The sequence below is a fragment of the Mesoplodon densirostris genome, chromosome 11, assembly GCF_025265405.1.
Source record: "Mesoplodon densirostris isolate mMesDen1 chromosome 11, mMesDen1 primary haplotype, whole genome shotgun sequence".
Lineage (NCBI taxonomy): Eukaryota > Metazoa > Chordata > Mammalia > Artiodactyla > Ziphiidae > Mesoplodon > Mesoplodon densirostris.
Window position 1 is genome coordinate 69,762,620 of NC_082671.1, and position 60,948 is coordinate 69,823,567.

The 60,948-nt window shown below is 52.4% G+C and overlaps 2 protein-coding genes across 2 annotated transcripts; both read left to right on the plus strand.

Annotated features, from left to right (window-relative positions):
* The first annotated feature begins 10,907 nt into the window (after window positions 1–10,907).
* NPTXR (neuronal pentraxin receptor) lies at window positions 10,908–35,340 on the plus strand. Its single transcript, XM_060114216.1, has 7 exons — window positions 10,908–10,992; window positions 13,025–13,224; window positions 13,331–14,248; window positions 26,770–26,995; window positions 27,794–28,041; window positions 30,629–30,808; window positions 31,121–35,340. The coding sequence occupies exons 1-7, from the start codon at window positions 10,908–10,910 to the stop codon at window positions 31,343–31,345; spliced, it is 2,082 nt and encodes a 693-aa protein (XP_059970199.1). The 3' UTR covers window positions 31,346–35,340.
* Window positions 35,341–45,670: 10,330 nt separating this feature from the next.
* Window positions 45,671–57,862, plus strand: DNAL4 (dynein axonemal light chain 4). The gene is made up of 4 exons (XM_060113066.1): window positions 45,671–45,753; window positions 53,558–53,765; window positions 55,393–55,476; window positions 56,722–57,862. Exons 2-4 carry the CDS (start codon window positions 53,697–53,699, stop codon window positions 56,884–56,886), a joined length of 318 nt encoding a protein of 105 aa, XP_059969049.1. The 5' UTR covers window positions 45,671–45,753; window positions 53,558–53,696; the 3' UTR covers window positions 56,887–57,862.
* The last annotated feature ends 3,086 nt before the right edge of the window (window positions 57,863–60,948 follow it).

Sequence of the window (60,948 nt, forward strand, 5' to 3'; positions counted from 1 at the left end):
GGGAGGGTTCATGACGAGGACCGGGCAAGACCATGCAACTCGGCTCAGGGAGCCCGACGTGCCCCGTCTGAGGTCAGTGAGGGCGCTGTACGTGCGGAGCCGGCGTCTGCCAGGCAGTGCCTGACCAGTCCCCCCACCCACTTCCCTCGCCCTATTCCTGGGCCTCACCAGGAGTGCGGGTCAGCCATGGGGTGAAGCTCAGGATCTGGGGCAAGGTGTAGAGAGTAGGGGGTTGAGACGGTATGAGAATGACAATTTTGCAAAATGATTCAGTCGTTTCATAGAAGCTGAAAGTGTAATGGTTTTTCTGCCCTTGTTAAGCTGTACCTGAAGTGAAGGGGGTGGGTCAGGGTGGCAGCATCTAAGTGCCGAGCCCCCCTCAACCAGACCCCAAGCCTGTGTACCCATCTGCACCCTCCTTGTTCAGGCTGCTGGCTTCTGAGGGTTCACACTTCACAAAGCCCTCTGGCTGGGAGAGGCCACACAAGGATAGCTCACCCACAGGGTGGGGCCTGGAAGGTAGCAGCGGGTGAGCGGGCGTCCTGGCCTCCAGACATCTGAGCCTCTGAGCGTCAGAGGAGGGACAAAGGCCGGGACTTGAAATCACCTCGTGAGCTATGATGAGGCCTGGACGTGGCCGAGGCCGTGGGGTTGACAGGAAGTGGCCAGAGAGATTTAGAGTATTGAGTATTTGGTGATTGGCTTTGAGTGCTGTGAAAGGGACCCTCTGAAAACCTCCTGGGTATCTGTTGTAGGCATATGAGCGGGTGTTGGCCTCACAGGCTGGGGGACTGGCAGAGGAGTCAGCCTGGGTGAAGCTGAGTGCAGTTTGGGACACCTTGGGTGCGAATCCAACAGAGGGGCCAGGAGGAATTTTCATCCAGAGATTTGAGACTCCTGCCCTCCCAGGTGCTGCTGGAGAAATCTGTCCCTTTGCTGAAGAGTCTTTGCCCCCAGGTGCACCTCAGCTCTGAGATGACTGGTCACCAGACATCCTGGAAGGACCAGGATGAGGACTTAGGTGCTTAGCTGCCAAGACCACTGGGATATCCAGCCCCTGCCTGCCACCTCTACCCTCCCAATTTCATGCCTTTCATGTGGGTGAGGTTGTGAGGCAGGTGGCTGGGGGGATGATGAACCCCATCAGACAGGTGAGCAGGAGGGGCAGGGGGGCTTCCCAGGGTCACTCAGAAGCAGAAGAGTGGAACCCAGGTCTCGGGCGTGATGGATAGAAGCTTCTGAAGAGCCAGCTGCTCAGCACAATACTTAGAGATACTAAAGAAAATAGTATTCTTTTAAATACCCAACTGAGCTTCCAAGAGAGTAAAGAAATCCCCGGGGACCAAAAACAAACAAAGAGGAAGCCAAAATCAGGGTGACAAGCAGATGCCGATCCTTAGGCTGCCCCACAGGGTGGGTGGCACAGGGACAGGGATGGGGGGGTGTTGGCCTTTGCCGATCTTGGTAACCAAGAAGCTTGGATTTTATATCTATGTAGGGATGGGAGACAAGGCCTTGGGCCCCTTCCAAGAGAAATTTGGAACTAAGACACCTGAGTAAAGCTGGACCCGTATCCTCAGTGAAAGAGCAAATGGGGAAAAAACAAAAACGAAAAAAAAAAAATCCTTTTGCAAAAAGCAGAAGGAGTTGTCAAAGAAGTTGGCTCATTTTTGGCTCTGTGGGAAAAATAAAAATGAAGTCTCTCTTGAGAAATTATAACTCTAGACCTTCCCTCAGACGAAATCTGAGGTTTGGATTTGCATTGCCCACACAGTCCCAGAACTCCTAAGTCTGGAAATTAATATAAAAAGCAAATGTGGGGTGAGTTACACCCACAGAGCATGTCCCTCTCTGGAGGGACATTCCCATAGTAAAGGCCACGTGGGATACTCACAGATAAAAGCGTTGTTAACATGAGCTCTCAATCCCAAATTACAAAACATACAAAGAAGCAAGCCACAGACAGCAGAACAACAAACAGCATATATAGAATCCCGCATCTGACGTGTTATTTTCAAACACACATTGAAGATTTCCAGAAATGATCATGAATATCATGTAGTAGGACATAAAGCAAGTCCCAATAAATTTCAAGAAGTTGGTATCACAGATCATGTAGAAGTTAAAAATCAATAGCAAAATTATAACTAAAAGACAAAACTTCGTGTACTTGGACAGTAACCCAGATCTCTCATTCACCTACATCTTGCTCCTTCCCCAAATGTCTGAAATCTCTTTAGAACAATGAGATTCCAGGATTGATATAAAACTGCTAGTAGATGGCAGTCACACAGGAGGAGCACAGCCATTGTGAGTTGAAACTGGGTGGGAACAGATCCCTCCCTGGTCTCTAGACGGGATGTGATCATTAGAGCAAAAGACCAAATTCTTCTCTGTCTTTTCCAAAAATGAGCTCAGTGTGTGACAAAGACATGAGCCTGCATTTAAATGACAGCCATCAGCAATCAGCCTTTATGAGCCAGAGGGTCTGGGAAACGTTTATGCAGAGCCAAGGTGGGCTGATGGAAATGGGACAGAGCAGGTGGCAGGGGTTCTCAGTGCTGTGTCATAAGGCCGAAGCCCCCTGCCAACGAGCAACGTGCTCTTTTGGGGTGGACTTGGAGGTCCCTAGGGGTTCTCTGTTAAGGCTCCGATACTCCCATCTGCGAGCCAGGAAATAGGACACACTTTGGAAGAGGCACACGTGGACTCTGTCCCCAGAGGGACTCATTAAAGTGATTGTCATCTCACTGGCTCCCTAGGCAATCGTTGCAGGCACTCACAGCTCGGTTTCCAGGCAGTAACGTCCTGATGGAGGCTGGCTGCCCTCCCCATCCCTGGCCCCCTCCCTTGCTCATCGCCTGCCTGCCTTTCACAACTCAGGCACTGTGAAGAGGACCCTTGTCCAGGTTCAGGTGGCCAGGACACTCCCCTCTCAAGGCCTCGGTGTTCCTCAGCATTAAAAGAGGCCAGGACTCCCTGCTTGGCACGGTTACTTGGGAGGACTGAACGTGATGGGTCAGAAAGGGTTTTGTTCAAGCACCACATGGGTAAGAAGGGCCATCTTCCGTTCCCCATGTAGCCAGAGTCAACAACTCCTCTGACTTCCCGTCCCAGAGTTCTAGCCTTCTGCTCACCAATTCTGGATGCCCTCCTCCCGTGGAACAGCTCAACGATGGTAGAAAAACAGTGGACAAGTCTGAGCTCTGCCAGCTGTGTGATCTCAGGCTGGTCAGTCACCCTCTCTGGGCCTCTCTTCTGTAAAATGGAGGAGAGGGCTTCCCCTAATTGTCTTTTCCAACTCAGAATGACTCTAAGGATAACTAATACATACAGAGTGGACTTCGCAAGGACTGACTCATTAAATCCTCACAATCCAGACAGCACAGTACCCACAACATATAGATGAGGGAACTGAACTCAGAAAGGCAAAGTAACTTGCTCAAAAATCCCTACGTGGTAGAGGTGGGGTTTGAACCCATGCAGTCATCCTTACCCACCATGCCAGCATCCTCCCTGTGTAGCCTAGTAGGTGAGGGCCCAATCACTGGAGCTGGACTGCCTGCCTGAGTGGGACCCTGGCCATATTGCTCATCTCTTCTGTGCCTCCGTTTCCCCATCTATAAAATGGGGGAGGAGAGTAATAACTCCCTTCCTCGTGGGATTGCAGGGAACTCTGCTGAGGGCTCCACGGGCCAGGCTCTGAGCTGCCCACCCGTTGTACAGCCAAGGAAACTGGAGAGACAGGTTGGGTCACTTGCTCCAGGTGGTGCTAACTTGTGGAGTTGGGACTGAAATCCAAAAGCCCCGACTTCAACGTCCGTGCTTTCAGTCACTCTGCTGCATCTCCATGTGATGCCCTCAAACTCCACGCTCAAAACCAAACTCTGGACTGCAAATTGGCACTCCCCACAGCTGCCTGACTCACCACCCTCCCTGACCGGGGCCTGAAACCTGCACCTTGTCTTTGACTCAGCCCTTCCCAGCAAGTCCCCAGCATTGTGACTCACTGACCCCCGAATGGAAAAGCCACTCAGATCCCTCCCTTCCTCCTCAGCCCTGCTGCCCACTCCAGTCCAGACCCCAAAGCTAGGGATAATGTATACCAAGTACCCCCCTTCCAAAGGGTAGACTTGCAGAGGAGCTGGACAAAAATGCTCCTGGCCCCTCAGCCCTCCCAGGCCGTGGGGCTAAGAAGCCATGTGGGAGGTGGGGTTGGAGAGGGAACTGTCTTTAGATACAGTTGGCATCACCCCCCAGACTCAAGCCAAGTGAGGGAGCTTCAGAGAGCACGGGAGCCTGGCATGTGTCCACTGGGATTTGGGAGGTGAGGCGACTAGGGACAAAGGTGAGAGGCTGGCTTGAGTCCCCTGTTTCCACAAGGCAGGCAGGGACTGAGCTGCTTTGGGGACAGTCTGCACTCCCAGCATTTGGGGGCCAGGATGCAAGAATGTTTCCTGGGGTCCTGGGGGAACCTTGGAGGTGGCGGCTAGTTTGAGGTCATTTTGAATTAGGATCCAGCCCCAAGAGGGTTGTGGTGGGGAGGAATAATAAGGAAGGTGCACGTGATCCTATCAGAAGACTTCATGTTGGGTGGACCCCCAGTGACAGGTGCTGAAGGGGTGTTGTGAGTGCCAGCCAGGGGATGCTTTGCCCAGGTAGGAACTGCAGGTGGGACATCCCTAGTGATGCAGGCTCTTTGAGGAACCCACAGAAATGCCCCTAAGGAGAAAGAGCCAGCCCCCAGGCACTCACCTAACCCACCTGAGAACATAGACTCTCCTGAGGACACCTGAACCAGCCAAGCCAGACTTACCTTGTTACCTCTCCCTCCTCCCTGCTTCAAGCTCCAGCCCTAGAGAAACCAGAGGCAACTAGTGGGGGAAAGGGCAAAGGGGGAGCAGACCAAACTGGGGTCTTAGAGGAAAAGCCCACCGTGCCTCCCTCCTGCTGTATAGGTCTTTGAATTTAAGGCAGACTTGAGCTGGGGGAGAGAAGAAGCTTTGACTAGAGCTTAGAGCTTTGCTATTAGACCCGACTATTTTAATACCTAAAACATAAGATAAAGCCCAAAAGTGACTGAACAAGCTCTGAGATATGCCTAGGATCTCATCCAGAGGTAGGGAAGTTTGGGTCAACAGAACAGGTTAACAAGGCAGCCACTGAGAAAGGGTAAAATTCTTTCTGCCTGCTGCCCGCCGAGCACAGCTCATCCTGTGTCTCCCTTCACTGCCTCAGCCTCCTAACAGGCCCTTTTACTTTCTTCTCCTGTTCCTACCGACCCTTGAATCCCATCCTAGTCTACCGGGCTGAGGCCTGCCAGAACAGCCTTCCCTGCACTGTGCTTTCATCCAGAGAGACAGTCTATCCTAGTGGTCATGAGCTTGGATGTCTCTGTTTGGATCCCAGCTCCTTGACTTGGCAGCTGAGTGACCTGAAACAAGTTGCTTAACCTCTCTGTGCTTCAGCATCACTATCTGCAACATGTGGATCGTGATAGCAGCATGCCTAGTCCACTACGGTTTTGTGAGTCTTTAAATGATTACATATAGGGCTTCCCTGGTGGCGCAGTGGTTGAGAGTCCGCCTGCCGATGCAGGGGACACGGGTTCGTGCTCCAGTCTGGGAAGATCCCACATGCCGTGGAGCGGCTAGGCCCGTGAGCCATGGCCGCTGAGCCTGCACGTCCGGAGCCTGTGCTCTGCAACGGGAGAGGCCACAACAACAGTGAGAGGCCCACATACCGCAAAAAAACAAAACAAAACAAAACAAAAAAACAATAAATGGTTACATATAAAGCCCTTAGGAACATAGTAAGAAGCATTTCAGTGTTGGTGATCATCATTATTCTCAAATGCTTCCTTCTTGCTGTATAATCTTGGGAAAGTCCCTTTCCTTCCCTGCTTCTCAGCTTCTGTATCTGAAAAATAAATTGCGTGTGGGTACAATTTGCTTGTGGCTACAGCTAATGCTGGTGGCAGACAAACTTCAGTGAGGAGAGAGACCCAAGCCTGGACCCACCCCACGGTGGACCGAGAAGAGAGCTGGCAGGTTTGGCAGGCAGGAATAGGGAGGGGTCCAGCCAGAAGGACTGCCCGCTCTACCCTGGTCTCGTGCCTTCTGCCTTCTTCTAGCCTCTAGGAGGGTCTCCCCAACCTGCCCCCACCTTCCCCTAGGGAGCACCTTGGGTACACAGTGCTAGATCAGGAAACAGATGGTATTTGAGGAGTAGCTGCCAGGCACCCTTGGTTCCTCACTGGACACACGTGAACAGCCATCCAGGTGAGGTCCCAGGTACCCGCCACCTTAGCCTCTAGCCCCATCACACACCTCTGCCTGACCCTGCAGTGTCCATGTGCCCCCGATCCTCCTTCATCAGGAAGCCTTTCATCTTTCGTCATATCTGTAGGCAGCACAGGACTGCCCATACCCATTTTACAGACTAAGAAAGGAAGGTTCCCTAAAACTCAGCTTTCCTGCCTCCAAGTGCGGTGTCTGCAAAATCCTGGGAGTCATCAAAAAACTGCCTTTTCTAGAGGAGCTAGAGTAAAGGCCACTGGCCCTGAGGTTCCATCGTGCATGAAGCAAATACATCCTGAACACAGGCTGGGTGCCAGTGACCCAGATATGAAGCCGCCTTGGTACCAGACCTCAAGAAGTTCTTGAACTTGTGGGGAACGCAAATTACAGATCAGTACAACGGAAACTGGCACTGGGACCACTGGTGAGGGCAGGAGGGGTGCTGCAGTGGCTGATGGGTTTAGGCGGGCTCCTGGGGTCAGGGAAACGCCAGGAAAAGGGGGTGGCACTAAGCTGAGGGCGGAAGGAAGCTCCCAGGACGTACTGCTTCCTCACGGGGCAAGGGCTGATTGACTCTTAGAGTGAGAACATGCCACAGGGGGTCTGAAAACTTCTGGGTTCAAATTCCAGGTGTACACCCGGTGACCAGGGGACCTTGGTCAAATTGCTGAACCCTTCTGATTTCAACTTTCTTATGTGTGAACTAGGGATGATTAGAATACGGGGCTCCAGGGTTGCCACAGGTGGGGATCTGGCAGGGTAAAAAGTACGGCGCGGAGGAACCGGGAGCATCTGGGATGCTGGTGAGACGGTGAGAGCCCCGGCCCCAGCCCTTACAGCCTCAGAGAGAGGATGCAGCCTTATTAGGCAGCCGCTCCTCTGGTCCTTCTTAGCTGGGCCTGGACTCAGGCACACACGCTCCAGCCAACTCCCAGGTCCCCCACAGGGAGGACACCCGTTTCCTCCTTGTTTCTCTGCCCCTCCTGAGCTGGGAACAGATGTCCTCGCTTCCTGCCCGAGCCTGAGAGGTGGGTTGGCTCCTTTTGCTGCTTCCAGGGAAGTAAAAACCCTGGATGGAACTCTCTGGGCTTCCCCAGAGAGGAAAGCTCTCTCTTCCGAGGCTTCTGCCCCTCCTCTCTGGTTGGGCTCCTAATCCCAGCATCTGCTGCTAAAACACAAACATTTCTGGGCCTTACCGGAGCCCTGCTTCCCCCTGGAAGGCCCCAGTCTGGGATGTGTTGATTGAACACATATATGAGCCTTAGTCTGAATGATTCCCCAACTCTGCTCAGAAAGGGGGTGGGAGGGGAACGAAGAAAGGGCAGAGCAGCTATGGAGGGAGGCACTGTACGTACCTGGGGAATCAAGGCAAAGAAGTATAAAAGGAAATTAACATTTACTGAGCACCCAATACAGGCTAGGAATAAATAAGGAAGGGGGTAGCATGTACTGTGCATCTACTGAGTGCCAGGCATACTGAGTGCCCTGGGAATACAAAGCAGCATGGTAAGAACTGGTCCCTGCCCCTGAGTCCCTGGGAGGTTTCCTGTATGACATCTCATGTGGTCTTCTAATTCTCATTACAATCCTATGAGGTAGGTACCATGGCCCCACTTTTTAGATGAGGAAACTGAGGTGGCTCTAGTCCAGGGACAGCCCATCCCTGGGTGGAGACTGGACCCTTGAGATGGGGATGTCCAGGATGGGCACAGGGAGCTCTCTTTGTCCTCAGCCCCCACCTCCCCACCCCCTGGGGAAAGGAAGTTCTTTGGCCCAGGAGGCGTTGTCTTCATTCTCTGGGAGTTTGAGTGTCCACAAGGGCCAGACCCGGAGACCCAGAGATGAGGATGACAGCTGGTCCTTGCCTTTGAGGAGCTCACACTCTTTCAGGAGACAGGTAAAGGGGGAGATCCTGTAGTAGTGGGAAGCCCGGGGGCTGAGGAAGGCAGGAAGAGAGAGAGTCATGTGTAGCTCAGTGTCCATTATGTACCAGCACTGAGGGAGTGCGATCTGGGGATAGTTAGGATGGCTAACTGGCCAGATCTGCCCAGGACTGAGAGATTTCCTGGGACACAGGACCTGCAGTGCTGAAACTGGGTGAGTCGGTCACCCTAAGCCCTGAGATCAAAGTCTGGCTTTGCCTTGTGCCTGTGGCAGAAACTAGTTACCTAGCTAGCACCCAATCCCCCATTCTTTTAGCAATGACTTTTTTATAGTCTGAAATTGCCCCCATACGATTCTACTTCCTCCCTCCCCTGCTTGCAGATATGTTGTGCATGGACTTTACTAGGCTAGGGAAGGAAAGAATATTCTTCCCCCCTTTACCCAGCAGAGCTAATAACAGAAGGCAGGGGGAATTTAGACTCGGTGGTGGAGGAGGGAGACAGTGAATTCCTTTTGGGGTCCCGAGACCAACTGTGATGGGGGCTGTGGTTCATCCTACCGGCCCCCACTTCTAAATGTCCCCTAAGGAAGAGAGGCCCAGGGTACCTCAGAGGGGCTGCTCCCTGGTTGTGTGTGGAGAAGCAGATCTTCACAGGGCAAGGGGTGAGCTGTGGCAGCCTTGGAGGGCACCTTCAGGATGCATCACAGCTTTGGTTGGTTGGTTGGTTGGTTGGTTTGTTAGAGCAGTTTTAGGTTCACAGCATATTGAGCAGAAGGTATAGAGGTTTCCCATACAACCCCTGCCCTTATATATACACAGCCTCCCCCATTAGCAACATCCTGCACCAGAGTGGTACATTTGTTACAGTCAATGAACCTACACTGCTACATCATTATCACCCCATGTCCATAGTCTACATTAGGGTTCCCTCTTGGTCGTGTACTTTCTATGGGTTTGGATAAATGTATATTGACATGTATCCACCATCATGGTATCATGGAGAGTTTCTCTGCCCTAAAAATCCTCTGAGCTCTGCCGATTCATCCTTCCCTCCCCCATAATCCCTGGCAACCACTGATCTTTTCACCATCTCCATTGTTTTCCCTTTTCCAGAATGTCATACCGTTGGAATCATACAGTATGTAGCCTTTTCAGACTGGCTTCTTTCACTTAGTAATATGCATTTAGGGTACCTCCTTGTTTTTTCATGGCTTTTCATTGCTGGATAATATTCCATTGTCTGGATATATCAAAGGGCATCCTGGTTGCTTCCAAGTCTTGGCAATTATGAACAAAGCTTCTGTAAACAACCACATGCAGGTTTTTGTGTGGACATCACCCCAGCTTTTGAGCTGAAGCCACCCTCTTCTGGGGCAGTGCCCAATTAATGGCTGGGCATGAAAAGGGTACTAGGGACTGGGCATTTCTGCCCAGTGCAAAACTTCCCTGATGGGCATTGTTGGCCCTGGAGCACCCAGTTAAGTTGACCAAGGCTTTGTCACATCTGCATGGAGGTCTGAGGTTCAACCTTCCCAATTCGTCTTTCTCCTCTTTATTTTTCCCAGGCTTTAGCCCCCAGTCAACCACTTGCATGTCTAATGCCATCTCAAGTGTGCTTCCCGAAGGATCCAACTAACAAACTCTTCCTCTGAAATCAATCCACAATCCACCCAATTCTCTCCATCATCATGACCTCCAAACCCCTCATTCCTCTCATCTGGATGGTTGCATGGTCCCTATTTGGTCTCCGTGTTTCCTCTCCTATCCCTTTATGACCCAGCCCTCACACAACTACCATTGACCTTTTACGAACACAAACCACATGGTGTTACTTCCCTGCTTAAAGCCCTCCAGTTGGGCTTAGAATCAAACCCATTCCCTTCCCCTGACCTGTAAAGGCCCACTTGACCTCACCCTGCCTTCCTCTCCAGCTTCCTTTCTCCCCGGGGGTTCACTCTGCTCCAGCTCCATTGGCCTTCTTTCTGTTCCTGGTATATACATCAAACTCATTTCTGCCTCAGGGCCTTTGCACTAGCTGTTCCCTTTGTCTAGAACACTCAGTCCTTCCCCAAGTTTTACATGGCTGGTTTCTCAGGTCATTTAGGTCTCAGCTCAAATGCACGCCTTTTCTGACAACCTTATAAGTAATGCCCATCTCCTAACTCCCCACCCCACACACACTTCCTATAACTTTCTATCATGTCACTTTTAAAATTTCCCTATCGTTCTCATTGCTATTATAAATTAACTTGTTTATTTAATTATTCATTTATTTACTGCTCGCCTCCCCACTATAATATAAAACTTGTGAGCTTGTCTTGTTTCCAGCTCTCCCCAGTGCCTGGCGCTATGCCTGGTCCAAAGTTGGTCTCCAAACATATATTTTGAATGCATGACTCTACTTGTTCATTTAGGGCAGAATGCCCTTTCCCTAAGGATGGAATGGAAGTAAAGAAATAAAAACCTCAGAGACGTGAGCTTTAGAGGGAGAATGTGAGGACTATTGCAATCTTATGGAAGTTCCCCTGAGAATCCTGTTCTGACCACCTCTTGAGGAATTCTGTGTTAGGATCAAGGGGGGTCTCTCCCAGAGCCCCAGAGAGATGGGTTTCAAGTCCTCCCTCTCCTAATCTCCCCCCTCCACCTCCAGCAGAAGCCAGAGTTGCCCGTGGAGGAAACAGTTCTACAAACATTCACCAAGCAGCTGCCCTGGGCGTGGCCCCATGCTGGATGCTGGGGATAGAGATGAATCACGGAGGAAGGAGGGGGTGACCTTCCAGGCAGGGGACAGCGTGAACAAAGGCAGAGGTAGGAGACATTCTGGTGTTTGGGGGGAATTATGCACAGTTTGGTACTGCTCCAGCCAGTGAGGGTAGGAGATGAGGCTGGAAGAGTGAGCCACGTCCAGATTACCAACAGTCTCATAAACCAAGAGAAGCTAACATAATAAGGCCCAACGTTTATTAAGGCTTTGCACGTACTCTTATTCCCCCATTTTACAGATTGCAGAAACTGAGGCACAGAGAGGGTGTCAGGAACTGTCAAAGACCTGAGACTTTACTCTCTTTGGAAACTAGGTCATGCAACTGGTAACAGCTAGAGGCAGGGTTTGAACTAGGCCTTCTGGCTCCAGAATCCATGCCCTTGACCACTAGGTAATACTGCCTCTTAAGGAATTTGGACTTTATTTCACAAAGGGATGGGGATGGGGAGCCACTAATAGGTTTGTAAGCAGGAGCGTGACGTGTTCATATCATAGATTTAAAAAGTCATTCTAGGGACTTCCCTGGTGGTCCAGTGGGTAAGACTCCACGCTCCCAATGCAGGGGGCCTCGGTTCGATCCCTGGTCGGGGAACTAGATCCTGCATGTATGCCACAACTAAAGGCCCCACATGCCGCAATTAAAGATCCTGCATGCCTCAACTAAGACCCAGCGCAGCCAAAAAAAAAGTCATTCTAGGGGATAAACAAATCACTTTAAACAAAATTCAACTCCAGCTTCTGGACCCACTTATCCAACTGCTGTCCATCTCTCATGGAGCAGCTCACATAAAGGTGGTACCATTTAGTACCCAAGCCACAGAGGCTTTGCTGCTCTTGGCAGCAGCCCCCTCTCCTGGCCTCCTCTGTCCTTCCCGGATGTAATGTGTGTGCTTCTGTCTTCACAGAACACACGTAGATGCACCAGGAGTCCCGATGCCTCACGCACCTGAATGACTTCACGGCGCCCCTACTGCCTGCCTTCACCTTCAGAGATCCTGGCCCACCTCTCCATCGGGAAGGCGCTTCCTCCGAGCTGTGCTGCTTGGCAGGTTTCCAGGTCACTGCTCCAATGAGTATTAACTCACATGCACACACATACGGCTCTCGGGGGGTTCATCGTGTACAGAGCTGGCATTTGATTTGCTCCTACTTTACAACTCAGGTAACCTTTGACTCCCAGAGATCGGGTAAGCAGGGCAGGCATTATCCTGAGGCTGGGGGTGGGGTGGGGTGTGTGGAACATGTGCCCAGGGACCACTGGGCAGGATCCACATAGCCAAACAGGGTATCTCAGGGCTGTTGCCTCCTGAGGAATGTTCTGGTCTCTCCCCACCACTCTGCAGAGACCACACAGCAGCCATGGTGGTCCAGAGCCCCAGGGTGAGCCTTCCCTTCAAGTCAAGAATGCAGGCTTGGAAGGTTGACAGGCCTGGGTGTGGCCTTGGCCAGTGCTTGCACGGGCCATAGCCCCTCTCCTCTAACCCAGCCTTCCGAACACCCTTCCAGCTCTGGGAACCCATGCTGGTCAGGAGATGCCTTGTGTAAAACTGGAGATGGAGCTGGATTGTGAAGGATGGTAGAATTTTTTTTTAACATTTTTAATTTTTAATTTGCAACAAAATATATATAGATTTTTTTTGACAGGAGAAAGTAAAAGCCTCCTGCATCACCCCCACACCAGAGCCCTTGCCCACGCCTGCTTGTTCCAGCCAGTGCCTGATCCACATGCCCACCAGGGTCTTGCCATGCTAATGCAGTCTGCAGTGGGGAGAGAGGTATTCTCTGGGACCCTCGATGTTCTGTGCTCCCAAAGATTCAGAGGAGGGAACTTCTGCCGCCCTCTGAAATCACAGGAAGATTCTTCTTTTTTTTGAAGGGGAGTGACCTCTGCTCCTTCAGGGAGTTGGGGGTGGGAAATGACAGGCAGGTGGCCATAGTATAACGAGAGGTTGGATCAAAATCTCCAGTCCCCTGCCCCCAGCACTGGCCTCTTTCCTTGTTCTCCCCACTCCCACCCCAGCTCCATTCCATAGTCCGGGTCCAGTCAGATGCTCCTGAGCTCAAATGCTGCTCCAGCGCATACTAGCCGCGTGATCTTGGACAGCGACCTGACCCCTGTGGGCCTCAGTTTCCTCATTTGTACCGTGAGTGTGTCCACGGTGAAGCTTAATTGTAAGCAAGCTCCTGGCTCCCTCAGCACAGAGCCCGACGCGGAGAAAAGCTCCCCGCAAGGTAGCAGGCGGCATCATGGGCTCCAGGAGGGGGCCAGAGCACAGGTGGGGTGGGGTGGGGGTCGCCCGGGAGTCCCGCCGCCCGGCCACTGGGTCGCCGCCCTCTGCGCAGTGACGGCAGCGGATAAGGCTCTCGCCGCATCCCGGGCAGCGCCCCCACTCGGCGCCCGGCACGGAACTGGTGCGGGGCTGGGCCGGCCCGGAGGAGCCGGAGGGGCGGAGGAGCCGGAGGGGCGGGGCCGCCGCGCCAGCTCCCCCTCCCCGCCACCCGTCGCCTTCTTCTCCTCGCGCTTCCCGAGCTCAGAGCGGCGGCAGCAGCGGCCGCGGCAACACCTTTGGCTCCGGCTCCTCCCGCTCCCGCTCCCGCTCCGGCCCCGCTCGGCCCCACGCGCCCGGGCCCCGCGCCCCGACCCCGCCGCCGCGCCTGCCGGGGGCCTCGGGTGCCCCCGCCGCCCGCCTCACGCTGAAGTTCCTGGCCGTGCTGCTGGCCGCGGGCATGCTGGCGTTCCTCGGTGCCGTCATCTGCATCATCGCCAGCGTGCCCCTGGCGGCCAGCCCGGCGCGGGCGCTGCCCGGTGGCGCCGACAACGCCTCGGGCGCCGCCGCGTCCCCGGGCCCGCAGCGCAGCCTGAGCGCGCTGCACCGCGCGGGCGGCTCGGCCGGGCCCCCAGCGCTGCCCGGGGCTCCGGCGGCCAGCGCGCACCCGCTGCCGCCCGTGCCCCTCTTCAGCCGCTTCCTGTGCACGCCGCTGGCGGCTGCCTGCCCGTCGGGGGCCGAGCAGGGGGACGCGGCGCCGAGTGAGCGCGAGGAGCTGCTGCTGCTGCAGAGCACGGCCGAGCAGCTACGCCAGACGGCGCTGCAGCAGGAAGCGCGCATCCGCGCCGACCAGGACACCATCCGCGAGCTCACCGGCAAGCTGGGCCGCTGCGAGAGCGGCCTGCCGCGCGGCCTCCAGGACGCCGGGCCCCGCCGCGACGCCATGGCCGACGGGCCCTGGGACTCGCCCGCGCTCATCGTCGAGCTGGAGGACGCCGTGCGCGCCCTCCGGGACCGCATCGACCGCATCGAGGTGAGCGCCGCGCCGCGCGCCGTCGGGACCTGGCCGGGGGGTGGGAGGGGCCGCTCGAGGGAGTCGAGAGCGTCCCGAGGTCCCGCCGCCACCACCGGCTGAGGGACCCTGGGGAGCCCCCGCGAGTCTCGGAGCCTCGGGTTTCCGTCTGTGCAAAGGGGATGGTTGGTCCTGCCTCCCAGGGGGAGAAGGGAGGAGTCCGGTAGCGCACACAGGCCGCAGACAGACACTGTGACTGAGGCACAGGAGGCGCACGGGAAAGGCTCGCTCCAGATCCTTTTTCCTCTGTAAGCCTCAGTTTCCGAGTCTGTAAAATGGGTATAACGGTGTCCACCTGTAGTGTGGATTGATGAAAATGTAGGTACGTGAAAATGCTAGGCACGTACTACGACCTCGTTAAATGACCGTTTTATTTCCTTCTTTCAGACACCCCCAAAGCAGCACCAGCCACACACTCAGTCCCTATGGTCAGAAGATAGGAGCGCTGTCCAAGGGACTCGGGGTCCTCCTCTCCTGCGGAAGAGCAGGGAACAGTGTCTCATAAGCCAAACGTGGGTGCCCCTCACCGCCTCCACCCCTAAGCCCCCCACCTGGGCTCGGACCACAGGCTTGATAGCAGGAGCTCAGATGGTGGTAGCCCAGACAAGATGCCTGGAAGCCGGCAGCTGTGGGGTGGGGGCTGAGTGGAGAATAGGGTCCCACCTGGGTCTCTCCCCCTACACTCACCTTTTTCAGATGTTCCTGGCCCAGGCTCAGGATCAGACACAAGGGATCCAACAGGGGGAATCCCCTCTTGGCTGTCCTGTGATCCTGGGCCAGCCATTTCTCCTTTGAAGCTGCCAGACCCCTACCTCCCTGTGAGAACTTATTTGGGGCCACCTGGAGGGGAAGCTGGACACACTAGGCAGGACAGACATCTGGAGACACTGACCACCCCCAGCCATCCACGACTTCCAGACTGCAGGGAAGGGGGTTAGCAACAAAACTGGATCCGTGGAAGGAGGGGGGAGAAAGAGGCCACAGCACCAGCTGCCCCCTTTATTACCTCCTTCGAAACTGAGTGCAGCTGTCAAAGGGAAGAGAATGGCTGGAAGGAAGGAAAGACAGGGACTCCTCCTCTCCACGGCTTTCTCAGTTACATCCCTGGCCGAGCAGCACAGGAGATGCTGCTGGTATGGAAGGTTGGCCATGCCCATGGCCCAGTGGCCCTCCAGAAAGTCCGTGCTGGTGTCAGCACCCACCGTGCAGGGTGTCACAGCACAGCCAGGCAGCTGTCACAGCACAGCCAGGCAGCTATCACAGCCAACCCCAAACCTGGGGCTCAGAGACCTCCTAAGGTGAGTGACAGAGACAAGAGGAAAGCCCAGAGTCTTACCTGCTGGCAGCATCCCTTTTCCCACTCCAGTTCTGGGGAGTTCTAGGATGAGAGCTGAGAGCAGGAAAATAATCAGGGAAACACAGAAAGTCAGCAGTGAAGGGAAGTCTCAGTTTCCTCACCTGTAAAATGGGGACAGTATTAGCACCTACTTCATTGGAGTGTTAGGAGGATTAAGTGAGTTAATCTTTTGGAAGGGCCCAGAACAGTGTCTGGCAGAGGTATGCTCAATCAATTTGATTGCTATTTTTAACATTAAGCTCTAATATTACCAATTTTTTAAATAGCCAAAATTTTAAATGGGAACAAATCCTCCTTTTAGAAATAGATTTATTAATGTAAAAAAAAAAAAGATCTGGTCTTCAATAAACTTCCTGTTGCCTGCCCTAGTCCCTGCCCCCACACCCAGATGGCACCCATGGTTCCTCCCACGTCTGGGGCTGGCAGGGCTGGGCTTGCCCTGGACCTGCACCTGTGCATTTGGCAGGGTGGGCTCCCTTCCGGTTAGCCCACTGAGGTTGGGGGTATCCTGGTAGCTGGGATTTGGCACCAGGTCAGCCTCCTAGGTGGGGGAGTCCTGCTTCCCTGTACACACTCCTTCTGCTTTCTGAGTGCGGTGGACGTGGAGGGGCTGCCTGTCCTTCTGAGCCTGGCAGGCACCAGAGCCAGTCTCTTTGGGGTGTTTGGCAGGGGTCAGGGTCTGGAGCCCAACAGACTCGGGGTCAGACTACTGGTCTCAGCTGGACCCCGTGCACCTTTTAGCCACTGACTAGTTTTTCCCTTCCGTTCTCATCCAAAAGCCTCAGAAGGATGCCCCCAGGTTTTCAGGGTGTACTTTCTCACCACTAGTCTCTCTCCCACTTTGGTACACTGAAAGTGCTCGTGGTGACGTCACCACAGTTGATAAATTGAACGGGAATGTTTCAGTCCTTACCTTTCTGGACCCCTCTGCAACATCTGACCCCGTTGATCATCCCCTCCTACAAATCTCCCATGTGGTTGGCTTCTAGGTACCTCTCACCTGCCCCTCCACCCTCTCTGCTTCTCTGTCCCCTGTTGGGTCCTCCTCCTGTAACATGTGCGCCCCTCCTGGCCTTCCTCTCACTTTCCCTGGGTGAACTCAGCCACACCCTGAGGCTTTCCAACACCATTCCACCGTGATGCCCCAAACCAACTTTGTCTCCAGCCCAGGTTTCTCTCCAAGCTTCAGACCAATAGATCCAACTGCTTCCTGAGCACCTCCCTCTGGATGTCCCACCAACCCCCTACCTTCATCATGTCCCAACCTGAACTCAGGTGCACTCTGAGAAGCCATACTGGGCTCCTCCCCTCCCCTCCCCCTTTCAGTCGGTCTCATCTCCCCGAGGCTCCTTGCAGCAGCCTCCTTGCTGGTCTCCCACCTGCCCAGGCACACCCCTCCATCCATCCTCCTCCAGGCAGCCCCAGGGATCTTCCTTAAGCCCACCCCGTGGGGCTCTCCTGTGGTGCAAACTCAGCCTGCCCCCAGGCTGCCATTTTGTATCTGGCCCATCTCCCAGTTTCTTCTTCTTCTGCCTAGATTACCCCCAGCATATCCATACTCATCATTTAAGTCTGCTCTGAGTACACCTCCTCCTAGAGGCCTTCCCTGATCACCTTCTGTCTCCTTCCTATGCCCACGTCTCTGCATCACTCCCTTCCCCACCCCACTGGGCTGACTACCAAAGGGGAGGAAAGGTCCCCCTCGCCCACCCTCTCTCCACAGGCCTCGAGTTGGAGTCACATTCGAGGGCTTAGGAGAAATTGTTTGTCTTCTATGTTTTTATCTTTGTTGTTATTTTTGTTGTTAATTGAAAAAATGTCAAAAGATTTCGGGGGGAGTTATATTTAATTCCACCATTTTATTTGTTTTTGCACCCCCCCCCCCCTTTTGGTCCTTTATCCAAGTGTAGACATTGTTCCTGAGTTGCTGGGTTGCTGGTAATTACCATTGTAATAATGGCCATAATATCCTGGGATCCATCTCAGGCTCCACCATCCATCAATCCTTCGACTGTCTCCTGTTGCTGGAGATGTAAGTTGTTTCTGATTATTTTTGCTTCTAGATGCTCATTGCAGGATCGATTTCATGCAGATAGTTGTTTGTTTTTTTCTTTTTAAGTCTGTTGAAGTATTTCTTTAGGCTGAATTCCCAGGAGTGGTATTACTGGGCCAGATGCTATTGACTTTTATGGCTGTGGCCAAAAACCACTTTTCAAAAGGACCATTTATGGGGCAGCCAGCCATGTATGCGTGTTACAGTGTTCTGTTTTTGCACTAACTTATGTGTAAAATGAAATTTCAAGATAGATTTAAGCAGCAATTTTTTGACATAAATCACATTCTTAATCCTGCCTGGCAAGCTAGCTGCCTCCCCTCATCTTGGGGTGGAAGCCATGAAAAGGAACACCCTGATGATGGTTGCAGAAGCTCCTGGACCTAATAACAATTATAGCTCATGCTTCCTGAGCACTTACCATGTGTCAGGTGCTGTTCTTTATCTCATTTAATCCTGATAAAATCTGCATGAGGAAGGCACTATTCTATCCCCCTTTTACAGATGAAGAAACCAAGGTTCAGAGAGGTTAAGAAACTGGCCCAAGTTCACACAGCATTGGAACCTGGATCTGACCCTGTCAGTGTTTGGCTCCAGAGCCCTTGTTCTTCATCATTAACTCTAGATCCATCTGGAGGGGTCAGACCTCACCTATCTTCAGGAGAGTGAGAAAGACAGGTGAGGGAAGGGCCTCTTGTTGGATAGTGCCCTGGACCATTTCTGCCTCATAGCATATAGGACGAGAGTGATGAGGGCCAGTCCTCAAAGGCTTGTCGTGCTGGCTGGCAAGATAATCAGGAGGCTGAAAACAATAAGTAATAACAAGTAACATTGATTAGGCACTTACTATGTACATGTTAGCTTATTCAGTCTTCAGACCTATGAAGCAGGCTGTATGCATTCCCATTTTACGGATAAAGAAATGGAGGCTCATAGAGTCTGGAGGAACCAGAGCCAGACAAATCATCTCCTGCCCTCCCCACCCCCGGCTTCTGTTTCCCCTTCATAAAATGATACAGCGGGCAGATGCTCCCTAAACACCTTGCAGCTCTAAATATTCACTGAAATAGGAAGGCTGGGTGGCATAAAGTTGAGTTCTTCTTGCTTGTGACCTTAGGCTAATCACTTTCTCTCTCTGGGCCTCATTTTTTTAATCTGTAAAATGGTTAGGAGGGGTTGGGTTTGGTCTGGACCCTTTGGGCTCTAAATTCTGAGTTCTTGAGCAGATGTTTCCTGATTAGGAATTGTGGTGGGGAGTATGGAGGTTCCATGTTTATGTGGCCCCCGACTCCCCAGCCACACACTCTCAGACCGCCAGTTCCTCAGGGGAGTCTGCAGATAAACAAAGTGGCTTATAGAATCTTTTGGTGCCTTTTTAAAAGTCTATGGGTTGCTTTTGCTTTCCTCTTACATTCCTGCCCATCCTGGAAGCTTCTGCTCTGCAGGGGCTGGTTCCCTTGACCCTGCCTCTTTGGCCACAAAAGGGGCCAGCAGAGTGCAGTGAGAGAGCTTCTGCCATCGGCCTTTTGCTGGAGGACGTGGAACCTAGTGCCCTCTAGGCCACCTGCAGACCCCGATGGCCCCTCTCCCTGTGGCTGGCCTCCCCACATCTCCAGGTGGGGCACCCATACTGAGAAGCCCTTACCCCCTACTCCTGCCAGCGTGGAACCTGCATTCTAGCAAGAAACCTTGGTTTTAAAAAACCCCAGCTCTGCCACCTGCTCACTGTGACCTCAGAAAATTCCTTCTTCTCTCTGATCCTGTTTCCCCATCTGTCAGATGGAAGCGTGGGCAGGACACCCAGAGAACCCCTCTTTCTCTGTCATCCTGTGCCCTGGAGGCCTCTCATCCCCGCAGGCCTTCGCCTGGGAAAGGAGACCCTTCCTGCCGTTGCAAGCCTGGCAAGAGCCGCTTGGGCGGAAGACAGGGACTTACCTGTGGGCCTTTTTGTTTTTTTTTAAGGTATATCTTACCTTCAATATATGTAAGAGCTCACATGTCTTACTTTAAAAAGACACAAATCTTAAGTGTACAGCTCAGTGAAAATGTATGTATGGTTGCATCCATGAAAGCACCACCCAGATAAGAGGACATTTCTGGCGCCCCAGAAGGCTCCTTTGTGACCCCAAAGTCCATACTTCCCCAGAGGTACCACTGTTCCAGTTTCTGTCACTGTAGGTCAGTTTTCTCTGTGTTTGAATGTCACTCAGATCGACTCAGAGAAGCTGCACCTCTTTGTGTCTGGTGTTCTCTTTCAACATCGTCTGACCTTCAGTCGTGGTATGTGTGACTGTGGTTTGTTATTTTTCAGTGCTGTGTAGTGTTTCAATGTGTGGAGATACCTTAATTTATTTACCTATTCTTCTGTGGATGGGTATTTGGGTTGTTTCTGGTTTGGGGTTATTACGGATAAAGCTGCCGTGAATGTACTTGTGATATCTCTGGTTGGCTAAAAGTCCTCATTTCTCCTGGATGTATCCCCAGGAGTGGGATGCTTGGGTCCCAGGAGAGGCATATATTTAGCATTAGGAGTTTCTGCCAAACGCTTTTCCAAAGTGGCAGTGAGTGTTTGCACACCCACCTGCTGTGAAGCTTGTCAACCTTGCTATGGTCATTTTAAAGACACTCCCCGTTCTGGTGGGTGTGTAGTGAACTCATTGTGGTTTTAATTTGTATTTCTCTGATGACTTATGATGTTGAGCACCTTTTCTCATGTTTGTTGGGCATTTTGTGAAGTGCTTGCCTGTGGGAGGTGGACCGAGATCAGGGGCTGGCGCTCCCCCACCCCCTCGAGTGACAATGCCGTTGGATTTCCCCAGGACAGTTGGGCACGTGATCCCCACTGAACTCGGGACAGAGATCGAGGCAGCCAACCCGAAGCGGAAGCTCTTAGGTGCCCCCCCACCCCTCGTTTGACTCCAGGGGAAGCTGAGGCTCAAAGAGGCTGAGTGACTTGCCCAAGGCCACACAGCACGGCAGAACTGAGCCAAGATGACAGCCAGGATTTTCTATGAAAATGGGCTGAGGGTGGGGTGCTCAGTCTCTGCTGCAGATTCTTGGCCAGGGCCCAGAAGGTGCGTGGGCAGGCAGGGCCTAAGAGAGAATTTTGTGGCAGCTTGACGGGGAATACTTGAAGGGAGAGGAGAAGGGGCCTGCGGTTGGGGTGCCTAGTCACTTGCTCTGGGGCCTCAGAGCCCAGGAGGGTGTATGGGCACACCCTCTGGGAGCCATCTCCCCTTCTCCTGGCCTCCTCCCCGCCCACACACCGACTGCCCTGACCTGGCACCCTTGGTGCACAGAGGTCCATTTGTCTTCTTTCCATTCCAGCTGCAAATTGGCAGTGGGGACCAGGACAAAGATCAGTCCGGCCTCTGCCACCTGCTCTCCTGCCCCTTCCCTGCCAGGGTTAGATGGAGACGGAGCAGCCCGCTGGGCCGGCTCCTGGGGAGGAAGGCGGGAGCAGGACAGCCCCTCTGAGAGGCCTTCTCTGACTCACCATGCCCCCGCCACCCCACCCCACAGAGAGCTTCTTGCGGGTGCTGTCCCTGTCACAGCTCCCAGACAGCCTCCCCCCAAGCTGAGAGCACTGCTGTGGCAGGCGCTGGCCTTATTTGCCTAGGGAGCCACAGCACCTGGCAGTTAGTAAGAGGCATCAGGGCTGAGCACGCCCTCTGTGCCAGCCTGTTCTAAGGGCCTTACAACTTAGCCCCATGAGAACCATGGGACCGTTACTCTCCCCATTTCACAGATGAGGAAACCGAGGCTCAGAGAGGTAAGAACCTTGGCCGGAGAGGTTAAGCACCTTGGTTAAGAACCGAGGCTCGGAGAGGTTAAGAACCTTGAAATCCCACTCAGCTGGGATTTCAGTCCTTGGCAGTCTGGCTCCAGGGCCCACATCCACACAGTTACTACTCACCATGCTCTCCTGTTCTCTCAATAATAGCAGGAAATAATAATGGTTATGACTCTTTATCAGCCATTTTTATATGCCAGGCTTTACATATTTTTTCATTTTGTCATTATGTATATCCTAAGATGTAGATACTATTATTATCCCCATTTTACAGTTGAGGAAACCGAGGGTCAAAGGAGTTGAGCAGCTTGCCCAGGGCCACAGATCCAGTTAGTGGGGAGCCTGGGAATGACCCGGGCCTGTCTGACCTGAGAGTCATGCTGGTACCCATGGCATCGTGTTGCCACAGCACATGTTGACAGATGGATGAATAAATGAATGAATGAGGGAGTGAGGACTCGTAGTTCCTCCAGAGACACCCTCTTTCCCTTTCCCTTTGGCGCATCTTAGCTGAGTCGTCAGGGAAGCTGCCATCTGGAGGGTGAGGAGGCATTGGCCAGAGGAGGTGGGATGGGGGTGGGAAGAGTGTTCTTGGCAGAAGGAACAGCGTGTGCGGAGGCCCTAGGGTGAGAGGGAGCTGGGGACTTTCAGTCGGAATGAAGTGTAGCCTCTGGGGGTGCATCAGGGCTGAGATTAGAAGGGCAGGGTATGTATTGGTGGGAGAAGGGGGCTCTTGAAGGATTTCAAGCGACCTGCTTGGATTTGCAATTAGGTGCCTGCCTCTGGCTGCTGTGTGGAGAAGGGCCAGAGTCGGAACCTCATGATGGTGGCCTGGGCTGGGGTGGGGGGCGCAGGAGCCAAGTGAGGCTATGGTTAAGATTCACGGTTAGATTCCACCCTCAGAGACTCTGCTTTTGGATTTTTCCCCTGTTTTTTAAAAGAAATTTATTGTGAAGTACCTCAGAGATATACAAAGGTTTATACCATCCAGGACTACCAAAGGACTACCATTCCAGGTCCCCACCCAGGCTCAAGACCCAGAAGAGTTGCAAACAGCTGATGCCCCTCAGCGTCTCCCTCAGGTGACAGAGGGTCACCACTGTCCCGAATTGGTATTGATCTCTCCGTGCATTCCTTCATGCTTTTATATATACATGATCTAGTTTTGAATTTTTGCAACTTTGTGTGAATGGCATCTAACTGTTCTTCTGTAACTTGCTTTTTTTCTCAATATAATGATTTTTAAAAAAAATTTAGAGGTGGAGGGGAGGCTCCTTCAAGAGATGTTTCAGTAGTATTAAACATACATGTTTAAGTAGTAATAGCCATAATAATAACTGATACATAGCACTTCATGTGCCAACTCTAAGGGCATTATATCTATTAACTTATTTAATTCTCACTACAATGCTATGAGACAATATTATTTTTGTACCTCTTTTTGCTGATGGGGAAACCGAGGCATGGAAGCTTTACATAACAAGGTCACTGGGCTGGCGGAGCCTGGGTGTGAGCCCGGGCAGACTCACACAGGACTGGGGGCTGAGCAGATGTGGGAGATGGGAGGCCCGAGCCACACCGCTGCCGCCGGGCCTGCTCTCTTGCCACCCTGCCCTGCTGCCCCTGGAGCTGGGCCTTGTGCTGTCTGGGGGTGAGCTGTGCAGAGGGTGGGACCTTGACCCCGAAATCCAGCACCTTCCCTCTGCTCCCCCAAGGAAAGGAGCTGTCCCCACTGGGGACACGGTGGTAAGGTCTTCCCCACGGCCCCCAGCCTCAGAGCCACCCTGCATAGGCAGGTCCCTCGCATCCAGGCCCCTCTGTGAAGCTGCCCCAAGGCGCGGTCTGACACCACCTGCCAGATCCTCCCAGCCTTCTCATGGCACTAAAACCTCTTCTGCTGGCCCTTGAGGTAGGCAGGGCAGCCGACACCGTGCCCATTTGGCAGACCAACGAACTGTCAGGGTAGGCGTGAGGAATGGGAACAGGTTCTGGAATCAGAAGGGGCTGGACTGGGGTCCTGGGTCTGCGACTTCGCAGCAGTGTGACCTCAGGCAGATGACTTCACCTCTCTGAGCCTCTGCTCTCTCATCTGTAAAGTGGGCCTCCTTACTTCCCCAGGTTGTCGACAGGGGTTGTGGAATGTTTGCACAGTGCTTCTGGAGTGCAGGGCCTGGCACGCGGTGTGTGGCAAGGAGGACGACAGCTGCCTCTGTCGGCCTCTTTTTACTGAGTGCTAATGAGCCCGGCACGTTGCCTGAGCTGGACCCAAACGCTGGGCTCTGGCTCCAGGCCCCATATACGTACACCAAACCCCACCCTGGACTCCCAGCATGACAGGAGTGGGTTCTGAGCCCCCATCAGGACCCTTGTGGGGTGATGGCATCATTGTCTCCCTATCGTCTTGTGCTGGGGGCCCACTTGGCATCAGGCCGAGTCCACGCGGCACAGCCCGCGCCCGCAGCAGATGGGAAAGTGGGGGGAGTCATGTTCTTCTGATTCAGACGTTGGGGTGGGGAGGGGGCCACACAGGATCCGATGAGCCCACCTCCTCCCTGGCCTTCCTGCAGAGCTGGCGGCTCTGACAAAAGAACAGCTTGTGTGCCCACCTCCCTCGGCCTGCGCTGTGTCTCCTCGCAACAGCATCTGTGTAAATAGCACTTGACGTCCTGTTCCTTCCTGGCAGGTCTTTCTCACTCCAAGGGAGGAGGACGCTTTGCTAGAGAGAGAAGGCTTTGGCTCCAGAAGGGTCAGCTTTGCCCAGCCCCATCACTGTAGAAAATTCAAAAGGACTTCTGCCTCGGTTTCCCCATCTGTGAAATGGGGACACTAAGAGTACCAACCAAAACAAGTGGCTGTGAGGATTCACGAGTAAATACATGGAAAGTGCTGAGGGTGGGCCTGGTACACTCTTCTTCAGGGGTATGCCCCTCATGCCCACCTAGGCCCAGTGGAAGGAGGGAAAGTGAGGCTGGAATGGTGCTGGGCCCGAGGAGACCCAGTCCCGGCCCTCCCAGTGCTGCCGTGGAAGGCAATCCATGAGCTAACTGCCTCAGTCCAAGGTTTCCCGAAAGTCCAGTCACCTCAGATGCAGTGGGTGGCTGGCCCTATCGCTCCATAAGCTGTCTGTGGTCAAGGGAAGATTCTGGAGGTAGCAAGCTCCCCATCAGCTGATGTATACAAGCCTCACAGTGTGCATTCTGCTTTTACAGTCCACGAGGACCTGTTACTTCCACTCTTCCATCCTTACATCTGTCCTGTGGATGGACAGAGTAGGGCCCGTTGTCCCTGTTTTACGGAAGGGGAGACTGAGGCTTTGTGTTCAGTCAGCACCAGAGTCAGGATTCATACAAGGAGCCCCCCGATAGTGGAAAGTGAAGATTAGTGTAACATGGTTGGGGCCGGGTGTACCGAGCAGCTCATCCATCCGTGCCCCGCCCCCCTCACCTGGCCTCCTCACCTGGTGGGCCAGAGCAGGTGTCTGCACGGGTGGGGGGGGGGTGGCTGTGTCCTCTCCCATGGGACACTGTGAGGGATAAAGTGGCCCACGCTGGGCCAGGCTTTGGCTCCCCTGATCTCAGCCCCGCGAGCCAAACACTCCAAGTCCCCACTTTATAGGGAAGGACAAATGACACCAGAGAGGTTAGCCCACCTGCTGCCACTCTTGGGGTGGAATGGAGGAGCCAAGTGTCAGTCCCTCCAGCTCCTCGGCGCAAGATCACGTCACTGTCTGTGGTGGCCGCTCCCTTCTCTCAGGCGCTGAGTGTGGCAGTGCCACTCTGCCTGCACTGCCCTCCCCACCCCCAGCACTTTGAAGCAGGGGACACATATATCCCCTCATCACATGGAGCTCAGAGACATGTGCCCAATGTCACACAGCAAATGACCAACAAGGCCAGGATTGGGTCAGTGAAGCTGGGAGGGGTCTTCTGTACTTGCCCTGAGCTGTGGGGCCATCCCTGCAGGCACGTGGCACTCAGGGAATGCTAGGCTGTGCTCTTGGTTTTCTGTTTGGCCCTCGGCCGTCTCTTCAGCACCTGGTGCAGTGCCCAGCCCATAGGAGGTGCTCACTGAATATTTGCTCGGTGAAGGAGTCATGAGAATTCAGTGAGCTCAGGTCTGGGGCTAAGCCTGTGGTCCGGGCCCAGGGCAGGTGGAGTGGGAACCACCAGGGCCCCTGGGCAGTGAGGAAGCATTGGGCTGTCAGTAGGCAGCGTGGAGGAGGGGAAAAGGGAGATAGGGGACAGGGCTGGTCTAATTTGGTTGCTGGAAGCTCACTGAATTATTAATTTCCTACCCACGTTCCTGTGATGTGTCTGCCAGAGGCTGCGCCCTCCCAGAGTCAAGACTTGTGGCCTCGCCTGCCTTCCTCCACCCCAGAAGGGGCTTCCTCCAGCGGCGGGGGCGGGGAAAGGAGAGGTGCCCTGGCTTGTGCCCCAGTTCTTCCCGCTGGGGTCTTAAGACAGGAAAAAGGGGGGCCTCTAAACACTTTGTCCTCATCCTGGGAAGGATGGGGGTGTCAAGAGACCACCCTGGAACACGCTGCCCTAGACAGTAAGTGCAGTAAATAGGCTCTGTTCATGGGCATTTACCACATGTAATCATCCCCACAACCCTTCTAAATAGGTACCGTTGTCCCGTGTTGCATGAGAGGAACCAGGGGTTCAGAGAGATGGAGGCATTTGCCCCAGGCCACACAGCAGGTTGGTTCTCGAGCTGGATTTGAACCCTGGGCTGTATGCCTCCAGAGTCTGTGATCTTAACCACATGATAGCCTGGAGTGGCCGCAACACTGGAGCAGTATTCCGGAAGCCCCTGATTTGTGCCCCCCGGGTCTGCCCAGTATTCACACAGAGACTTGCACCCCCTTAGAGAAGGTTGACACGTGACTAAGTGAAGACTAAGACAGTCCACCCCTTCAGGGACCCATCGGGATATAGGCTGCCCATGATGAAGGACTCAGTAGTGGCTCTCAACCCCAACTGCACGTTAGACCACCCAGGGGACTGTTACAGTCTCTACTGCCAGCTCCCCACCCCACCTGAGGGCAGAAGCCAGCCTGCTTTCAGCTCCCCGTCACGCATCAGCACTGGAAACAGCCTGCTAGACACCCAGTACACGTTTGTTGCCTGAAGCTGGTATTGCCATCCCATTTTACATATGGGGAAGCTGAGGCTCACCTGGGGTCACTCAGCAGGGGTGGTGGGCATCTCTGGGCCCTTTGTCTCTTTCCTTCCTCCCTCCAAGTGACCTCGTGGTCCCTTTCTGTGCCCCGTAAGCAGCAGGAGCTTCCAGCCCGGGTGAACTTCTCAGCGGCCCCAGCCCCTGCGCCCGTGGTGCCCACCACCCTGCACTCCGAGATGGACGAGCTGGAGGGGCAGCTGCTGGCCAAGGTGCTGGCGCTGGAGAAGGAGCGTGTGGCCCTCGGTCACAGCAGCCAGCAGCAGCGGCAGGAGGTGGAGAAGGAGCTGGGTGCCCTGCAGGACCGTGTAGCGGAACTGGAGCGCGGTGGGTCCTGAGCCCCACAGAGGGCATGGCAGGCGAGGCCTTGGTCCTCAGATGGGTCCTCAGGGTGGCAGATTCACTCGGAAAGCATTTTCATGCTCTCCAGAGGCTAAAGCTAGATGGGATGGTGGGGAAGAGGCTGTGAAACCCAAGAGAGAATAATTGGGAGAGAGCGTTATCATTATTGTAAACAGGTAGCATTTTCTGGCCCTTATTGTATTCTGGGAGTGGGCTAAGTACTTGATACATCAGCTGGTTTAACCTTCACAGACCATACAGGGGTGGTAGTGTTATTATCCCCATTTCACAGCTGAGGAATATAAGGCTCAGAGAGGTCAAGTGACTTGCCCAAGGTCACACAGCCAGTAAGTAGCGGATCTAGACCTTAAACCAGGTCTGACTCCAAAGTCCATGCATTTAACCCACCACAGTAGCACCTTCAATGTCAGAATTTTGTCATTTGTTTAACACCTGGGGCTGGCACTGCCGGGGGGTCAGAAAAACATGACATATTGGACAGTGTACAGGTGTGAGCATCAGGGGACCTGGCTCCTCTGTCACCTTGGAAGCTCACCTCCTCTCCCCAGGCCTCATTTTCCTCATCTGAAAGATGCGGATTTAGGACTCATGAGCTCTCAGGGACCTTTCATCTTTTAAACTTTGTGAGGAGCACCCTTAAGAGGCTTATAGATGAGTTGGGGCTACCAGGGGACTAGTAACCCTCATTCTGGAGTATGCCCTGCCCACCCCCCATCAGTGTCCACTGACCCCCACCGTGTCCCCCTTGCTCACCCCCCTCAGGGTCCTCAGCCTACAGTCCCCCAGATGCCTTCAAGATCAGCATCCCCATCCGCAACAACTACATGTACGCCCGCGTGCGGAAGGCACTGCCCGAGCTCTATGCCTTCAGCGTCTGCATGTGGCTGCGGTCCAGGTCGGGCGGCACTGGCCAGGGCACCCCCTTCTCCTACTCGGTGCCCGGGCAGGCCAACGAGATTGTGCTGCTGGAGGCGGGCCATGACCCCATGGAGCTGCTGATCAATGACAAGGTGAGTGGGGGGCCGAGTGGGAGGGGTGGGGGGGCAGGACAGGGGGGCCCTTTCAGGAGCACCTGTACTGTGCTGGGCCCCAAACAGATGGGCCCTTTCAGTTCTCCTGCTCAGCAGAATCAGCACACATGAAATGCCTGGTGTGTGCCAGGCTGGGTTTTGGGAATCCAAGACAAGCCAGACCCGGGGCTGCGAAGAGGAGCTCATGTCCAAGAGAGGCTGTCAGCGGTGGTTTGCCATTTACAGAGGAGCATGTGAGGCTCACAGAGATTCAGAGACTTCCCCAGTGATGCAGCTATAGGAGCAGGGCTGCAAGTGTCTGCCCCCAGGGCCCTGCTCATTCTTCTGGACAAAGAAGCAAGTGATGTCCAAGGACCTCTCTGGGAGGGAGGGAGGAAGGGAGTGCTAGTGGATTCCTTGCCCCCCTCCCCCCTGCAACCAGCCCCATGCTCCTCCCCTACATGGTGAGTAGGATACTGCCATGGTCAGGCTCTGGGCTGCATGCTGGATGTGAGGCCTAGTTCTGCCACTCACCCACTGTGTGACCTTAGACTAGTCACTTACCCTCTCCATGCCTCACTTTCCTCATCTGTAAAGCAAGAATAACACTCTCTACCTCATAGGGCTGTGGTGAGAAATAAATGGCTTAAATACATGTAAAGGGCTTTGAGCAGAGCCTAGCATTTAACAAACTTCGATAAATGTGCCCTGTGCTAGTAAATACTTTACCCATATTATCACCCTTGACCCAACTGCACCAGGGGGTAGACACCCTATTATCCCCATTTTGCAGATGGAAAAGCTGAGGCTCGGTGAGGGCAAATAATGCACGCTGGCCACGTAGCTGATGAAGGGGTGATGATGTGAATTGGGGTCTTGGGCTCCAGAAACCACCTCTTAACCTCTCCACTGTTCTGCCCTTGGGTCACCCATCTGCCCCATGCCCAGGACTCCCACCCCCTCACCCCCCCCCCCCCAGCCTGGCTTCGGGGCAGGACAAGGTAGGGGGACTGGGGGCAGTGATGTGGCAGGAGCATGGTGATCAAGGGGGAAGGAAGGGGAGCATCTTATCACCCCATTCCCCCAAAATATCTTCCCTGGCCTGCCACATTGATTTGGGTCTTGCAGGCATGGTGGTCTTTTGAGACTCCCTGAAAATGCAGGCAACATATATTGCACCCACTTGTGACCAGGCCACAGCCACAGAGAGCTGCTAGGAGTGGCTGACACCCAGCAGAAGCCTGCTTAGCAGGAGGTGCCTTTCATGGGTGTCCTGGAGGAGGCGGAGGGAGATGGGCCCAGGGGACAGTGAATTTCCCTTGTAGCCCAGTAGGTCCTAAGACCACCAAGGTAGCTGGATGACATCTAGATCCTGCCTCCTGGTTCCCTTCATACACCCCCTGGCTGCCATTTTTGGCTCTGCCCACGGTTAGCACTCAGTTCTAGTAAAAGGAATTCAGCACCCTGGACAGGGCCCAGTTCCCTAAACTTCTGGGGCCTTTTGAGCACCAACCTCACAAGCTACTCACAGTACTCATTTTATTTCAACCTCTAAGCCTTTGCCTCTGCTGTGCCCCCTGCCACTTGGTTTGCCTTGCAGCGGAGTTGCCAGAGTCCATTGTACTTCCAGATGTGTTTAGATTTCACATCTTCTGTTCCCACACCCCTCTCTCCCTCTGGGCCTTCACAGCCTCTGTACCTCCCAGATGGCCCCTATGTTACTCTGTCTTGTAATATTGTCCCTGAAGTCCTTCCCTCCTGTGCAGACTCAGCTTATTTTATGACCAGGACCAGATCCATACCCCCAGTGTCCAGAACAAGGCCTGGCACCAAGTAGGCCTCAGAGAATGCTGCAATAAATTGTGATGTCAGAGAACTTAGGAGATGAAAGAGCCCTTTGGGAGCCCCAAATCCAGAGGCAGCAAGTACCTTTCATATCACAGGCCAACTCTAATCAATCATCAGTGGCTTCTGAGAGCACTGTGATGAGGAAGATTCCTAGGGTGAGTCTAGGCTCATGATTGATTAGCCATGTCTGCCTTGGGTGGAGGAGGAGGCAGAGGTGGCTGCATATTTGCTATCCTTTGCCCAAACCCCTAACTTTACGGATGAGGAGACTAAAGCCCAGGGAGGAAAGGGCAGCCTCCCCAGGGTCCCACAGGGGGTTGGTTGGCAGTGCCTGGCCTCTGAGTCTAAGGCTTGTTCTACCACTGCCAGTACTTCTTGAGCCCAGCTGTGTGCCAGGCACTTTGTGTGGTATTCAGGGGAAGGTAGGCTTGTGAGATTCAGCTCCCATCCTGCATGACCTTGCAGGCCTGTTAGAGAGTGAATAAACCACCTAGAAACAACTGAAAACCAACACTGAATAGTCCCTTGTGATCTGAGTGAAGCTGCCTGATTATATTGATATATTGTGGGGAAAGAGGAAAGAGTGGTTGGGAAGACACTGAGCTGAGAGGAAGGGGAGGGTCAAGCCTTGGGTCAGTCCCTGGAAGGAGGGACACCGGTCTCCCCATTCCCCATCCCACTGCTCCAGCCTTGGGCCTTGTGGCACCTCTGACCTGGGGCTGGGGGAACCTCTTTTCAGGTGGCCCAGCTGCCCCTGAGCCTGAAGGACAATGGCTGGCACCACATCTGCCTCTCCTGGACCACAAGGGACGGCCTGTGGTCTGCCTATCAGGATGGAGAGCTTCAGGGCTCTGGTGAGAACCTAGCCGCCTGGCACCCCATCAAGCCTCATGGGATCCTTATCCTGGGCCAAGAGCAGGTAAGGCTCAGGGTGGGATGCAGCTAGATATCCCACCCACTCAGGGCCCCTGAGGAGGAGGGGTAGGTGGAGGGTCCCTGAAAGCACAGCAGTGAGCACTCAGTCTGACCCAACCATTCTGCAGATGGCCAGACTGAGTGAGACCCAGAGAGAGCAGAGACTTGCCCAAAGGGCTAGAACCTTGGGGCGGGGCTAGAACCTGGAGGGGGTAGGACTTCAGCAGGGACAGGGGGTTGACTCTTGAGTGCCTGCCTGTCTCTTCTGCTCCCTCACTCCATGTCTCTCTTCTTTCTCTCTGCTCTTTTGGTCCAGGATACCCTAGGTGGCCGGTTTGATGCCACCCAGGCCTTCGTGGGTGACATTGCCCAGTTTAACCTCTGGGACCACACCCTGACACCTGCCCAGGTCCTGGGCATTGCCAACTGTACGGGGCCGCTGCTAGGCAACATCATCCCCTGGGAAGACAAGCTGGTGGAGACCTTTGGGGGTGCAACGAAGGCCGCCTTTGATGTCTGCAAGGGACGGGCCAAGGCATGAGGGGCCACCTCGTCCAGGCCCCTTGCCTGCCAATTCGGGGGCCTTCCGGGGCGGGGTCACATTGCTTCCTCAGCCTACCCACACACTGGCCTCCTTCCTTGTCCCACTCCTGGCCACGCCTCCCGTTTCTGCCACCTCTACCCACACCTCCAGAACGCCCTGCCCTTGATGGCTTTCCCCTAATCCCACTCGGATGAGGACAAGCAACTCAAGTCAACAGGTCAAGCCTGGGGGGAGTCCAGGGCCTGGCAGTGGGTGCGTGTCAGTGCCCACGGCTCTTCTCACCCCCCCCCCACCGCTGGCATTAGAGTGGAGCCATCTCTCACCTCCCACTCCACCCTGTCCATCAACCACAACTGATTCCACTGATCTCACAGCTCCTCCCATGAGGTCGTGTATGGGGGACGGGCCCACTGTCTCAGTGGCAGGGCTGGTTATCTGCCCTCTTGTCCCCCATGCAACAGGCCTGTCCCCTTCCTCTTCAGGGCCATAACAGGCTGTAGAGCTGTCCCCCAGCTGAGAGGGAATGACAGAACCGTGGGAGACTCAGATTCAGCCGTCCTTTATCTTTCTACCAGCTGCCGGTCAAGGGCGGTGGGATCTTGATGGAGCCTCTCCCCCCACCCCACCCCCACCTGCACCCCTCTCTTCCTCCTCTTTCCTTGTTTCTTCGTGTGCAGTGGTTTGAATGTTGGTTCCATGCCTGGCCCAGCCCCACCTCAATTTCCAGGACACTCCCTTCCCAGCTTCAGCCTGGAGGGTTAGGGACCAAGACTCCGGGAAGCCAAAGGGCCATAGTCACCCCTTGCGCCCATCCACAGCTGTGCCCACTGGCATGGTCACCTCTCCCCTTCTACATCCAGGACAGGGCCTGGGCCACTTCAGCCTGGGCTGGGGACAGCATGGAACAGAGGCACATACCCCAGGGGACCCACAATACCTACCCGCTCTGTGTGGCCCTGCAGCCTTTGGGGGATGGAAAGAAGGAGCCGAGAGGGTAGGGAGAAGCATGGAGTAGTGTTCAGGGCACTGGATGGGGAGGAGGAGCCCTTGGTTCCTGGTCAGCCCTGCTGCTCACCTGCTGTGTAGCCTTCTGTAAGCCCCCGCCCTCTCCGGGCTGACCTTCCTCATTTATGAACTGAGGCCCTTGCTTCAGTCATTTCTGAGAGCTCTCCAGATCAAAAGTGAGATGGTCTGTGATTTCAGGTGGATAGGGTGGGACAAGCCTGAGAACCTGCCTAAGGACTGAGGGGCACAGCAGGGGTAGGTCCTGGGACTGGGCAGCAGATGGGATCTGGCTAGGCTGGGTCAGGGTCAGAAGCTGGCTCCGAAGAGTCAGGGGCAAGGGCAAGGGTCAAAGCAGACCAACCTCATACACAGATTGTAAAGATCAGCTCTTCTGGATTCCCCCAGCCTGGCACCCTTGCCTATCTGAGTGTCTCAAAGGGCTGGTGGCTTCCTGGTTCCTACCCTTGAGTCCCCACCAGCTTGCCCAAGAGAGTAGGAGAATATCAGAGCTGAGAAAAGCCACCCAGTCTGACCTCTTGCTTGTACAGATGGAGAAGAGCTCAGAGAGGGCAAGTGACTTGCACAGGATCACGCAGCACGATGGAGCACAGCCAGGACTAGAACCCAGTGCTCTTTCCCCCACACCCTATTTCCTGCCCATGAGAGTCTTTGAGTCCAGCCTATACCTGAGAGAATGGATATTTGAGAGGTCAGAATGCTTTCTAGCATGCCCACTGGCCCACCTTCCTTTATGAAACATACAAACATCTTGGCATTCCCACCCCCCATCCCCAGAAGGTAGGGGAGGAGAGGTGTGATCCCCGGGCACTCTGGCAGGAATGGAGACCTGAGAACACAGGTGTCCCTCCCCTTGCCAGTCACCTACCAGGTGTCTGGGCAGCTGTTGGCTACCTGAGTCAGATGGGTACTGGTGGCTTTTTGCCCCCCTTTTGGGTCCCTGTCTCCGCTCCCCACGTCCACTTATCCTGAGGCACTAGGCAAGAACTGCAGACTGTGGGTCCCAGGGCCATGGAGGCTTTTCCAAAACTTGTCGCTTCCAACCCCCAAATCCTCGTTTCCTTTTCAAGAGCACAGAAAGACCTTTCAGCCCCTCCAGCCCAACTCCGCCTAGAAGGAGTGATGGTGCACTTCAGCCAGAACCTGCCGAGATCTGGGTTGCCCCGGTAACAGCCAATGACATCAGCCCCAGTGGGGGTCAAGCGTCTCATAATGACATATGCTGTTGCTGGGGTGACAGCGGAATTCAGAACTTAGATTTCGGGGACACTGGGTTTTATTGGGTTTCTGTTATTGTTTTTAAGGGAACAGCTTTTGTGGAGGCCTTGGGGGAAAGAAAGGGTCTTGAAAAGGAGGTGAAAGAACTTGTTTGATCACTTGAGCCCACCCAGAGGCATCATCCCAAGTCCTTTATGCTTTCTCGTGATCATGAGACATCTGACCTGTGCTGAGTCACCCTGGTCATCCCTCCAGAGGGAACAGGAACAAACTGGAGATACTTGTAGGCTCTAAGTCTGGGCCATTGGTGAGTGGCCTGGATCCCCATTTCCATTCCAGAAAGATGAACGCCCCAAAGTCCCCACCCCTCCTTTCATCTACTGATCATCCTTCTTACCTTTGCTGAATGCCTGCTGTTTGGACTCCAGTTTTGACCTTCAGCTGCTCCCAGGCACAGCCAAAAAGACGGGGAAGAGAAATGGTGCTCAGTTGCATCCTCAAGCTACTCCTGGCTGAAAATGAGGCTGGAGTCTGTTATGCCTTTTTTAAGTGTCAGGCGTCATGCTGAGCACCTCACGGGGATCAACTCATTTATTCTCACAACAGTTCTAAGCTAGGACTGTTCTTAGCCCCATTATACAAGTAGAGAAACTGGGACCCAGTGAGGTTAAGTAACCTGCCCATGTCAATCAGCCAGCAAGTGACAGAGTCCAGAGTTCAAACCAAGGCAGGTGACATCCAGGACCCACCCCTCAGCCTGAGGGGACAGGCACTGCCACTGTCTGTGTAGTGGGATTTGGTCATCCATTGCTCCTGACCCCATTCACCCCACCGAGAGGAACAGAGATGCAGGATGGGCTGACCCCAGGGCCAGGGTCCCCTTGGGTGAGGCCGTGGGAGGGTTCTCAGCCCCTTCAGGGAACATGTCCCTGTGCGGGCTGCCCTGCTCTCACCAGCTGGAGTTTCCAGGAGAGCTGAAAGGGGAGAGGAAGCTGGGCATCTCCTGAGAATCCCAGGCTGCAAAGGGGAGAAAGCTGATATTTCTCAAACCCCTGCTTTGGGTCCAGCCCTGCACCAGGTGCTTCACAGCTCTTATCTGCCAGTTTTCCCACCTTGTGGCACATGGTGCCCCTAATCAACATCCCAAGGAAGCAGATCACCTTGCCACCATTGTGCGTGACCCAGGACCACAGATTTGGGCAGGAAGGGCTCCAAAGCCCTCGTCTTACAGAAGAGGATGCCAGGGCCCGGGGGCACCCAGCCGGGACACTGGGAGACCTGACTCTGCATTCAGTGCTCTCTCCGTGACGCAGTGGCCCCCGTTCCCATCCCCCCCACCCCTGAAATGGGTCCCTCCTTTTCTACATTTCCCAGCACCCTTGCTCTGAGCAAACTGGGGAAGGGACACCCATCCCAGAGATGGACTCACTCTCTTCACCCTCTTTGTCCCAGCTGCCTGCCACTCTAAACTCCTCCTCCCGGCACCACCCCCGACCCTGCTGGGTGGGGAAGGGGCTCACATGGGCCCAGGCTGAGCAGGGAGAGAGCATGTCGAGCTGTCTGTCGGACACTGTGAAATTAGTGCATCCTACTGGCGACCCGCCTCCCCCTCTCCTCCTGCCTGATTTTGTAAAGTGACATGAGATGCAACATGCGTGCGTGCGTGTGCGTGTGTGTGTGTATGATATGTCAAGGTTTTGTTACTTTTTTGTTTCTGTAAATTTGAATGTTCAAAATAAACATGATGTTTATTCTGGGGCTCTTCTTGCAAGGGTGGGGCTACCCTGGGGCTGCCGGAAGGGAATGAAGTGGCTACTACTTGGGGCAGGGCAGTAGGCAAAGCCAGAACAGGTGCCACCTTGGTGCCCCAAAACCTCACCCAAACCCACCTGTGCCCCCCAACCAGGCTCTGCCAGGTCCCAGGTGTAGACACACCGCTTTTCCCAGGGTTTATGCAGGAAGGATGTAAAGAACACAGGTCCCACATGGAAAGTGTCCTAGTTCTGATAACTGGGCTTTGGCCTCATTCCTAACACCTCATCCCCACCTCGTGCCCCAGTTATGGGAACCAGGTCCCTGACTTGTTCCCTGAGACCCAATCTGCCTGAGTTACTTGCCTGGACCCCCAGAGTGTTGCCTCCCTTGGGGTCCTGGGGAGATGGGGTAGGGGAGAGGGCGGGCCCTGTTGTATTTCAACCCATCCCCTCCCCACAGTCTACCTGGACTCCTCTGACTCGTGTGGCCTCTAGACTGACTCTCGGCCACAGGGTCTGCTACCCTCACCCACCCCTCCAGCACCCCCCCAACCCCTGAGAGGTCTTGATCTGGTCCCCAGCCCTCCCTGTGCCAACCGTCTTAGGGGCACAGCCTCCACCCTCCTGCTCCAGCAATATTATCACTGCTCTTAGTTGGACCTTAGATGGTCCCTGTGAAATGCCAGGGCACCAGTCAGGGGTAACAGGGGCAGGTCACACCAGCAGAACAGCTTTCTCAGACTTTCCCAAAGTTTCCCAAACTTCCAACAAGAGGAATTCACCTCATAAGGAGCAGGGGGTATAGCCTGAAGCAGCACTTCAAATAGGAAAACCATATTTCAAGTCTACCGAGTAATATGTAAAACTCCTTTCCACATTCTACTCCAGAGTGAATCCAGATTTGCTTTAAAATATTGCTTTTAATTACTTACCACTGAGCAAAATTAAGCTGCAGGCAGATATGCCTTGTTTATCCTCTCTTGCACTGATTTACTTACAATCACCTTCTCCCTCTGTCCCACTCAGCTGGCACTGTCCAACCTTGGTTAAATCCCACTGTCTACCTGCTTCATGCCAGCCCCTGCACAGCTGACCGCTGATGTGGAAAGGCATAGGGCTCCGAGGTGTGTTGACTCTCATTTTAAATTCATGGTCAGAGATCTCCAAGGGGCGTTTCTTCCTTTCCAGCAAGTAAAGTCTCTCTGGAGGAAGATACCATTATCCAAACTCACATATTTTGTTACACAAGGTTTGGCATTCAATAAGAAATTATCAGACATATCTGGAGACAAAACTGAATGACTGAAAATCAAGAGAAAAAAAATTTTAAGGGCCAATAGACCTACACATATAAAATTGCATGGAAGTAAATAAACACACATATGCACACGCACAGGCACACATGCACACATATACACACAGGTACAAGTAAAACTGGGGAAATTGGAATAATATCGTATCAATGTCAGTATCTTAGTTGTGATATTGCATTATAGTTTTGCAGGATATTACCATTGGGGGTAACTGGATAAAGGCACATAAAATCTCTATTATTTCTTGCAACTTAATGTGAATTTATAATTATCTCAAAATAAAAAGTCTAATATTAAAACGATCTCTATAGGAGATTCATAGAGTGGAGTTATAAGACCCAGGCTTGAAAATAATTATGATTAATATAACTAAGAATGTAGATGACAAATAGAATTTCAACAGAGATCTGTAAACTAAAAAAATATTCAAATGAAAATTCTAGAAATGAAAAATACATTAACTGAGCTTATGAACTAAGTAAGTCTAACAGCAGCCCAGACACAGATGAAGAAGGAATTGTGAACTCTATGACCTCAAAAGAAATGATCCTTAATAAAAACAGAGGGGAAAGAACGAAAGTACAGGAAAAAAAGCATAAGATTTTTTTTTTTTTTTTGCGGTATGCGGTCCTCTCACTGTTGTGGCCTCCCCCGTTGCGGAGCACAGGCTCCGGACGCTCAGGCTCCGGACGCTCAGGCTCCGGACGCTCAGGCTCAGCGGCCATGGCCCACGGGCCCAGCCGCTCCGCGGCATATGGGATCCTCCCAGACCGGGGCACGAACCCGTATCCCCTGCATCGGCAGGCGGACTCTCAACCACTTGCGCCACCAGGGAGGCCCAAAAGCATAAGATTAATATGGATAAATCCATGCACATATGGTCACCTTATCTTTGACAAAAGAGGCAAGGATATACAGTGGAGAAAAGACAGCCTCTTCAATAAGTGGTGCTGGGAAAACTGGACAGCTATATGTAAAAGAATGAAATTAGAACACTTCCTAACACCATACACAAAAATAAACTCAGAATGGATTAAAGAAGTAAACGTAAGGCCAGGGACTTCCCTGGTGGCGCAGTGGATAAGAATATGCCTGCCAGTGCAGGGGACACGGGTTCGATCCCTGGTCTGGGAAGATCCCACATGCCGTGGAGCAACTAAGCCCGTGCGCCACAACTATTGAGCCCACGTGCCTACAGCGTGTGCTCTGCAACAAAGAGAAGCCACTGCAAGGAGAAGGCCGCTCACCACAACGAAGAGTAGCCCCTGCCCTCCGCAAATACAGAAAGTCCGCGTGCAGCAACAAAGACTCAACGCAGCCCAAAATAAGTAAAATTAAATCTTTTTTTTAAAAAGTAAATGTAAGGCTAGACACTATAAAACTCTTAGAGGAAAACATAGGCAGAACACTCTATGACATAAATCACACACAGCAAGATCTTTTTTGACCCATCTCTTAGAGTAATGGAAATAAAAACAAAAATAAACAAATCGGACCTAATGAAACTTAAAAGCTTTTGCACAGCAAAGGAAACCATAAACAAGGCAAAAAGAGTACCCTCAGAATGGGAGAAAATATTTGCAAATGAAGCAACTGACAAAGGATTAATCTCCAAAATATACAAGCAGCTCATGCAACTCAATATCAAAAAACAAAAAACCCAATTCAAAAATGGGTGGAAGACCTAAACAGACATTTTTCCAAAGAAGACATACAGATTGCCAACAAACATGAAAAGATGCTCAACATCGCTAATCATTAGAGAAATGCAAATCAAAACCTCAATGAGGTATCACCTCTCATCATCAGAATGGCCATCATCAAAAAATCTAGAAAAAATAAATGCTAGAGAAGGTGTGAAGAAAAGGGAACCCTCCTGCACTGTTGGTGGGAATGTAAAGTGATACAGCCACTATGGAGAACTGTATGGAGGTTCCTTAAAAAACTACAAATAGAACTACCATATGACCCAGCAATCCCACTACTGGGCATATACCCTGAGAAAACCATAATTCAAAAAGAAACATGTACCAAAATGTTCATAGCAGCCCTATTTACAATAGCCCGGAGATGGAAACAACCTAAGTGTCCATCATCGGATGAATGGATAAAGAAGATGTGGCACATATATACAATGGAATATTACTCAGCCATAAAAAGAAATGAAATTGAGCTATTTGTAATGAGGTGGATGGACCTAGAGTCTGTCATACAGAGTGAAGTAAGTCAGAAAGAGAAAGACAAATACTGTATGCTGACACATATATATGGAATTTAAGAAAAAAATGTCATCAAGAACATAGGGGTAAGACAGGAATAAAGACACAGACCTACTAGAGCATGGACTTGAGGATATGGGGGGGGGGAAGGGTAAGCTGTGACAAAGTGAAAGAGCGGCATGGACATATATACACTACCAAACGTAAGGTAGATAGCTAGTGGGAAGCAGCCGCATAGCACAGGGAGATCAGCTCGGTTCTTTGTGACCGCCTGGAGGGGTGGGATAGGGAGGGTGGGAGGGAGACGCAAAAGGGAGGGGATATGGGAACATATGTATATGTATAACTGATTAAATTTGTAAAATAAAAAAAAAAAAAAACCTAAAAAAACAAAAAAAAACAAAAAACCCAATTCAAAAATGGGTGGAAGACCTAAACAGACATTTTTCCAAAGAAGACATACAGATTGCCAACAAACATGAAAAGATGCTCAACATCGCTAATCATTAGAGAAATGCAAATCAAAACCTCAATGAGGTATCACCTCTCATCATCAGAATGGCCATCATCAAAAAATCTAGAAAAAATAAATGCTAGAGAAGGTGTGAAGAAAAGGGAACCCTCCTGCACTGTTGGTGGGAATGTAAAGTGATACAGCCACTATGGAGAACTGTATGGAGGTTCCTTAAAAATCTAAAAATAGAACTACCATATGACCCAGCAATCCCACTACTGGGCATATACCCTGAGAAAACCATAATTCAAACAGAGTCATGTACCACAATGTTCATTGCAGCTCTATTTACAATAGCCAGGACATGGAAGCAACCTAAGTGTCCATCAACAGATTAATGGATAAAGAAGATGTGGCACATATATACAATGGAATATTACACAGCCATAAAAGGAACAAAATTGAGTTATTTGTAATGAGGTGGATGGACCTAGAGTCTGTCATACAGAGTGAAGTAAGTCAGAAAGAGAAAAACAAATACCGTATGCTAATGCATATATACGAAATCTAAAAAAACGGTACTGATGAACCTAGTGGCAGGGCAGGAATAAAGACGCAGACATAGATAATGGACTTGAGGACATGGTGGAGAAGGGGAAGCTGAGACGAAGTGAGCGAGTAGCATTGACATATACACACTACCAAATGTAAAATGGATGGGAAGCAGCCGCATAGCACAGGAAGATCAGCTCCATACTTTGTGACAACCTAGAAGGGTGGGAGGGAGGCTCAAGAGGGAAGGGATATGGGGATATATGTATACATATATATATACATATATACATATACATATGTATACATATGTATACATATACACTTTGTTTTACATCAGAAACTAACACAACATTGTAAAGCAATTATACTCCAATAAAGATATTTTTTTAAAAAGGTTAATATGGGACATAATGAAAAAATCTAACATGTAAGGAGCCCCAGAAATGGAGAGAGCAAATAGGGCAGAAATAATATTTGAATAGACAATGTCTGAGAATTTTCCAAAAACCATTGAAAGACATTAAGCCAGAGATTCAAGAGTCTCAGGGAACTTCAAGAATGAGAAATGCGAAGAAAACCATTAACTAGGACTCTGATAGTGAAACAGCTGCAAATCAAAGACAAAGAAAAATTCTTAAATGGTCTCAGAGAGAAAAGATGCATTACCTTCCAAGGATGGATGACCAGAACAACCACTAACTTCTCAATAGAAGGAATGGAAAAAGGAAGACAATAAAATGACATCTTCAAAGTGCTGAAAGGAAATAACTGCCACCCTAGAACTCTATATTCATTGAAGACCCTTCAAAAATGAGGATGACATAAAGATGTTTTCAGACAAAGGAAAAACAGAATAGTTATTACCAAAGTTTTTTGTTACCAACAGAGCTTCTCTTAAAGGACAGACTAAAGGAAATTCTTTAGGGAGAAAGGGAAAAGGTCCTGAAATGAAGTATGGAGATTCCAATGAAGAACAAAGGAAAGGGTGAATATGTGGCTAAATCTAACTTAATATTGATTGGAAAAAAATTATGTCTGTGAGCTTTGAAATTCATGGCAGCAACAGAATTAAAAAGTGGGAAGAGGTAAAGGCAATTAAAATATTCTAATGTCCTTGCAGGGTCCTGGAAGTAGTAAAAGTATTAATTTTACATTAGAGTTTAACAAGTCTAGGATTGATATTGAATTTTCCTAGGGTAGTCACTAAAAAGACTGTAAAAGAATATGTAACTAACCAGTTAGTACAGGAGAAAGAAATAGAATAATAAAAATCCAAAGAAGGCCAAAAAAGGGGAAAAGAAGGAACCCAGAAAGGGAGGGATAAGTAGAAAATAGTGAGGTGATTGATTTAAACCTAAACTTAATATCAGTGGGTAATTACATTAAATATTAAAAGATAAATATTCCAATGAAAATATTAATATTGTCGAAATGGACTTTAAAATAAGTCTATAGAAAGGTTGAAATTAAAAGGGTAGAAAAATAAACACCATGCAAACACTAATTCAAAGAAGGTTGGTGTAGCTATACTTAGTTCAAAGTAGACTTTAAGACAAGAATCACTGCTAGAGATAAAAGGCACATTTCATGATGATAAAGAGTCAGTCTCTTAGGAAGATATAACAATTATAAATTTGTATGTGTGTATTAACAGCATAATTATTTAAAGTAAAAATTGATAGAAACAAAGGAAAATTTGACAAGTCTGTAATTGTAGTGGGATATTTGAACACACCTATCTCAATAATGTATAGGGCTAGCAGAAGAAAAACAGTTCAGCATGAGTATAGAACATCTGAACAAAATGATAAACAAACTTGACCTAACAGAGCAACTACAGAATAGACATTCTTTTCAATTACATGTGAAAATTTTACCCATACTGACTATAGTAAGTAAAATAATGCCCTCCTCCCCCCACCAAAGATGTCTACTTCCTGATCCCCAGAAGTTGTGAATATGTTGTCACAAGGCAAAGGGAAGTAAGGTTGCAGATGGAATTAATGTTGCTAATCAGATGACCATGAGATAAAGAGATTAACTAGGATTATCTGATTTGGGGCCAAGGTAATCACAAGGGTCCTTAGATATGAAAGAGGCTGAAGAGTCAGTGTCAGAGGAAGGCAGGAAGTGTTTAGAAACTGAAAAAGGGAAAGAAATAGCCTTCCTTAGAGCCTCAGGAAGGAACGCAGGCCTGGGGATACCTTGATTTTAGCCTGCTGAGACCCATTTCAGACTTCTGACTCCAGAATTGTAAGATAATAAATTTATGTCATTTTAGGTCACTATCCTTCCAATATCTGTTACTTGCAGCTGATGCACTTGCTAACTGATTCCAGGGTGTCCACCATTAACCGCTCTAAACAGCATGAGCAGTGCAGGAAGAGGTGTAGCTAGAATGTAGGCTGAATCTTGGGGATCGACAAGAGCTGAGTCTGAAGAAGTAGGGTAGGATCCTATCCACCCCATTCATTTATTCATATAGTTATTCGTGAAACATTTACAAAGCACCTACTCTCTGCTGGATCCTGTGTGAAACACCGAGATGTGGACATGAATAAGACAAAGTCCTTGCTCTCAAGGAGCTTGCAGGGGAAGACAGAGAATTAAACTCAAGTATAAAACAGCGGAGGAGAGCAGAGGCAGGAACATGCACCCGATGAGATCGGAGTACAAAGGACTTTTCTGGTCGCAAGTTGTGGAATCCCAACATGTGCCGGCTAAGACCAAAGGAGTATGGGCTCCTATAGCCAAAAAGGAGGGATGGGCAGAGGAAGAATGTGGGCAGAGAGGATGCGTGAGTAAATGCAGGGAGGTGGGGAGCAGTGTGGAATGTGTGGAGAGCCAGGAGAGCTGGAGTGGCTGGAGCATAAAGCACAGGGGAAGGAGATGCAAGAAGGAGATGTCGGTGCCCACGGGCCACGCCACAGGCTTGAATGCCAGGTCGTGGCATCTGGATGTCAGTTGGTAGGCGCTGGGGAACTGTGGAGGGAGGGAAGCATTTGTTAAAGAGGGGAACACAGTGGTGAAATTCGGGTTTTAGAAGTATCACATTGACTGTGGTATAGAGGGTGAATTAGAGAAGGGCAAGACTGTGATCAGGTAGTCCTATTAGGAAGTTATTGCAGTAATACAGGTGGGATCATGGCGCTGTGCACATGAGGAGTGCCATGAAGATGGCCAGAAGGGGCTGTACTCAGGACATAGGAGTTAGAATCAGCAGGCTTGTGATTGATTTGAGGTGGGTGACGGTAGGCGGAAGGGGGAAGGACAAGATTCCCTGATTTCTGCTGGAGGCAACTGCAGGTGGTGGTGGTGCCATTTACTGATATGGGAATGCAAGAGAGCCAGTTGGAGGAAGATGGGTTCACTTTGGGACACTGAGTTTGAAGGGTTTGTGGGACATTCTGGTGGAGATGGCCAGGGGGCATTTGGATATTTAGGCCTGTAGCTCCAGTGAGAGGCCTAATCTGGAGAGAGAAACACAGGAGCCATCAGAATCTACAAGGACATTGACAATGGAACAGTGGGAGTGGATGAGATCCCCAAAGGACAGTCCTTAAGGTAGCAATTCTCAACAAGATGTGTGTGGGGTGACATAACTCCCTGGAAGAGTGTTTGGAATCACCAGAGAGGTTTTCCAAAATACACACCCAACCCTCAATTCCAGTAAATACTCTAGGCAGCATGACCAAGGGGAACTCCTGCTGATGAGCAGGTGACCTAGGGTAGGAAGGAATTTGAGACCATTGATAAGAGGAGGGTCAAGGTGGGCACGGAGATCAAAGGAAGAAGGAGCCAGATAGGAAGAGAGTTTTGAGGAGACCCAGGAGAATGAGGTGCCCCAGGTGTTAGGATAGAGCAGTGATTCTCAATGGCGAGTGTGCACCAGGGGTGCTTGTGAAAAATACAGATTACTGCCCTTCACTATTCTGATGCTGTGGGGCCTTGGAATCTGCATTGTAAAGAGTTCTGCAGGCACTATCTTTGGGGTGGAGAATTTCACGTAGATGGGTGTAGTCGACAGATGTATGCCAGCAGGGGGATGGGTCCACTAAGATAAAGACTAAAAGGGTCTATTGGATTCTGCTCTTCAAGAGGTCACTGGTAACCATGGAAGAGGGAATTTTGGTGGTGTCGTGGGAGTGGAAGCCAGATTGCAGTGGGCTGAAGAATGAATGGGAGGTGAGAAAGAGAAGACAGCAAATGTGGACCCCTTTTGGGAGAAGTTTGGATCAGAGGCGGAAGCAAGAGCTTCATCCCCCTCAAAGTCCACCTTCCATCTCTTGGAGAAACTTGGCAAAGAGGATTGAGGAAATCTGGAGGCTGAGTCAGACATCCCATGGACCCTCAGAACACACCAGGGAGGCAAGTTGGGAATCGGCAAAGGCCTGGCGCACCTCAAGCTTCCAAGTCTCAAAGCTAAACCTGCTGTGCCTGCCTTCACCTACCCACTCCAAATCCAGTCTACCATCTTCTCCATCCAAGTGATCTTTCCATAACTCAAATCTGCCCATGTTTCTGCCCTACTTAAAACCCTCCAGCAGCTACTTTCCCCCACTCTCACCTCACTTCTCTGAACCTGGCATTCAAAACCCTACTCCCCTCTGCATCTTCACCTCCACTGTCTTCACCATCCCCCTTCCCACTTGCACCACATTCATCATCTACCCAGGCCTCATGGAACCACCAGCAGTTCCCCAGTGAACTATGTGTACCCTCCTAGCCGCTGGCCATCTGACACTCAGCCAACTCAAGCACCACCTGTTCCGAGAGTTAGTTCCTCCCTCCTTGGAGAGAACCAGCACCTTGCCCACACCTCTACCAGAGCACAGGTAGAATGAATTACTCTCTATCTATTTGTTGACAAGACTTTCCCCACACTGGACAGTGCCTTCTCTGGGACCAAGATTCTCATCTTACTCCCCTCTGAATCATCAGCACCTGGCCAGGGCTGAGCTCCCAGTAAATGCCAACGAATGTGAAGTGGGGTTCCACCCAAAGTACCCATCATGATAGGGTAAATGGTTAAAATATGGAGCACCCCACTGACCCTTTGATCCACCAATCAAATAATTGAATCTGCAGGTTCTTCTCCCCTCCCCCCTTTCCCTTCTCCCTAGTTGTACTCATATGTTCAGATTAATTTCTCCTAAGGGAAAGAAAAGGCAGGCTCTGGACAATGGTACCTTTAGGTCAGATGGTACAATGTCTCCCACGGCTAGCACTAGGCAACTATGTGAGGGTGTGCTGCTGTGCAAGAGCCCCTGGGTTCCTTCTCCAGGAACTTAACCTTGATTTTTTCCTTTTACAAGCTACTTAACCTCTCTGAACCTTAGTTCAGATGGATGTGGTTACGAATACTATTCGAATAGTATTCGTAACCACATCTCATTGTGGTGAGAATCAGGTGCGATTACTCATTGTAAAAGCCCTACATAATGCTACTTAATATTAGGCTTTTGAGATCCCAATAAAGTGGCATCTTAGGGTCACGACACCGACAAATTGCATTTGTTATTTCGAATGACTAGAAGAAACTCACCAGGCAATACTGCTTTTCAAAGTTTCTCTGAAAGGAGAACTTCTTAAGGTGCCCGGCTCCTCAGGCCCACTTAAGACAACTATAAGTGAAGCCCCACCTCCCCAACCTCTAAGCCACGCCCCTTTCCTCGCAAATCCCTACGTTGTGGGCCCTTCAACATTGATTGACGTTTTTATTCACCAATAAGAAGTAAAATTTCCGTCAACGTCCGGTGAGGGGGCAAGACTTCCTTGCTGTTGCTAAGACACTCTTGTTTCCCTCCTTGACAACGCTGGTGGGGGGGTGCGCTCGCTGAGGCCCTGGCTCCGGCCCCCGCGGGAGCAGGTGAGGCCCGGGGGAGCGGTGGGCAGCCGGGCGGGGAGGGCCGGCCCGAAGTGGGGCCGGGAGGCATTGCGGGGCGGGCGGGGCCTCGCCCACCGCGGAGGCCCCACCTCAGCCTCCTGCCTGTTGGTCCCCAGTTCCAGGTCCTCCCAACCCCCATTTCCCTCCACCACCACTTCGGGGACCTGCGAGCTCTGTCGAGACAGTTTCGCCGTCGCGACCCTGCAGGCCGCTCCTCCCTACCCTCCCGAGGTCCTCTCCAGCTTCACGATCCCTCATCCTCCCTAACCCAACTCCTCCTCGCGCCTTGATCCCCTGTCTTTCGCAGGGTAACCCCCTCCTCCCGCGGGTGGGCCGGTGGTCGCCATCGCCTCCACCCAGACCGCTTCACTTGGGCAGTTGACGACGTGCTGGGACTCGAGGCTGGTCATTTCCCTTTTTGGCCTCAGTTTCCCTATTTGTAAACGGGAAGTTAGGTTGAATGATCTCTAAGGTCTCTTTGACGCTGACGTTCTAGGATGTGATTCTTTGACCCAACTGTAGGCTTCCCTGACCATGTGGTCCTTTTGGGAAGTTTCGGGTGTAGTGAAAAGGACTTGGCAAACCTAATTTGGATTCCCAATTACAGGACCCTAGCAAGTTACCTAATCTCTCTGGAGTCCAGTCTGAGTATATATAGAATTAGGATACTGCAGCACATCTCCTTTGGGGATTCTGAGGATAATATGAACTTCCTTCCTCTGTCTCTTATTTCCGCACATTTTCCCCGTCTGAGAAGTGTCACCAGCTCCCTTATGGTCAGCTGTCATTTCTCCGTTTCTCCTACAAATCCACATCTCTAGCTCTGATCTTTCTCCTGGGCTTCCATGGTTAGGGAGACTTTGGGAGTGGGGGTTGGAGTAGAGATTGATATATTGATGTGATGCTTGGGCTTGATGGCTTCCCTCCTGCCCCTGATAATCCATGATTCCATGATTCCCTGCTCCTGATGAGACACCTCCATTTGTGTATCTCACCAACAGCTTAAACTCAGGAGTTCAAAAATCAGACCAGCCCGCATCTTTATCTATCCATCTGTTCTACCTGACGTCCCCTGTCTGTCTCAGTGGCATCACCATCCTCCTGGGGCATCCTCCGTCACTCTGCCACGCCCATCCCACTTAGGCAGTGTCGGGTCTTTGATTGTGCCTCTGCAAGGGTCTCACATTCTCTCTATGCCTAAAGCCACCGTCCTGGTTCAAGTTTTTAATGCCTGTCACCCGGGCCATGGCTGTAGCTTCCTAACTGGTGTTCCTACCTCCAGTCTCCCCTCCCGTTAACCCAGCCCACCAGGATAATTGCCCCAAAACATGACCATGTCACCAGCCCCCAAGACACTTCCAAAGGGCTTCTCTTTCTCCACTAAAAATATCCATACTTCTTAAGCCTGGGTCTTAGGGCCCTGCTATATATCCACAACCTGACCCCAGTCTTTTTTCCCAGCCTACTTTCTCTTTTCTCCCTTGCCAAGTTCTGTCCTCAGGCCAAATTGGACTGTTGGACTTTCCCAGAAAACGCTTCGAGCTTTCTGCTTTGACATCACTGTGTTTGTTCATCTCTCTGCCTGGAAGGTCTTGCTCACCTTGCCCACCCATCAGGATTCCCACTCACCTTTTAAGGTCTGACTCAAATGCTGACCCTACCACCAAGCTTTTCTTGCTGTCCTCTGCCCCCTCCAGAATTCTCCTATTTCCTCTACCTTTGCACCCGGCTTGTGGCACTTACTGCTTTCTGCCATGAACCATAGTTAATTCCTTGTGTATGTGTGTTGGTTTGTCATATTGGATTGTATGCTCCTTGAAAGCAGAGACTGTCTCTTGTTTATAGCAGAGTAGTTGAAAAAGCTTAATCCTGAAGTCATATATAGCTGATTGAATCCTAGCTCCTCTGTTTATTAGCCGGGTGGAAAGTCACTTTGCTTTTCTCAGCCTGAGTGTTCATCAGAGAAGTAGGGATAATAGTGCCCATCTGACAGAGTTCTTAGGGGGAGTAAATGAACACCCATCCTGTTGTCTTGCTCAAGGTCAGTGCTTGACAAATGTTATTGAATGGATTTGATAAGTCCTCTCCCTTCCCAGGGGGCAAATGAAATATAATTTAATTACAGTTTAGATATTTGTTGGGCTTCTGCCATGTGTCAGACATTGGACTTGTCAGAGAACAGAGCAAGTCCTTCAGCCCCAGGTGATTGTCTGGACTCACGATGCACTGCTGAGTCGTGACTGGTTGTGAGATGTCACCAATAGTTAGCGATTGTGACTGATTTTTTTAAAAAAGTAAATCAGGGCAAACTCCAACTCATTTCTGTGATAACGTCATTCTTAGTCCCTTAGGTTCAAGCAAATCTGTTCTCTTGAGTGGGAAAGGAGGAGGTAGGTGGGAAAGTGGGGGGTGGGAGACTGTGTAATCCGCTGTCTGTAGTAAGCATCTGTTCTCCTGTGGAGCTGATGTCTGTGATAGTTATGGCTTTTTGTTGTACTTTGTATCCTGACAAAAATGTTTGGATTTGGGTATGTCCATGAGGGTGTACCACATGAGTCAGTGTTGTTTATTGCATCATCTTATACATAAAGAAAATGTCTTGGTCTCTACCTCCTCATCTTTCTCTCTCCCTCTCTCCCTCTTTCTTTCCTTCCCTCCCCCTGGTTTAAGACACATCAGAAGTTTTCACTGGACCTCAGTGAAATGAGAAAAAATACGGGCGATGTGAAAAAAAAAAAAGCCTTTGTGTGCATGAAAGGTAACTTTTCTTGAGCAGGACTGTTCTTTATCCTGCGATCGTCTCTTTCTTACTCTTAAAACTTTCTTTTATAGTAGATGATGCATTTTTTAAATAAATTTATTTATTTATTTATTTATTTATTTTTGGCTACGTTGGATCTTTGTTGCTGCACAGACTTTCTCTAGTTGCGGCGAGCGGGGGCTACTCTTTCTGGCGGTGCATGGGCTTCTCATTGCGGTGGCTTCTCTTGTTGCGGAGCACAGGTTCTAGGCGCACGGACTTCAGTAGTTGTGGCAGGCAGGCTTAGTTGCTCCGCGGCATGTGGGACCTTCCCGGACCAGGGATCGAACCCGTGTTCCCTGCATTGGCAGGCAGATTCTTAACGAGTGCACCACCAGGGGAGTCCCAGATGCATTTTTTAAAATTATTTATTTATTTATTTATTTATTTACATCTTTATTGGAGTATTATTGCTTTACAATGGCGTGTTAGTTTCTGCTTTATAACAAAGTGAATCCGTTATACATATACATACGTTCCCATATCTCTTCCCTCTTGCGTCTCCCTCCCAGATGCATTTTAAACTGATTGTGAAATCCAGATCTTCCGTGTTGTTTCCTGACTTCACCACTGACATCTTAGACGAATGCTCTCAAGTCCTTAGGTTCCTTTCTCCTCACCTTACGAGCTTTGCCCTTTGTTTGCCAGAAGTCAGAGGGCGGACGTGTCAGGGAAAGGCAGGAGGATAACCAAGGTGCCGAGTGTGTAGCCCCGTTACGGCTGGAAGTAGGAGGCCTGCCTGGACAGGGGGCTGGACCAGTGGCTGCCGAGGCTTGACTTTATTTGTGTTACTGTCTTGTTTCCTACTTGCTTGTGACAGGAAAGCAAGCACAGAAGGTAGCGTCAGAAGAATAGACATGGGCTCCGATCCTGGCTCTGTCGTGGCTGGCTGTGTGCCCACAGGCCAGCCCCCAGACTTCTCTGAGCCCCAGTGTCTTGTCTGAGAACTGGGAGCGGGTGCCGCCCCCACAGGTTGTTATGGGATGAAATGAGGCCGTCAGTGTGAAAGCGCAGTGTCTCCACACCACGGCCCCCGGCCCAACTGTGTTTACCAGATTTCCTTGTGACTCCTTCCTGCTTCAGTACTAACAGCACTGGGAGGGGGGGAACTCGGTGAGTGTTGGTTTGTTTGGCCTAGCATTTAGCTGTTTAGTTGGCTGGAATATGAAGAAGGGCATTACACTTCCCCTTCCTTCCACACCAGTCGCAAGAGCTGACGTTTACTGTGAGGCAGAGTGTATTCTTAGGCCCAGTTTCCAGATGAGAAAACCAAGGCCTAGAGATGTAAACGCTTATCTGAGACAGACCGAGGTGTGAAGTCAGACCTGCCTGTGGAGCACGATGCCGTGCTCCAAGCGTGTCTCCCACCTCTCGGATGCCGGAAGGTGGTAAGGGGTGGCGAGCCGTGGTCCACGAGCCAAACGTGTTCCAGGCGCTGAGTGGCTTGGGGTGGGGGGTCGGGGTGCTGGCTGACACTTTGGGCCTTATTTCCCAGAATTCATTCACTTTTCCTTCCTCCTTCCCACATCCCCTAACCCTCTTAAGGATTCTTCCCAAACACTTCAAAAGCAAAATAATAAATAGGGACTGAGGTCATTGCCACAGAAGAACAAGGGGCACAGGCTTTGACAAGAGGATGAGATGGAGAGCCCCGCCTCTGCCTCCTGTTGCCTAGGAGAAGCCTCGCATCAGACATGGGCGAGGCTGTGTAAAGCTTCAGAGGGGCCCTTGGGTAAGGAGGAGAATAAAGGGCAGAGAGGGAGCAAGGCTGCCTCTGGCTCTGTGTGCCAGGACAGGCCCCGGGACGGTCAAGCTCTGGTACCCAGGAGATTCAAGTGCCCTGGCCAGGGGCACACTTACATTATTAAAGGGCTTTCTTTTAGACCCAACGCAACTTCTTCCTGGCCTGATCCTGCCAGGCACACACTCATTTGCATGGAAGATTTATAAGGTTATTAAAACCTCTAGTTCTGCTATTTTCGGTAGCATTCTATCAGCAGGGTTTTAAAATCGTGGCTGAATGACTGTAGCTGTACTGTAATGATACAGCATCATAAAAAATTCTCCTACCTCTCTGGGTTTGGAAACACATCATCTATAACTGTTCCTTTTCATTCTGTGAGTCTCATTCCTTTTGGATTCCCCAGGAGTACGTGCAGTGGGTAGGAAAAGTATTTGCAATCGTGATACTGAATAAATGTGGTGGAATTATATTGACAAAGTGCTGGCTGATAACATGGTGGCTGTAAGAGCAGTGTGACGCTGAGCGCGGAGAGCTCTGCAATTTCAAAACGCTCACGTGGGGCTTCCCTAGTGGCGCAGTGGCTGAGAGTCCACCTGCTGATGCAGGGGACGCAGGTTCATGCCCCGGTCCGGGAAGATCCCACATGCCGCAGAGCGGCTGGGCCCGTGAGCCATGGCCGCTGATCCTGCACCTCCGGAGCCTGTGCTCCGCAACGGGAGAGGCCACAGCAGTGAGAGGCCCGCGTACCGCAAAAAAACAAAAAACAAAAAACAAAAAAAAACGCTCACGTGCATCTACTTGGTGCTCTCGGCAGCTCTCTGAGAATGAGAAGGTGGGATTATCCCATTTCGCTGAGGAAACCAAGACTCAGGAGGTTAAATTACTTGCCCAAGGCTGCAAAGCAAGGAAGAGGGCAGAATTGATTTCAGTTATAGAGCTAGTATTCCAGCCTTAATATTCCGCCTCGTGATCCTGTCCTTTCTCTTCTCTACAAGGTGATGTCCCCCCTAAAAAAAACTGTCCCAGTGGCTTTTCCACTTTGTTCCTGAAGAATGGGCTTTGGTAATACTTCTGAAGTCTTGTTTCATCAGGATTCCATGTGTTGAAGCAGAGTCCAAGCAGCGGTCACAGACCCTGACCTCCCCGAGGGCACACGTATGCACAATTGCCTCCCAGCTCCCCTCCACACTAGCGCTTTTTAGCCCAGAGGATAAATTGGATTGAGTTGAAATATTCAGGTGGAAGGGGCCTAAGCAGCTGCTTCAGCACTGTAAGTTGTTCCCACTTGAAAACCTCAGGAGGCAATGGAAGCTTAAAGCCCTTATTCTTTTATCATCAGTGTGGCCCCGCACCTTCTGTCACCCCTTGGTGATGTGGAAGAGGAGGCAATAAAGGGGCCTTTACCGAAGACAGCTAGGGGGACAGGGCGCAATGGGACCCTGACATTAATGAGAAAGGACAAAATGATTCACTGGCTTTTGTGAAATAAGAAACTTCAGCAGAGAGTACAATGAGATTGTACTTGGTAATTTGCAGGCTTATATATAGAGACAAACAGAAACTGCTAATATCTGAGTGGTACAAATGCCCAGAACGATGAGGTAAGAGGGGCTGTCTGTCCGCTGGGAAATCAGAACCTACCTATGCTGTGGGGCATGGGGTCGGTGCCAGGCTTCCAGCCTCGCTCGAGGGGGCCGACCACATGGAGTGGCGCTGAGGACTTCGGCAGCATCAGAGAGTGGGATAAGATCGAGAGCACAGCCCAGAAAAAGTGCACGGAAAGCTCAAGACTTGGCCAAACAAGGGTCAAGTTCGCATTGGAACAGTAGACACCAAAAGGGAAGATCAAACGTTCCTCTCACTGCTGGGCTCACAGGAGCCGTGCTAGGGGTCACGCCCTAGAGGTCAGGCGTGCGGGCGCCCACTATGTGTCGTTGCCGTGCGGAGGCCTTGTGAGGAGGGGTTGGGGTGACCGTGCCCAGATCAAACCCCAGCTTTGCCCCTCAGTAGCTGAGCGACCCTCCATTCATGCAGGCCCTAACTCGTGGGGTCGTTGGTGGCATGGGGCTGAGTAAGCACACGTGGAGCACTTAGAACAGTGGCCCACAGGAAAGCCAAGAGATGTCACCCGTCATTACCTGCCCATTAGTTACTGCGCTAGGCATCTTCAGGGTTCGGTGGCCGTGCACTGAAAGCAGATTTATTTGGAAATGTGAGAAGTGCTGGAATAACATTATTTGGCTGTATTTGGTCCAATAAGGATGGTTACAAAGGACTTAATGACATGGCAGTTTGTATTTATTTGTATTAGTAGTACTTCTGAGATTAAAAGTTCTTTGAATTATAGGATAAAGAGAAATACCAGAATTTCCAGCACTGCTTCCAGTCCTTTAGGATCCAGGCCCATCTCTTTAGAAAAAGCCCCATCTGTTTTTCCATAACTAGATTTGGAAAGAAAAACAAAAATCTATACATGTGTATTAGGCTTTATAACTTTTCAGTCATATCCTTGTGTGATTCCCCCAGGAGCCAGAGGGAGGGAAGGACAATTTACTGAATGCCTACCATGTGCCTGGCGTACATTGTCTCATTTGATTCTCATAACAGCCCCATGAGATAGATTGGACTACCTTTGTGTTACTGATGAAGAATCTGAGGTCCAAGGCCACGCAGCTAGTGAGCAGTAGGACCAGTACTAATGCCTAAGCCTCCCAGCTCCTGGGCCAGCCAGACAGGTGGCCTGAGGGAGTGGATGAGAAGAGCTGGGCTGCCAGGCGTTCTAGGGAGGGCACAGAGCATTGCTGGTCCCCTTCCTCCCACAGAGCAGGGACCTGCGGAAGGAGGCACGTGTTTGCCCATAAACCCAGGACTGTTGAACGTGACCTGACATCTCACTTCCTAACCACGTCTGCTGGGGAGCAAGGACCGTGTACATAGTGGGCATGCAGAGAAGCTACATTCCTTAATTGCGAGCTCAAGGCTCCACCCTCAGCCTGGCCCGCAGTCAGTATTTGTCTTGATAATGACAGTGTGGGCTTGCAGCATCGTACCAACGTGTTCTTAACTGGGTCCCAGCATCTCGTGTTGACTCATCCTCCCGTCTGCAGACTTGCTGGCCATTTGGAAAAGGATGCAGAGGAGTTGAGATGGGGAGGTGTCAGATTGTTACTGAGACATTTCTAATTTGCGATGTATGGTTTTTAAGCCAACTCATTTCTCCTGGTTTTTCCTGTTTCCTACAGCACCCCTTGGAAAAAGACATTTTCTGCTCCCACCAAGCTGGCTGGGCCTGCTTCCTGAATCTCCTGGGTGTGTCTTAATTACCAGTCCCAGCACCTCCTGAAAGCCCCACTCTCTCCTCCTGATCACAGAGGAAGGATCATGGGAGAAACAGAAGGGAAGAAAGATGAGGCTGATTATAAACGACTGCAGACCTTTCCTCTGGTCAGGGTAAGCCCTGGAGGAGGGAGGCAGGTAGCCAGCAGGCCCCACAGAGCCTTAGAGAGAGGCAGGGGGAGCTTGTCCCCTGCAGAATAGCAGTGGGAGGAAGTTAAGAAGGGCTCTGTTGGCCAGATCTAGAGACCGAGGGGTCAGCAGTGATTCATCCTTTCATTCATTCATTCACTCGACAATTATTCATTTAGGCCACCTACTATATATCGGGCACTGTTCTAGGCACTGTGGATGTAGGAGTGAACAAGACAAAGGCCTGGCCCACATGAAAGAAAGGTTTAAAGAACATGATTTCAGGTAATGAGTGCTATGAAGAAGAATAAAGCAGGTATAAGGGGCTGGAGAATAGAGGATGGCTTCTAGAAAGGTTCCTCTGATCAGACACCTGAATAAAATTAGGGAGCAAGCCTTGTGAAAGTTGGGGGGAGAACTTTCCCCAAGCAGGGCAGGCAGCAGGCACAGAAAGCCTGAGTAAGCTCAGCCTTTGGGAGGAACAGAAAGAAGGCCAGTGTGGCTGGAACAGGGTGCTGAGGGGGTGGCAGGACACGAGTGCCAGCGTGACAGCAGGGCCAGGCCTCAGAGACCTGGGGGCCATGGTGAGAAATGTGGATTCTATCCTGAGTTCAGAGGGGAACAGTAAAGAGCTCTAAGCAGAGTGGGAGTGCTGGGATCCGTTTTACAGTTAGCATTTCTAAAAGATCACTCTAGCTGTTGGAAGGAGAATGGATTTTAGGGACCCAGGGTGGAAGTGGGGAGACCAGTCAGGATGCTATTGCAGAGGCCCAGAGAGATGTGGGTGGCCGGGTCCAGGTCACAGAGTAGAGGTGGCAAGACATGGTAGGATTCTGGGCAGATCTTGAAGCTAGAGCAATAGAATTCACTGGCGCATTGCATGCTGGGTACAAGGGAAAGCAGGCCAAGGGTGACTGCTAGGGTTTATTTTGTCCTGAGCCTGGGAGGGAAAACTGTGTCGATTACCAAGAGAGGGAAGACGGAGGAATAGGTTTGTGGGAAAAATCAAGAGTTATCTTTCAGACATCTGAGGTTGTCAAGTAGGCAGTTGGACACAGGAATCCGGAGCCCAAAAAAGAAGTTAAAGCTAAGGATGAACATGTGGGAACCCTCCCTGCATAGAAGATGTGTAAATCCACGGAGCAGGGTGGAGTCCCTAGAGAGCAGATAGCTGGAGAAGAGGCGAGGGTGGAGACAAAGCCCAGAGGAGGAGAGACATCCAGCAAAGTGGCCCGAGAAGGAGCACCCAGAGGGGCAGGAAGAAAAGCAGGAGCCCTCAGAGGGGCCACACCATCTCTTCAGGCTTCTGGGCGAGTCACCTGTGCTCTGAGGCTACTGGTAAACCGTGCCCGTGGCCGGCAGGCTCCTGCCTGGGCCAGCCTTCATCCCGTGTCTGTCGCTGTAACACGTTGGTTGCACAGGGACCCGGGGTGTAAGAGCCCGCGAGGCTTAGCTTGATTCCATCAGGAGATGGGTCATCTCTCTGGGCTCTGCCCGGGGCTGTGCCGGGGCAGCTCCCCGGTGTCCGTGCCTTACGCTTGGGACAGAGGCCAGCCCAGAAGGCAGGTCACAGGCTGAGGCGCTCTCTGTTTGTCCCCTGCCTTGTCTCCAGCACTCGGACATGCCAGAGGAGATGCGAGTGGAGACCATGGAGCTGTGTGTCACGGCCTGTGAGAAATTCAACAACAACAACGAGGTATTGCCATCAGTGCAGGCGGCCCCTCATGTCTTTGGTGACCCCTGTGGCCCCAGACCCCACAGCCAGCTCCAGAGGGTCCTGCTGGGACCAGGCTAGAGCCTTCCTTGGAAGCATTCGTACCACGGGGAAGGCCGGTGAGGGGGGAGACCGGTGCGGTCTCCGGTACCAATCCGATGCTCACGCCCAGCCCTAGAGGGAGAAGAGCCAGAGGGCTTTCCGTGACGCCCCTGCCCATGTTCCCAGTCTCAGGGGGGCTGCTGAATAGGGTACCTTTCCCCTTGGCTCCATCCCAGTGGAGAACAGAGGCCCGCCTAGGCATTCCTTCATGTATCCATTCATCCATGCAAGAAAGATGTTAAACACATCCCTTTGCCAGGCACCGTTCTAGGTGCTGGCGATAACGACAGGTCAGCATCGACGCAGGGATGTCATTCAGCAATCTGGTCGTGAGCAAGGAAGAAGTCAGTGTCATGGCAGCTCGGGTGAGGCCGGCCCTGGCTAGTGAGAACCCAGGCTTTGGGCCAGGGAGGCCCAAGTGCACGTCCCTTCTCCAGCCCCTCCTAGCTCTTGAACCTTGCACAGGCCATTTCTTATCACCCAGTGGCCTAGTCTATGGCCAGGGGTGAGGGCGCTGCCAGTGCCCGGCAGGTGCCTGAGCACGGGGCTCACCCCGCAAAGGCCGGGCCTCCGCCCCACCTGCAGACCTCTTCTCGAAAGAGTGAGCACAGGAAGGAGGGAGCTGCTGCCGCAGCCGAGGGAGCCAGGCCTGCTTCTGTCCCAGAGCTCAGCAGACCCATCGGGGAACAGCCTTTCTGTTCCCTGAGGGTCAGCCTGACACCTTGTGGTGACGATGGTAGTCCATGCGGTCTGCGGCGTGCTCTCCCGGGGCTTGTTCACTGAGTGCTGAGAACAGCCCTGTGGCCCTGGCACTGGACGCGGGCACTAAGGGCAGAGCCAGAGCTCCAGCCCGGGGCCCTGTGTCAGGCCCGAGGCCCGCTCTACCGCCTCGCCAGTGTCTTCTGACTGATGAGGTGGTGTCTGGTTCCCTGTCCCTGTGTAACGACAGCCCCTGGCAGGAGGGTCCCCGCGCGGAAGCCCTGTCCGAAGGTTCCGTAAGCAGAACAGCAATATCAGGCCACAGGCCTTTCCCTTGCCAAGACTTATGCGTTCCGGAGTGGCGCTGACTCACGCCCACCCTCTCCCCGAAACCTCCCTCCCTGATGAGCGTCCTCTTGGTTCCAGAGTGCCGCCAAGATGATCAAAGAGACCATGGACAAGAAGTTCGGCTCCTCCTGGCACGTGGTGATCGGTGAAGGCTTCGGCTTTGAGATCACACATGAGGTGAAGAACCTCCTCTACCTGTACTTTGGGGGGACCCTGGCTGTGTGTGTCTGGAAGTGCTCCTGACGCTGTCCCCCACCCCTGCCCCTGTCCCCCCCAGGCCTTCTCCTGCTGTTCCCCTGGGGTGGGGAGCAGCCCCAGGCAGGTCCTGACTTTCCAGAGGAAAGCCGGGCTCTTTTCTGTTGTCCTGTTTCCTGAGCCACGCCCAGTGTGTGAATTTGCTGACATCTCTGTCCCCAGGCTCGCAGCCATCTCACGCTGAGTCCCAGGGTGTGAGGGGGCGGCACGGGAGGGGTGGGGAGATGTGACAGGGTAGAAGGAGCGGGGGAGGTGGAATTTCTCTCACAGGGACATGCCAGCCCCACCTCTCCGGGTGGCTGCTCAGCCCTCACAGCCCGGGAACCCCTCGCTCCCACCCGCAGCACTGCAGGCAGGTGTCCGCTGTCCTTGTCTTTACGGGCCATATGCAGATGGCCTCGAGAGGGAGTCTGTCCTCGGGGGTCACTGGCGCTTCTCTCCTTGTCTTCCGGAGAAGTGGTGACCCCCACCCCACCCCAGAAGCCCCTTTCCCAGCCTGACCCCCGGCTGAACAAGCCACTGCGTCTCGTCGGGCCGACAACTCCACAGCCCCGGGCTTTGACGTGAGGACCAAGCAGCCTGTCCCCCTCCGTCCCCTCCCGGCTCCCCAGCCTCCAGGCTGCGTGAACCTGTTACCTTGCCTCACCCATGCAGTTGGTAACCAGTGGCTGAGGGTGTGGGAACTGTGACCGCGCAGTTTCTCGAAGTGTCACTGACCTCCGGTGAGACGCCTGGGCCAGGAGTGCCCTCGCCGTGAGGCCTGTTTCAGCAGGGAAACCTGGCCTGCCACTTACTTCTCATCAGGGACCGCATGCTGATTTGTACTTCTTATCTCTGCTGGGTTTTCTATATTCTTTTTGAGTGTGGGGAGAAGGGTTTTAGTAGAAGGGTGAATCCTATTTTACACAGCGGTCTTATTTATATGAATGTCTTGGTTTTTACAATTAAAATAACCAAAAACTGACCTTGATCTACAGTCTCTTGAGGTTGGGGGGAAGGCAGGCTCAGTATCCTCAGGCTGTGCTGGGTCCCAGGAACCCGGAGAAGCTTCTGGCCGGACCGCAAGGCTGCCGGAAACCCTGTGCCCAGGTACAACCCCGCGCGCCCGGGCCCTGCCCCCTCCCCGTTCCGTCACGGGTGTGGACTGAGCGCAGTTGGATGGGGCCCCGTGGACACTGACTGAGACACCCTTGGTGGCCAGACTGAGCCACTATAAAGACGTTTTTGGTCTCACATAATGTAGTTCAGTTCAAAGATGTTTATTCAGCAGCATTGAGTGCCAGGCCCCGGGAGTGGGGACACAAAGATGGAGAAGCCACAGACCCTGCCCTCAGTGAGCTCACAGTCTATCGCAGAAGAACACTTGAACCCAGTTGTTTCAACTGGCTGTGAAAAGTGGTGTAATAAAAGAGAGGACAGGACGTGGTGGGGTGGAAGGAGGGCTCCATGCCCAGCCCAGAGAGTGATGGGGAGCCTCCGAGGGGGGTGAGCCCTGAAAGCCAATTCTTGAAGCGAGAGTGGGATTTTCCCCAGGGAGGAGATGCTCCAGGCCGAGGGACGGTGGGGATAAACGCACAGAGGCGGAAGTGGCTTGAGGATGAGGGGCTGCACTGCAGGCCCGAGAAGCCCCTTCAGCTCAGGGGCTGGCTCCGGAATCTGAGTCTTACACCCCAAAATGCAGGGTCTGGGCAGAGCTGGGACAGCCTGTCCTCCTCCCCAGCCCACTGTCCCTGCACTCACGGGGCCTCCTAGGACATTCAGGCCTGGCAGTCCTGGCCCCTGGCCCAGTCACAGCCTCCTGAGGCTGAGGGTCCAGTTGTAACGGGATCCATCAGCAGCTTTGCTGGACAGCATCCTGTCAGTCAGCTAAGCTCTGCGCAAAGACCCAAGCGGCTGAGCAGGGAGAGGAGTGCCATCGGTCCACCTGAGAACCTCACACGTGCTCGCTGAGTTGCTGCTGCGCGTGGTGAGGTCCTGAGCTCAGTGCAATGGGGCAGAAAAGAAGGAGAAGTCAGGGTCACTGCCCCAAGGCTGACCATCTGGATCTAACTGTGGAGCGGGTCCTGGCCCTCTGGGATTTGGGGGGTGCAGGGGGCAGCTCCTTGACCTCAGACCTGCGCTGGCCCGAGCCCTGTGCCACGCCGGGTGCTGCCAGGAGATTGGCGAGGCGTGCAGATGGGAGTACAAGGAGAGGGGGTGCAGAGGCCCGGAATAGCTATGGTTTAGTAACTGCCAGCTTTGCGGCTGTTCTCTCCTTTAATCTGCCACACGTGGGTGCCAAAAAGTAAGACAGGCTCAGCCCGCATCCCAGGAGGTGGGGTGGCAGTGGGGAGTGTGGGCTCTGAGGTCCACAGACCCGGCTCAGGCCCAGCCCTGCTATTCCTAACCTCTCTGTGCCTCAGTTGCTTTGTCTATAAAATGGGGATAAAAGGAACCAGCTCCTGAGGTTGCTGGGAGTCTCAGGCCTGCACCTGGAGCAGGTGGTACCCCTGAGGGGCACACTCTGCGTGCTTGGGCATGCTGCTCTCTTCCCAGCTGGAGATGGGGTGCTGACACCCAGCTCCCCCCAGGACGGGGTGGAAATTCAGCAAGATTTTACAAGCCGGCACTGTACTGAGTGCCGGTGTGGAGAGGGCGGTGTGCCCGCTGTCGAGATTGGGCCAGGTGACCCGGGGCCGTCGCAGCTGTGTTTCCCAGACACTTCTTCTCTTGACCTCAGTGGCTTTCCTTCCCTCTGCTCCCTGAGACCCGTGCCAGCTATGGTCACCCTGACCTTCCTCACAGGCCCCTCCCTGCTTATGGCCAGTGATTCAGCAAGCATTTGCTGACAGGGGCTGCAACAGGAGAGGGTCATGACAATGCGGAACGCATCAGAACACACTGGCCTTGGCAGTGAGGGGCTGGCAGTCCATTGAGGGAGGCAGACCCAGAAGCAGAAAAGCAGGATGCATTTAAGTAATCTGCTAGTGGGGAGGGAGGGTGGGGTTCAGGGGAATGTGGGGTTCGGGGAAGGGAGCAGCTCTCACTGCCCAGGGAACTGGGGGAGGTGTCACAGAGGAGGTGGCGTTGAACTAGGCCGTGGCATTTCCAGGGGAGGGATGAGACGGGGGAACGCCTGGGGAAGGCACCCTCGGGTGAGGGGGCAGTGGCATGTGCAGAACTACGGGGGCCTGAGGAAGCTGGTGAGGTGGATGTGGAGGGCAGTGGAGGACTTGGGGGTGCAGCTCCCAAGAGGGCGGAGGGAGGAGGAATGGGCTGAAGGTGAGGGGTTTCTTCTTTTTTTTTTTTTTTTGCGGTGCATGGGCCTCTCGCTGTTGTGGCCTCTCCCGTTGCGGAGCACAGGCTCCGGACGCGCAGGCTCAGCGGCCATGGCTCACGGGCCCAGCCGCTCCGCGGCATGTGGGATCTTCCCAGACCGGGGCCCGAACCCATATCCCCTGCATTGGCAGGCGGACTCTCAACCACTGCACCACCTGGGAAGCCCGGTGAGGGGTTTCTGGGGTTGAGGACGAGGAAGCTTCCAGCTGTTGAGCTTCCCCCACTTGGCAGGCACTGGTCTCCCTCCCTTATGACCGCGATGTCCTGTATCCTCAACAGACCTCCGAGGTGGTGATCACTGTCCCCATTTACAAATGAAAACACTGAGGCTGGGTGGGCGAGGTATCTTGCCCAGGTCCAGTTAGGAAGCGACTTCAGCCGGGACCTAGACCCCGGCCTGCCGGCCTCAGCGGCCCTGCTCGTCAGGGCACAAGCTGTGTTCATAGGCCTGCTGTTTACCTCCCACCCAGTGGAGAGCTGGGGTCCCCATGGCCAGTCCGCGCCTCCGTCCGTCGGGCTCCCAGCAGCTTCCTTCCGCCGGCAGCAGGCCTCCACCTCCCCTCTGCTCGGCCTGCCGCAGCCCCCGGCATTCACTTAATGGTGGCAGCCACCACCAGCCCCAGCCCCTCCGGAGCCGTCTGTGTGTGGGCAGCGGTGACTCGCCCACCGACACCTCAGTCCCCTCTGCCGGGCCCAGACAGAGTCGGTGTAGGGGAGATCGCAGCCTTCTCT

Excerpts from the sequence above, each read along its gene's own strand:
- NPTXR (XM_060114216.1), top strand. The coding sequence starts at position 10,908 with ATGCTGGATGCTGGGGATAGAGATGAATCACGGAGGAAGGAGGGGGTG. Across the intron at positions 14,249-26,769 it reads ACCGCATCGACCGCATCGAG|CAGGAGCTTCCAGCCCGGGT; the intron begins GTGAGCGCCGCG and ends CCCCGTAAGCAG. Across the intron at positions 30,809-31,120 it reads TTATCCTGGGCCAAGAGCAG|GATACCCTAGGTGGCCGGTT; the intron begins GTAAGGCTCAGG and ends CTTTTGGTCCAG.
- DNAL4 (XM_060113066.1), top strand. The coding sequence starts at position 53,697 with ATGGGAGAAACAGAAGGGAAGAAAGATGAGGCTGATTATAAACGACTG. Across the intron at positions 53,766-55,392 it reads AGACCTTTCCTCTGGTCAGG|CACTCGGACATGCCAGAGGA; the intron begins GTAAGCCCTGGA and ends CCTTGTCTCCAG. Across the intron at positions 55,477-56,721 it reads AATTCAACAACAACAACGAG|AGTGCCGCCAAGATGATCAA; the intron begins GTATTGCCATCA and ends TCTTGGTTCCAG.